The sequence below is a fragment of the Pinus tabuliformis genome, chromosome 2_2 (assembly GCF_031772625.1).
Source record: "Pinus tabuliformis cultivar Carrire ecotype Pingquan chromosome 2_2, CPIR1, whole genome shotgun sequence".
Classification (NCBI taxonomy): domain Eukaryota; kingdom Viridiplantae; phylum Streptophyta; class Pinopsida; order Pinales; family Pinaceae; genus Pinus; species Pinus tabuliformis.
Genome location: NC_142300.1, coordinates 726,550,800 through 726,622,888, shown reverse-complemented (window position 1 = coordinate 726,622,888; position 72,089 = coordinate 726,550,800). Strand labels below are relative to the sequence as shown.

The 72,089-nt window shown below is 35.3% G+C and overlaps 1 protein-coding gene and 1 long non-coding RNA gene across 5 annotated transcripts; one reads left to right on the top strand and one right to left on the bottom strand.

Annotated features, from left to right (window-relative positions):
* Nucleotides 1-41,686: 41,686 nt before the first annotated feature.
* LOC149194716 (anamorsin homolog 1-like) lies at nt 41,687-51,371 on the bottom strand. Of its 4 annotated transcripts, XM_089405151.1 has the most exons (8): nt 51,010-51,368; nt 50,798-50,873; nt 50,643-50,728; nt 44,156-44,317; nt 42,842-43,037; nt 42,539-42,675; nt 41,995-42,077; nt 41,687-41,880 (listed from the first exon to the last, which is right to left on the bottom strand). In XM_089405151.1, exons 3-8 carry the CDS (start codon nt 50,700-50,702, stop codon nt 41,817-41,819), a joined length of 702 nt encoding a protein of 233 aa, XP_089261277.1. In that variant the 5' UTR covers nt 50,703-50,728; nt 50,798-50,873; nt 51,010-51,368; the 3' UTR covers nt 41,687-41,816. The 4 variants fall into 4 exon arrangements, with proteins under 4 accessions (XP_089261277.1, XP_089261278.1, XP_089261275.1 ...); XM_089405152.1 differs by having other exon boundaries at nt 42,531-42,675; nt 50,798-51,371; XM_089405149.1 differs by having other exon boundaries at nt 50,798-51,368.
* A 6,632-nt stretch (nt 51,372-58,003) lies between these two features.
* Nucleotides 58,004-58,666, top strand: LOC149194715 (uncharacterized). Its single transcript, XR_016255107.1, has 3 exons — nt 58,004-58,104; nt 58,248-58,310; nt 58,400-58,666. It is a non-coding gene; the product is annotated as an uncharacterized LOC149194715 (long non-coding RNA).
* Nucleotides 58,667-72,089: the final 13,423 nt, after the last annotated feature.

Sequence of the window (72,089 nt, the reverse complement as noted above, 5' to 3'; positions counted from 1 at the left end):
TTGTATTAAGTACTATTCCATAGGAGATCATAGCATTCATAGTGGGATATTAAGGGAGAATAGAGGAATAAGGAGATCCTATAGCAGCCATATTGGAAAAGTGTCCATTGCATATCCATAGTGGGTAACCCTTTCTTTGTACTCACATTTCATAATTAAGAAGAAAAGTTGAGCATAGGTCTCACCTTCTAGCTATTTTTTTCTTGTATTAAGCTTTATAAACAACCATGGATATTCCACTAGAACAATTCTTCACAAAAAAGTATGATAAATTAACAAAATATTTACTATGAATGCTAACTCCCTTTAGATATCATATTATTTATTTATTATTTTTATTCTCAAATGAATATATTAGTTAAAATGTGAGAAACATGGAACATAAAAAATACACACATCATCCATAATAGAAACAATTTTTTCGTTGGGAAACTCTTACAGGAGAAAACCTAGTTAGAAGGTGAGGTTACCATGCTCACTTTTCTTTGGTATGGAAATATTCATGTACAAAGGAAGAGGTTATCTCTATATATTTACTTCATTTGTGGCCTATAAGGCTGCTATAGAAATTTATCCCCCTTTGTTCTACTCTACAACTTCCCACTCCTAGTTTTTTTTCTTAACCATGGAACAAAATCCAATATCATAGAATAAAAACCATGCTCCTCCTAGAATCCCATATTTAACATAACCTAATAACCAACTATGGGTAAAGCTTGACTCCCTCAACCCTCAACTAGTGTTACAAGTTAAAACCTTCTATAGCATTCTTCAAAGTCCACATCTGGCTAGCCCCATTTGCATGAATAATGAGATGCTTATATGGTATCCTCTCCTATCATGGTGGTCAATGTGGTAAGGAAACTTATGTGATGCATAACTTTTGAATACAAACTACTATTTATGTGATTCTTACATCATTTAAAAATCTCTTTGAGTGTAGAACAATGTCAGAGGGGCTAGCACAAACAAGAAATTTTTGAACCCAAAAAACATCATTTAATGCCTCAAAATGGATTTTAGAATATTTTTAATCTCAATTCTACAGACTGGGACCCACCTTTAAAATGAACACAAAAGATTATTCATCCTTTTTTTTCCATTTTGAAAGTATTGAGATGGATGAAAAATAATATAATGATCCAATCTAAATCATATCAGGGTTTCCCATGGTACACCTTGTATTCATTGTGTGAATGGTGTGTCATTCTTGTCTCTTTAATTTTGGATTTTCAACTTATTTTAGTTTTTTTTTGTTAAGTTATAAATATTAAGTTTGTAACTTTTAGAAAAATATTGCATGGTAAAAAACATTGTAGAACATTATAAGATATATTGTGAAGAAATGTTACTATGGAATGTTCATTTTGTTTTGCAGATCACTAGTGAATTAAGGGCTTTGAGTAGCCCTATTCTTAATGGAGTCCTTTGGAAAATGTTTTTTCTTCCTCTAAGCCTCCTTCTGTGGCCAAATTTTTGGAAAGAAAGAATGAGCATAATTCTATAATACAACATGAATATAAGTATGGTAGTGACACATATAAATTGAATGTGCATGTAGTAAAAAACTTAGGTAAATACTTTTCCGTCAATGATTATCTTAGAAATTTAGAAACCCACTTTGACAAATCAACTTCCACTAGAAAGTTTTCAACCCTTATGATTACATTGAATTTGAAAAATTGGTCTACCTACAAATTTTTTCCTTAGATTGTTCTAATCTATGTAGGGTGATTTATTCAACCAAATTTCAATAGGTAAGTCTAGGTGCTTAGGCCAAATAGATTGTTTAAGAGTGACCATATTTCTAGGATTAAAAGAAGCACTCGATTGTTATATAGATAAATATGAAAATCCCTAGAACTAAGCACCACTTATGTAGTTTTTGCATATTGCACAGACCTAAAAATAAAGTTCAATAACCCTCTGACCATTATATTTAACCTAGGATCATACCCAAATATAAGATTTTAGGTTTGTTGAATCCAATCATTTAAGGAAAGCTCCAAAATACTCCACCCATGAAAATTCCTAATTAGTGCTTTCCCTTCATATTCCAATTGTTAGTCCACCTAAATGATGGCTCCTAAATTTGTCCTTTTTGGGACCTCCTTTTATGTGCACTTTCTCCTTTTATTTCCCTCCTTCTCAATAAAATCCCCATAATCTAGATCAAAGAAACCCCACAATCAGTCAACCCTTTTGACACAATGACCTTCCCTATAATCCCTCTCTCATCTCTAATAAATTTGTTTGAAAAAGGATACCTTGCTCTTTTTTATTTTAGGTTTTCTTTCCCTTGGGATAATTCTTATGAAATTGAAAACTTTATATTATTTTTTGACCTACTTCTTGTTGTACAATGGTCTCCAAGCTATTTACAATTACTTCCACAATCTTCAAACATTTCCACAATTACTTCATGATCATAAGTATTGACATGTAAGCTCGACCATGTACCTATAACTTCATGAGGATTAACATGCCCTTTAATTATTCAACCCACCACATTTGTATCTATTTTGGAACCTTTTTTTTATAATTCTCCTTTTTCATGTTGACCTGCACAAGGACCATTCAAAAATAAATATCTTTTATATTGACCCCGATTAGAGGCAAATATTTCTCATTCTTAGAGGGCCCTCTAAATAATAGTCAAATAATTAGATCTTCTTTGACTCCATGACAAAACTCTACTTGTAACATCAATTAATATATTCATTTAAGATCTTTGTCATCAATTCATTAGTTTAAGATGAAGGAGATGTGTAATTCATTATTTTTACACATGGCATTCATGTGGACACACGTACAACCAACATAGATCCATATTAAACCTAGATCTATCAAGTGTTGCGATGGATCGAAATTCTCGAGGTGCAAACATTTCTTCAAGCCTTATAATCAATAAGATGTTTACACCTTAAGAGATTTCATCCCTCTTGACACTTGACATATGTGTGGTTAAGATGGATTTATGTTGGTTTTATAATATTTGCAAATACAACAATAGTAACAAAACTAGTGTTCCAAGAGGTGCTCTATAGCCCATAATGAGGGAGATGTTGTAGTGTTGGTAAATAAGTGTAAAAAAATAAATATTGGATTAAATTTTTAAAATAAAAGAAAATCATAATTGCACCGAAGGTGCCCTTTTTAACATTTTTCTGTCTATTGTTTTGACATGGGCCAACTTTAAATTAAGAAAAAAAAAAAGAATTACACATCTTACTGTAAAATTGACCATTTTGCTCAACAAATTATATATATATATATATATATATATATATATATATATATATATATATATATATATATATATATATATATAGAGGAACTTATCATGGAGGAACTTATTAGAATTTGAATAGTCTCAAATCCCTAGGAAATTGGTGGCTGAGAGCCACGAATATATTTTTTTTTAATTTATTAAAAGTATTGTACCATTTTTCTAAATAAAATTTTCTTATATAAAAATGAATGTTATAAATAATAATGATGAAATTATCATGGAGGAACTTGTTAGAATTGGAATAATCTCAAATCCCAACGAAATTGGTGGGCGCGGAGCCATGTGGTACCAATCTAATTTTTTAAATTGATTAAAAGTCAACTCAACCTAACAAACATTGTAATACACTACATCCCTTGATAAACATTAAGGCTAATCATATGGTGAGCATACTCCTTTGAGAATCAATCTAGGCCCTCAATTGAAAAAATAAAAATAAACAAGTCAAAAGATCCTCATCCACCTTAAGTTGAAATAAAAAGCCTTCCAAATTAAATTAAATTAATATATTTTTTAAAAATAGACATTTTATTACATTATAAGAAATTCAACAAAATAATGTTATAAATAATAATGATGAAATTATCATGGAGGAACTTGTTAGAATTGGAATAATCTCAAATCCCAAGGAAATTGGTGGGCGCGGAGCCATGTGGTACCAATCTAATTTTTTAAATTGATTAAAAGTCAACGCAACCTAACAAACATTGTAATACACTATAGCCCTTGATAAACATTAAGGCTAATCATATGGTGAGCATACTCCTTTGAGAATCAATCTAGGCCCTCAATTGAAAAAATAAAAATAAACAAGTCAAAAGATCCTCATCCACCTTAAGTTGAAATAAAAAGCCTTCCAAATTAAATTAAATTAATATATTTTTTAAAAATAGACATTTTATTACATTATAAGAAATTCAACAAAATTTTCATTAATTTTAAAAATTAAAAAATTATTTATTTAGATAAGCATGTATATTCTGGAACGGTTTTCAGAATTTTAATTTAATTATCAATAATTATTAGGTGGATGGTAAGGATTTATCCTGGATGAAATATTATATAATTTTCATAGTAGTATACATAAATCAATGATTGAGATTTATCTCCAAAGTAGTTATGCCTTTTTTATGATTTTAATTAAATTAATTAATTAAAAAAATGATATATGAACAAGTGTCATATGAAATGAGTTATGATATTTTTGGCATGTAGTATTGATAAGCCATAATAATGACCCATGATATTAACAAAACCTATTTAAAAATTAAGAATGTGCATGATAAAGTAGGGATAAATATATTTAATTAATCTTTAATATCTATCCCTTTTTGAATTTGGTCAGGTTAGGCATTGTTTGCCTTTTTCATCTCCATTTGACATTTATGTGTCTTGTTTTGACCGACTTTAACTTAAGAAAAATAAAGAATTACATGTCTAAAATGGACCATTTTGCTAAATAATATTTTCTTATATATAAATGAAAGTTATAAATAATAATACTAAACAAATATTTCATAGACAAAATTTAAATTTAAATTTAAAACTATAATTAATGGCTCCAGGAAAATAACTCCAAATGAATTTGAAATTTTCAAATGAGATAGCTAAAATTCTAAAACAAACCACCTTTATGTTGATTGCAGAATATTCTAGAATATGAATTTCACTCCATTGAAATATGCTATTTATTTAATATCAATATCAACACACACTAAATTTCGTCGTTTCCTCTGTGCAGTTACATTTTTATGTGACCTATGGTAATGTTTCTCCTCAATAACTTGCATGTTATAGCTTGAATATAATATGTATATAAGATTTTGACATAGTGGTATAGCTTGGATATATATATATATATAAAAGATTTTGACATAGTGGTATGATTGGAAAAAATTGATTTAGCAAGGTGGTTCGAGCAACATCTGTGAGCAGGCATCAACACAAGTGAGACTATTGCAATCTTGAACACAATTCCTCCCCTCCATCCTCCACCCTTTATGTTGTTATCCTTCCTTTGCTGCAACATTTTTGCAGTAACATCATAGGCATGTTCAGTTCCTTCCGTGTATATTTGCACCTTTAGGGGCAATTGATAGTATAGACATAACATTAAAATATATAGCATATAAATAGTAGCTATAAATTAAGATCCACTTTACTATATAAATTAAAACAAGTGTTGCAAAGCAACTTAGTCCTTGCCCCTCAAGTTAAAAATTATTTTATGGTAAAAATTGTATAAAAAATTCTCTCCTTGTGGGATGATAGGGTGGTTGTCTCACTGGGATGTTATCCCCTCCACCTAGTTTTGGGGATAGCATGACCTGTCATAGTAAGGTTGGAAGGAGCTAAACTATGTGTTTTTCATATATGTGGCTTTTCGGGAGGTTGCTAGTTCCCCATCAATTTTTTTTCTTTGAAATAAAAATGCATAAAAAATTGTTAATGGTTCTTAGCATATGTAAATAAAATTGTATAAAAAATTGTCAATGGTTCTTAGCATATGTGGCTTGCAGGCTATTGTATATATCTCGAGAGGTTGCTAGTTCTCCATGAACCATTTTTCTTTGAAATAAAAAAGCACAAAAAATTGTCTTTGAAATAAAAATGCATAAAAAATTTCCAATGATTCTTAGCATAGGCTAGTGCATATATCTTGGGAGGTTGCTAGTTCCCTCTGAACCATTTTTCTTTGAGATACAAATGCTTAAAAAATTGTCAATGGTTCTTAGCTCTGGTAGAGATGGTGGTTTTCCATAAAAAATTTGTGAATGGTTCTAAGCATATGTGGCTTGCAGGTTATTGCATATATCTCGAGAGGTTACTAGTTCCCCATGAACCAGTTTTCTTTGAAATAAAAATGCATAAAAAATTGTTAATGGTTCTTGGCGAGTGGTAGAGATGGTGGTTTTCCATCCCATCCACTCATGTTAAAGTCTCCAACAACACCCATATCTTGTCATAGTAAGGTTAGAAGGGTAAGCATCTTGTTAGAGTCTAGGATTTGGGATTGCAACTTTGGTGGTCTCTAGATGCCTCAGTCCTAGGCACCCATGGCTTTCATAGTAAGAACGATGGGACTGAAACTTCAATGGTCTCCAGATGTCTCAGTCCTAAGCACCCATGGCTCATCATACTAAGAATGGAAGGATAGGCATCTTGTTGCAGTACGAGATTGCAACTCCAGATTTTGGGATTGCAACTTCGGTGTAGGCACCCATGGCTCGTCATAGTAAGAATGGAATCAGAGTTTGGGATTGCTTGGCATTGCAACTTTGGTGGTCTCGAGATGTCTTGATCCTAGGCACCCATGGCTTGTCATAGTAAGAATGGAAGGATAGCCATCCTATTGTAGTCTGGGATTGCAACTCCAGTTTTCAATTTTTTGGTGGTCTCAAGATGTCTAGGTCTTAGGATAAACAATGAGTTTCTAATATATGTGTTCAGCTGTTGCATATATCTTGGGAGGTTGGTAGTTCCCCATCTTTTTTTTCCTTCAAAAAAATCACAAAAAATTATAACCTAGATGGGTCAATGCTACCTACATTAATAATGGTTCATAGGCAATGGAATCCTATATTCATGCTTTGGAGGAACTAATAAATTGAGATGTGAAGTGGCTATGCTTGACACATGGACTTGCATAAATTTTGGTGGGTAGTAACCATTAGTAAGTCTACACATTTACAATTTTACTCGTACATAAGTACTGAAGAAAACATAACTAATAGTGAAAAGTAATTTCTGATAAAAATATTTATTTACATCTTATTTCTATTCAGTTTTTATGCATAGACTTGCTTAAATTATTGTGGGAAATATGTTAAATATTTTATTTACTTCCTTCAAAGCTTAAGAATAAAAAATAACTATAGAATTATCTAAATACGATGCATGAGTATTGCAACTATATTCATAAATTATGACATAAAATATGTGAGGAAATTCTCCACATGGCAACATCATGTAGAAAGATTGCAATAAACCTTTAAGTTATGGTCCAATCAAATATTTGAAATTTTTTTTTTTTTAAATATTGATTTTTATTTTTATTTTTTAAGTTAAACATTATTAATTGTATTGGTCAATGTTAAACCAATAGTGGTCAACAAACAAATCCTGCTTTGGGAGAGACTAAAAATGATTTTATAATGATATTTAAATTTAATTAATAAGCACGTAAAAACTTAATACTTACTATAAACTTACAATATAACAAGATTTATAACCACGGATATTCACTCCACTTTATCAAAGATATTATTAACTTGTAAAAATGTGTTCTTACACTACCATGGGGCAATACCATAGCTTATCAATACCACATGCCAAAAAACCATTATTTATTTCACAATCAAAATATTTTACAGATATTTTAATTTGATTTAATTTTACAATACAATTTTAATTAAATATAAACGTAAAAAGGTTATAATTACTTTTCAAATATATCTCGATTCTTTATCCTCATTATTGCTAAAAATATTATGTGGATATTCCATATAGATTAAATAAAAGTTTTAATAAAATTAAAAATGAGAATACTTTTGTATATAGAAATGTGAAATTTATATAATATAAATAATAATATTAAAAACCAACATAAATCCATGTTAACTTAGGATTTATCTAGTGATGAGACGAACAAATATCTAGAAGTGTCAATCTTTACTAATTTTACATTCAAAAAAAGTTTTGTAGCTTGAAAGATTTGATGTCTCTTGGCTCTTAATAACAAATTGATTAAGAGTGAATTACTTATATTTTTATATTAAACTTAATTACCTTTTTACATTGAATTAGGTTACCTTTTCTATCATGTTTTGTTTTGATATTAAGATTTACAAATAACCCCATAGTCCCTAATTATTTGTTTTTGAAAATGTATCATGATGTAGTAACTCCCTCCCTATTAATATTGAATTTAATTTATATTTCAACATGCATATTCATTTTAATGAATCTCAATTATGAGTTTCTTTGTTAAAGCATGCCTTTTCAGAATGGATCATGGATGTGCGGAGATTATAACTTTGTCGTTACCCTTAAACTAGCAATTTGATTAAAAGGTTTCTTTGTGTTTTTTAATTGATTGGGTTGACCTATGTTATGAAAATATTGCATCATGTCCTTGTTTGTAAAATAACTTTGCATTTAATTATAAGATATTCTTATTTTTAAATTTTCTGGAATTTCGTTGAAATGTTTTGATTTATTGATGCAATTCTAGTTATCATGTTATTAAGTTTTTATGTATTTAAATGGAAATGGAGGAATCTCTACCTATGTGTATAGGACATAACTATTAACAAATCTACTACATCAATATTCCTAACACTTATTTTAAGACTTAGAATCTAGATTATCATATCTATTATTGTGTTGTTAAGTCATTATATGTTCACTTTGTTATTACAAGATGCTTCTTTTTGATGGTAGGTTAGAAAATTGAATTAGGATAAAAGTTTTTTCTTTCGAATAAAACATATACATATAATTTAAATTTATTTTAATGTGATATGCATATTGTGATTTTTAAGGAAAAAAATTTATAATTTTATTAATAAAAGAAAAATACAATATAACAAATTGAAAATTCAATTTATTTTTTTAATTACTTTTTAAATTAAGTTGTCATTATATTTTATTATCATTATTTAATTTAATGCTTTATTTTACAAATAGTCTAATATTCTCTCCCATATTAAGCTAATATTTAAATATTTACACACATTTACAACTACTTCATCTCTGCCATATTATCGAAATATTTACACACATTTACAACTACTTCATCTCTGCCATATTATCAACTTTTTGGCGTAATAAAATATTATATCAAAAAAATTACATTACAACAAATTTAATTGAATCAATTTATTATTTTTAACCCATTTTTATTTGAAAATACATTATTTATTTATTTAATTAATTATAACATATCTTTCCGATTAAATTACAATTTACAATTACCAAAATATCTCTCCATACTCCATTATAAAGCGCTTCTTTTAATGCAATACATAATATTAAAGAACAAATTAGTTAAAGGTGAATTTCTTATCGTTTTACATTTACAAGATTATGGTGGTTTCGTCATATGTTAGGTGAGGTCCCATGGGCTTCTCATCACAAAAAAAATTATAATATTTTGTTTAGAGATGTGATTACTTAGAGTGGTCATTGCACCCAAGATTCTAAAAGGAAAATTTTGAAGCAGTATCATAAAGTACTTGCTGATATCGACTTTGAATTTAAACACGATTTATTATGAGTTCTATTTGCATTGCATTAAACTAGTGATTTGATTAATGATTTTTTTTTTGTGTTTTCTAATTGATTACGTTGACTTATATGATCAAAATATTGTATTTGTATTTTTTAATTGATTTGCGGTTGACCTATGTGATGAAAATATTGCATCGTGTCTTTGTTTGCAAAATAAATTTGTGTTTTTATTATATAATCTTATTATTTTTTTAACCAATTTTCTTAATTATCTTATTTAAATTTATTTTAAATTTCTTAATCTCTTGATACAATTCTAGCTCACTTGTCATTATGCTTTTGTGTATTTAAATAAACATTAAAAAATTATACTGATCTATGTACAAACCTATTACTTCAATATTCCTAATACCTACTTTAAGTCTTAGAATCTAAAACACCATGTCTATGATTGTTTTGTTACGTTGCACGACACATCTTCTCTCTATCGTTACGAGATGCTTCCTTTTGATGATATGTGAGAAAAGTGAATGAGTATACAAGTTTGTTCGATAATTATAGATTTATTATTTTACTAATGATATATTAAAATGATTTTTTAAATATATAAGTATGGACAGAAAATCTTATGTTTGATATGTGGTAAATTTATTTATAAAGTAAGGAGGTAATCACTGAATTTTATTTTATTTTATTTTATTTTTTATTTTTCTAAATAGAAGAATAATTTATTCATTTTAAATTAGAATAATAATCAATAATCTATATATTATTTTTTTCTTAAGAAAAGTGTGTACACTTTTCTTAATACAAATTAATAATAAATGATTGGTTTTTGTTTTGAGAGTAATATTATTTATTTGTGATTTTTGTTTCGTAATAGTATTTTATTTATTTTTGATATTTTTTAATATAAAAATTAAAAGATAAAATTAAATTTAAAATATGGTAGAAATGTGTAACATAATGTAATGTAAATATTTTAATTTGGTGAATATAAAATAGAAATAACAAAATAAAAAGATGAAAATTATGAAAATTTTGGTAAGATTTTGATAAAATCTGGAAGGGATTTTTGTAAACCCAGGTTATAGCTGTAAAACTTTAAGATTTTGGGTGCCTCAAAGGTTTTTGATAGTGCTGAATCCATTTCCATCATGTTTAAAAAAAAATCTCCATGGTATTGACCCATGGGTTTAAGAATCCATGGTATTGACCCATGGTATTCATTGGAATATAACTTATTTCAAGGGGAAATTAAACTAGCCTAGATCCATCTTCTTTTGATGTTATATTTAGATACATATTAGTAGTTAAAAATAATTAATATCATTTTGTATTAATGGAGAAAATAGTTACATTGTTGTAACGTTCTCCCTAGTTTAGGATTAGTACGTAAAGTTTAGGGGTTTGGGTGCAACTTCCTAATTTCTAGTATTGTATTTAATGATGTAATCTTTCATTGATGAATAGTAGAGTGTACGAGAGTGATCTCTCTGTTTTTGTGAGTGTAGTCTCCAGGTGCAGGCCACACCTGAGAGCTACATCTCTTTCTTTTCAATTTTGTTCACATTTTATCTTGGTATCAGAGCTCAAATTGGGTGAGGCTGATCTTTTGTCACCTTTGTGGCTGAAGTGCCTTTGTAGCTAGCTTGCCTGTGTGGTAGAATTGCCTGTGTGGCTTGAAGTGCCTTTGTGGCCACGTGTACACAAGAGCTTTGTGCTCAATTGAGCAAGTGGATTGCAGAACACCTGGCTCGGACTCAGATATTTTTTTTTTCTGAGCGGAAAGGATATTGGCGTGATTTTCGCGCTGACAGAAGCGCCAGGAGGGGAATTTGCGCGGATGTTTTGGGATTAATCGCGCCAGAGCGCCAGAACATCCGATTGGCACAGAATTTTACAGATTAATCGCTCCAGCAAAATTACTCCAAGCGATTTTTGATTGGAGCAAATTTTTCGCTCGGGAAAGCACCGATGCAAAGGGGGATGTGCCAATCTTCCTTCAAGGGGATCTGCAGGAAGCCTCAACTTAGTTTGGTGGTTTTCAAGGGGTGCAGATCGGCAAAGTTGCAGATCTATTTGGGAGAGGCAGATCAGATCAATTCTTCGGCTGTATTGGAAGCACCGAATTTGCTCATTGGAGCAGGATTGCCAGACACTGTAGATCGGTGGTAGAGGTGACAGATCGATCTGACAAGTAGTGTTTTTTGTTGTTGGGCAGATTCATTTTGTAGATCTGATCAGAATGAGTAATATGATCCGAATGAGTAAACGAATTGGAAGTTTAAGATCCAGACCTTGCTCGACGGTGTGAATGCTTGGTCCATAGTTACAGGCGATGAGCAGAAGCCCAACGCAGGGCCACAGGAGCAAGATTGGGAAAAACGAGAGAACAAGGCCAAAGTCTTGTTGAAGATGTCTGTGAAGGACAATGTTATTGCGCAAATTAGAGACTGTAAAATGTCCGCAGACATCTCGACAAAAATCAAAAGTCTGTATGAGACCCAGAATACAAGCCGAGTCTTGGCACTTAAAAGCAAGCTATTTTCAATGAGGATGGACGAAAGGGAGACTGCTACTGCATTTGTTGCGAAAATTAAAGATGTGAAAGATGGATTGAGGGCCATTGGAGTGGCGGTGTCTGATGAAGATCTTGTCGAAATCACAATGAACAGGATGCGAGATGATTTTCAAACGTTCATCATTGGAGTGTCGGCAAGGGAGAAAGCGCCCACATTTGATGATCTCACAGGGATCTTGCAGCAAGAGGAGGAGCGGCAGCAGAACTTGAACCCCCATAGTGATGATCTTGCGCTGATGGTGAAATGACAATCATTCAAAGGAAAGCAGTCACAACAGAAATCAAAGCAAAAATGAGGAACATCACATAAGAATTCGCATTCTCATAAAGGTATGCTTGCAAATCATTCTGAAAAGAAATGTTATTATTGTGGAAAGAAGGGTCATATACAGAGTGAATGTTATAAGAAGCAAGCTGATGATGCAAAGAGGAGGCAGGCAAATGCAAAGCACAGAGGATACTTTGTTGAAGAGGAAGACTTCGGTCATGAATTTCGACTATTCACAGTCAACTGTGCCCTTTCAGCATCTAATGAGGACGATATTTGGTATGTCGATTCCGGAGCATCCTCTCACATGACAGGTAAAAAGGAACTTTTTGATAGTCTTGAAGAAAGTATAAATGGATCAAAAATATATCTAGGAGATGATAGTGGATACGAGATTAAAGGTCATGCGGTGATTTCAGTTAAGTTAACAAATGGAAAAATTAGTCACCTTACAAATGTTTTATATGTCCCTAGAATTAAGAAAAATCTGATATCTGTATCCATGATGGTTGATCAAGATATGCAAGTTGAGTTCTTAAAGACTCATTATGTGATAAAGGATTGTAGGAATGAAATAGTTGCAACAGGCATGCGAGTTGGAAGCCTATACAGATTGGATGCAAAAAGTATACCAAAGCAACCCATGGTTGTAGGAGGATTGACAGCCGAACAACTCTGGCATCAGAGGTTCGGTCATTTGAATTTGCAAGACCTCATGTTATTGCAGAAGAAAGGAATGGTCGAGGGACTCCCTATCTTTCGTAATATTCAGTTAAATTGTGATGGTTGTGCCTTAGGAAAAATGTATAGAGAATAGTTTCCTGTGCATGATAGGAGGAAGGAAACAGACATTTTAGAACTAGTGCACACTGATGTATGCGAACCTATGCAAACAAGGTCGCTAGGAGGAGCATATTATTTTCTATTATTTACTAATGACTGCACTAGATATTCATGGGTTTATTTTTTGAACAAGAAAAGTAAGAATTTCCAGTGCTTTATAGAATTTAAAACCTTGGTGGAAAAACAGTTTGGTAAGAGTATAAAAATTCTCCGATCTGATCAAGGGGGAGAATACAAGCTAAAGGAATTCATAAAATTCTGCAAATCTCACGAGATTGTTTAGCAGTATACAGTGCCACACACACCACAACAGAATGGAGTTGCAGAGTGCAAAAAACAGAACCTTGGTGGAGTGCGTAAGGAGTATGCTACAAGGTAAGGGTCTGTCTAATAGTTTTTGGGTAGAGGCTATCAAAACTGTTGTATATTTGAAGAACAGAAGTCCTACCAGGTATCTTGGCTTCAAAACCCCTTTTGAAGCTCTATATGGATTTAAACCAGCAGTAAACCATCTAAGAGTATTTGGGTCAAAATCATTTGTCCATATACCCAAAGCCGATAGGAAGAAATTAGACCCTAAAGAAGTTAAATGCATCTTTGTTGGTTATGGCACAGAATTTAAAGCATATAAATTATTCAATCCTGAGTCTCGTAAGACATTTTCAAGCAGGGTTGCAGTGTTTCATGAACAGGTACAGGAAGGGAAAGATGACGTTGGTGATGATTGGCACATTCCATTGTTGTTGGAGGAAAGCAGCGAGGATGAAAGAGAGCAGGAGCATAAAGAATAACAAAAAGAAGAACAACAAGAAGGTGATAATGCAAGCCCAGTTATAGCAGAAGAAAACAAATTTGAGGTAAGTCCCCTACCAAGGAGATCAGGTAGGAAGACTCAATTACCATTAAAATTGAGAAACTATGCTTTGATGTCAAAGGTTTTGAACATCGTAGAACCCTCTAATTACAAAGAAGCTAGTCACTTTAAGGAATGGAGAGCTGCAATGAATGAAGAGATGGAATCAATTCTTAGAAATGATACTTGGGATTTATTTGAGCTGCCTAAGAATAAAACACCCATAGGATGTAAATGGTTCTTTAAACCAAAAATGAATGCAGACGGAAGTATAGAGAAGTTAAAAGCTAGGCTGGTTGCAAAGGGATATTCACAGTAGGAAGGTATAGATTTTGATGATACTTTTGCACCTGTAGCAAAGTTAAATACAATCAGAATGCTTATTGCTTTAGCTACTAAATGTAATTGGGAATTACACTAGCTTGATGTTAAATCTGCATTTTTAAATGGTGATTTAAAAGAGGAAATTTACTTAGTACAGCCAGAAGGATTTGTAAAGTAGGGGCAGGAACATCTTGTTTGCAGATTGAAAAAAGGCTTTATATGGTTTAAAGCAAGCACCCAGGTCTTGGTACAAAAATGTTGATTCTTTCTTTGTAGAGCATGGCTTCCATAGAAGTTTAAATGACCCAAATTTGTATACCAAGTACAATAATCAGGGGCAGATTATTTTGATTTCTTTGTATGCGGATGACATGATTATAACAGGAAATGCATATGATTTAATCAGAGGAATCAAAAGGCTTATGGCACAAGTTTTTGAGATGAAAGATCTTAGAAGCCTTCACTACTGTCTAGGATTAGAAGTATGCAGAGATACTGTGCAAACTTTTCTTACCCAAGGGAATTATGCCAGAAATTTGTTGCAAAAGTTTGGTATGGATCAGTGTAGATCAGCAGCGACACCTCTGTAGCAGAATCTGAAATTGAGCAGTGACGATGGCACTAAAGAGGTTCATGCCACAATGTACAGACAGTTGGTTGGCAGCTTGATATATCTTACAACAACCAGACCTGACTTGGCATACTCTGTTAGTGTGTTGAGCCAGTTCATGTCGAAACCACTTGAAAGTCACTGGGTAGCAACAAAGAGAATGTTGAGGTATCTTTGTGGTACTGTTAATTATGGTATCTTATACACTAATATATCTGATGTTACTCTAGCAAGTTTTTCAGACTCAGACTGGGCAGGTAACTTGGATGATCGGAGGTCCATCACAGGTTACGCATTCAACATAGGATCCGGGGTCATAGCATGGAGCAGCAAGAAGCAGAGTACTGTAGCCTTGTCTTCGTGTGAAGCTGAGTATCAAGCATTTTGTGCATCAACATGTGAAGTGATCTGGTTGAGAAGGCTTCTCAAAGATGTAGGAAAAGAACAGAAGAATCCCACTTCCATCAAAAGTGACAACCAGAGCACCATTAAATTAGCATACAATCCAGTGTTTCACAAAAACACCAAACATATAGACACTCAGTTCCATTTTGTTAGAGAGAAAATACAGTCAAAAGAAATTGCTATTGAATATTGTAAAACTTGTGACAATGTGGCCGATATTTTTACAAAGCCTCTTGAACGAGTGAAATTTGAATTGTTTAGAAGGATGCTAGGAGTCCAGGAGAACCCTTTCTCCATTAAGGGGGGGAGTTAAAAATAATTAATATTATTTTGTATTAATGGAGAAAATGGTTACATTGTTGTAACGTTCTCCCAAATTTAGGATTAGTTCCTAAAGTTTAGGGGTTTGGGTGTAACTTCCTAATTCCTAGTATTGTATTTAATGATGTAATCTTTCATTGATGAATAGTAGAGTGTACGAGAGTGATCTCTCTATTTTTGTGAGTGTAGTCTCCAGGTGCAGGCCACACTTGAGAGCTACATCCCTTTCTTTTCAATTCTGTTCACATTTTATCTTTAGTTGTAGAAAATTATGACATTGAATCCATGTAGGCTATAAAGGTAAAAAATAAATATTGATAGCTAGGCATTTGTCTGAGGTGGGGCAAATATTAACAAAAATGTAACTATTACATTTTATCCAATATTTTCCTTGAGTAAATTGTGATATTTAAATTGAGGTGTGACACAAAATATTAGGTAAATTGTAATAATATTATATTTTAATCAATATTTCCCTCCACTCCTCGCCACTTTTATTGGGTGGGGGTGGTAATAAATATTAGGTAAGGTTTCCCCTCACCCAATTCACTTTTTATTAAAAAAATTCTTTATATTTGAGGTTCATAAGTAAACTTAACTCCTATATAAATGTTTAATCCCAATATGGTAGAGATGTTATAAACTTTCACATTTTGACTTGGTAAAAACAAAATAAGAAACATAAAATTAATAATTATATTTATATTAATCATAATTAATAATTTAACCAGCCTAGATCCATATTAACTCCTGATCTACCAAGCGCTAAGAGGGAACAAATCTCTTGATATGAAAACTTGTTTTAAAGTGAAGAGATTTGATCTCTCTGGGCACTTGGTAGATCCAGAGTTAAGATGGATCTAGGATGGTATAGATTTCACATTTATAAATAGAATATTCTTAGAAATTTTTTCATTAACGTGTTTTATAATTTAATTTTTAAATGTGATATACATAATATTGATGATAGATCATTATATATAGATATATAACTTACATTTTTTTAATTATAAATATTGAATTTATATATGTTTATCAATTAAATTTAAGTATAAAATCCTGAATTATAATCATTACGAATATGAATCATTATTTTAATTTATATGGTTGAGGGGATTAATCCCCTCTCTTCCATATATTTTATGGATGCTACAATATCTCTTCTTGAAAATTCAAATGTTTACATTCATTTATGACTATTTTTTTCCAATGGAAAAATCGTAATCTTTCACTAAGTAGAAAAATTACATGTAGTAGATGCTTGTGGCATATGCGAGTACTGTTGATCCATGACCAATTTGAATCAAACTGTAACAAAATATGAATGGCCAGGCTATTTCCTGTACATATTCAAATTGTTTGTCTATATATTAGCAGATATAAATATTTACATATTTTGATGAAAAACTCTGATAAAAACAACAATATATATATATATATATATATATATATATATATATATATATATATATATAGGACCTATCCACCCTATGGTAATCCTGGTCTATATATGGCCTATGGTGATATTGGTAGAAGTCTACTCCCATTTGTTCAGAGATTATCCACAAGCCTTGGGTAAGTAGCGAGCCCTCCTTGGAAGGTCTATCAGCAACTTCATTATATTCCTTGTATATATGATGACAAGAGACTGATTTAAACACTGCTTTGTAATTGTAGACTTCATCCAAAATATTTTGTAGAGAAATAGCATGACAATGATTTTTGTTATTGAACCAATTGATAATAATTTTGGAATCCCCATAGATCTGGATTGAAGTGAAGTCATGTGCTAATGCAAAATGGAGCAGATGTCTGAGGGTAATAAGCTCATAAAAGTTGTTTGTACCCTCCCCTAGACCTAATTGGACCTTAAAGAAATGTTGTTCAGAGATGTATAGCATGAAAGCCCCTCTGCAACCATGTGGTTGGGCAGCTCCATCGAAGTAAGCCCATGGCTTGGATTTATCGATCCGACCGGATGTCGAGGTTTTGCGAGAGTGAGGGTTTGCCTCTTTTGGGATATCATGATAAGCTACTATGGCCTTGGCAATGAGAAGAGGCAATCAAGAAGTTTCATTCTTGGAAATAATTTTGTTCTGGATAAGCCATAAGGTCCAACAAATGATGAGAGGTAGGCATTGTGCCTTTGATCCCTAGTGTGCTGCAATCCACTTGTTCCATGCTTGGAGAATAGAAGTGCCTTGCCCTGCATTTTGGATAGAGAGTTGTTGAGTTGTAACTTGCCAGAATTGTATGACAATCAGACAGAGGAGGAACAGGTGTTTGTTGTTTTTAGATTCTTCGTTGCAGAGAATGCACCAGGTCGGGCCATGAATAGATCTGTGCATAAGGGCATCATCTATAGGAGTTTTGTTACATAAAATACTCCACATCAAGAGGCATTCCTGGGGAGGATTTTCATTTTCTAGATCTGTTGCCACCATGTTTCAGAGTGTGTAGGCTTGTGATCTAAGAGAAGTTGATTGTATCCCTATTTTGGTGTGTATTTCCCATGCTCAGTTGGGATCCAAACTAGTACATCTGGGTCATGATTTATATGTACATGAGCTTCAAAAAGAGCTGATAGATATGAATCCCAAGTCTGTTGCCACAGTGCAGGAATGTTCAATTCAGGTGTTGTCCTCCAATTTTGTCTGAATATAGTGTTGTGCTTGGGATCGGTGATGTGTGCAATCATCGAACTATTCCTATGTTGCAGGTATTGTATGAGTTCAGGTGGTAAATGATATCTATTACCCCCTCCTATCCAGGGATCAATACTAATGCGAACAAATGCACCATTGTTAATGCGCCATGCCAAGCTTGATCTAATGAAAGGCATCAATTGAAGGATTGATTTCCATACTATGGAAATGCCCACCCAAAGCCATTATGGTAATTTTATCCAGTCCAATAATTGTAGCGGCCATATATATTTGTGGTAGGACATAGTTGTCCAAATATTCTGTGAAGTGAGAAGGGATCAGCTCATCATCGTTGCAAGATCTTGGACAAAAATAGATAGGTATTTTAGTCCCCATTCCCACCATTTTTTAGGCAATGCCATTTTCTTCCAACTTACCCAAGCAAAGGTTTTACCTTCCTTTTGTCTGTTCCAAAGATATCGATAGCATATCTGTTGGATGTGCCCGAGTATTCCCCGAGGGATCCAGGCAAGTGACATCCAATATACAGGGGTGGCTTCTAGGACTGATTTTATCAGGACAAGGTGCCCAGCTCTTGATAGAAATCTATGATTCCATGCTTTCAATCTCTTCTCAATTTTAATCACTAACCAGATCCAGTCAACAATTTGGTAACTGTGGGGTTTGACCTGAAAACCCAAGTATTTCAAACCATCTGAGAGATTGTGTAGATGATAGCAAAAAATATGGAGGGAAACTCTATCCTCCTGTAGGGTGGTGTGAGACAGAGTAATAGTAGATTTTTCCTAATTTTTAGCCATACCAGTGACTTTTTCAAAGAGAATAAGTATGTTGTGGAAGGAAAAAGAATCCCTAATGCTGCCATCTGGGAAGATCATAACATCATCAACGAAAAGGAGATGTGTGAGATGACGAAGTTCGCTCATTTTCAATACTTTGAGTTTTCCTTCCTATTTTGCAGTGCCAATGAGCCTACTGAGACCTTTCATCACTATTAGAAATAGAAGGAGAGACAGGGCATCCTTGCTGGAGTCCACGTTCAGTATGAAAGAAATGGGATGCAGAGCCATTAATAAGTACACTGAAAGATGTGGAGGATATGCAACAGATAATCCAGTCTGTGAAAGCAAGAGGGAATCGTAAGTGGATCAAGATCATCTTAATGAAGAGCTAGCTAACACGATCAAATGCCTTCACAAGATCTATCTTGAGGATGATGCTTTTCAAATTTTTAGCTTTGATGGAGTGGATGGCTTCCTAGGAAATGCCTATGGCCTCATGGATCTACCTATTTTGGAGAAAAGAAAATTGCTCAGGATAAATGTGATGGGAGAGTATAGGGCAGAACCTGTTTGCGATGATATTTGCAATGATTTTTTATAGGGTATTGTAGAGAGAGATGGGTCAGAAATCATTGAAGGATGTTAGAGAGTCAAATTTTGGAATGAGAGCAATAAAGGTGGAATTGATAGCCTCATGCATTTTCCCAGAGATCCGACACTCTTCTACTATGTTGAGGAGGTCATTTCCAATGAGGTCAAAAAAATCTAAGTAGAATTCAATGGCCCAACCATCTGGCCCAGGGCTTTTATCTTTCTGAAACCATTTTAGAGTCCCTTCATGTTCATCTCTGGTGACGGGAGAGGTTAGCTCAACTGCCACTTCTGGATCAAAAAAGCTTCGAAAGTGCCCTGCTACTTAAATGATATTAGCAAGGTTTGAGGCAGGTGGCTCCTTGTAGAGATGTTTGAAATGTGAGATACCCAACTGTGATATTTGATTAAAGGTTTTTGCGATACTTCCATCCAGTGAGGGCATTTTCCAAATGGTGTTGGAGGCTTTTCTTTCATTAGAAAAGTTTTGGAAGTACCTTGTGTTATCATCCCCAGCTTTGAGCCAGATCATATGACTCTTGAGTCTCTAGGTTTCCTCTCTTTCCTTGAGAATTCTGGCTCTTTGATTTTCTAGTTCAATCAAATTTAACTTGGCTTCAGGACTTAAGAGTCCCCTGTTGTGCTTATCCATAAGGTGCGCCAAGGATGATTCAACAGATGTGAGGATATGGGAATACCTTTGGAGTTTTCCCTCTGCCCACTTAATAGTAAGCTTCTTGAGATGTAGTAGATTTTGACAAAATCCATCAGCCCAAGTGTGTCCTTAGGAGGGAGGATTTTGCCTCTAGAAGTCTGTAACCAGCTTAATATAGGAGGGATCCAGAAGCCAAGATGAATTGAACTTGAACGAGGCTTTGGGCTTGATAGGAGGACCTGATATTTCAAGGTATATAGGCAAGTGGTCAAAGATGCCTCCAGTTCTAATTCGCTACCTTTAATGAGATAATCGTTGCATCATCGGATTTTTAAGAAGGAAACGGTCCAGTATTCTAGTGAGGGAAACCTCTCCAACTCTTCTGTTCCTCTAAGTTGGCAGGGGTCTATTCATAGGAATATTAGTGAGGTGAGCTTGATCAAGTAGGTTTTCCATGATATTGGAGAGTGGGTCTATCTGTGCCGATGTTCCCCAAAGTTCACTATATCCAATGGATAAATTTAGGTCCCCGCCCAAGATGAGATTATATGGAGAGGTAAGAGAAGATTTAGGAGTTGATTCCAGAATGCTTCCCACCCATGGCATGGCCCATAAACATTCATGACATGGAGATCCATCCCTAGCTCAACAGAAAAGAAATTGATACCAATGAACCCCTTTCCTCCCTAGGCTGCTATTAGGTTTATGGTTCAGGGATTGTATCCCAAGGCCAATCCACATGATCGTCTAGTAGCATCAAGAGCAAGGAATTCCCATCCACGACTTAAATTCTGCAATATCTGAATGATGTGATGGGCTTCGCCGAGGGTTCCTTGAAGAAGTATAATGTCTACAGGCTCAACTATAAATAACATCTGGAGGGCTAGCCTTTTGGGCGAGCTAACCATACCCCTATAATTGAAGGATAGGCATTTCATGGAGGAATTATGTCAAGGGTATTCTTCGATCTATGTTCCTGATCTAATGAGGTTTGGCTACCCGAGACCACCTTAGCACCAGCCCGGAGAATTGCATGTGAAAGGTAAGATTTGCACCTACGAAGGGGTTTGATGGTCGATGAGGGGAGGGACAACCCAAGACCAGAGAGTGTTGAATGGGTGTCCCCAGAGGGAGGCTGAGATCGCAGGTTATAATGGTGAGGGGGAGCAAGGGAAGGTGATGACCGAGGTAGGTGGACATCGATTGAATGGTAGGGGCAGTAATGGAGTAAACCAGGTGATGGGGGAGAAGGGGCCAAGGAATAGATGAGGGAGAGGTGGTGCGATTCTGAGCTAGTGCATTATGCAGATGTTGTGCAGAAGAAGTATGAGCAGAAGATAGAACAGGGGAAGAGGGCAGAGGAGTACCCGATGATCGAGTCACTTCAGCTGCAGCCCTAGCTCGAGTCAAAGGTGAAGATGGGGGTCTCGAAGATTTGCCTGTAGATTGCTGGATTGGTTGGGATGGAGTCGCCTTCCAATATGTTGCAGGTATTGAATATGGAGTCTTCCTGGGGGTGTCAAGGGTGTCCTTACCATTGCCTACCTCCTTTTCCATTGTTGCTTCCTGGGGTTTCGAAACCAGAGCACATTCCTTATACAAATGCCCAACCTTGTGTCAACGTCGACATCTCAATGGCACCCCCTCGTAATCCAGAATTTGAACCCTAGTAAAATTTCACCATTGTAGGGTTATTTTTTCTTCCAGGCCCTCTCGGGTGTCCAAATGCACCAGAATGCAAGCTAGGGTTCGATTTTTGGACTGTACAAGGGATTTTTCATAATCTAGAAAGGTGCCAAGGGTATTCCCAATCCCCTCGAACACTTCTTCAGACCAGTACTAGAGAGGTAACCGTGGTAACCGTACCCATAGAGGTCCAACTCCTATCTTCTCTCTTTCTGGATCAAAGAGAGGGCTCCATCTTTTGAGCAACACCGGTGTCATTTCGATATGCTAATATCGTGCTAGAGCCAGGTTCGTGTATTCCTCCAGGGAAAAATGAAGCGAAAACCATCCTCAAGGTAATATCTGGACTTCCAAGAGTTGAATGAAAATATATCCCCAAATCTCTTTAACCCATAACCCCAATCGCTCTGCCGTATAGGTTCTTCCATGAAACCTTCCCACTAGAAATTTCCCTGCTTTGTCGGTGACTTCCCCCATGGTGAGTCCTTCGCCAAACTTTATGGTGTAATCCTTGCTAGATGCCTTAATATGCCTTTTTTTCCTCTTCCCTATATGCGGAGCAGTAGGGTGGTCCTGTAACAGATCCGAGTGGCTATTAGATTCTAGGTGTGTCTCCACCGACCTAGCTTGGATGACTGGGGTATCAAAATAGCTGGAAGGAGGAGCTATATCCTGAGTTGCCTTACAGCCTTCGAGGTGGATGGGCATCTTCCATGTCTCTACGACCACATCAGGGTTGGATCCCGGGTGAGATGAAGTGTTCTTGGAAAAACAAAGATCTGCATCAGGCGCAAGGTCGAATAGAGGGGACAAATAGGTAGCTAGGAGGTTGAGGGTACTGGGAGACAACAGCAGGTAGTCTAGAGTAGGTGAGTTTATGGAGAGGGTCCCAATGTGTAGGGTGGAGGCCATAAGCCTGGGGAGGGAGACAATTGGCGCAAGATGCAAGCTGGACAGAGCTGAGGAGGCGGGAATTGGTCTAGGGTTAGGGTTACAGAATATGGCCTGCTCCAGGTAGGGATCTGGCAAGTAGTCTATGGCGTCTAGCTCCATACCCTCCATGCTATGCCTTGGAATGGTAGGCCGACCATTAACTGTCAACAGTTGGATGCAGATGCAGGTGAGAAATAGCAAGGTGCGGATGTTGTTCGGAGGTTACAGTGACTGCGGGTAACCGTGATCAAGATTACATCTAGGGTTTGTGTAGGTGGAGCTACAGCACGCCATCCTATCTCCTTCTTAGTCGTTTAGCATCTACACTCATTTATGACTATAATTTAGTAATTAAATTTAAATTTGAAATTTTGAAATATAATGATTACAAATATGAATTATTATTTTAATTTATATGTTCAAATAAATCTTTATATATGTATTACATTTTTATTCCTTTTCTTGAGAAAAAAATAGTAATTTATATTAATGAAAATAAAAATTACATTCTTTAGACACACCTTGTGTGTATTCAATCTTGAGCTAAGAAATGTTCAATACAAATATCATGGAACATAGTCCAAGTGAAAAAAAACCTATGAAAATGAACCCCAAGTTAACCATTACATACAAAAATCTATCAATAACACCCAACAAAATAAAGGGCCAGTATACAATCTCAACTGAAACCTCGAAGGTGGAAAAACATCAAGAAAAAATGACAACTTTTGAGTAGTGTTGGAAAACCCCATTGCCAACATCATAAGGAAGGCGTCTAAAAGAAACAAAAAAATTCAAAAAAATTTCATAAAGCCTAAGGGATGGCCACAACAACCTGATTAGACCATTCCAGGGACAAAAGGGTGCAACCAAGAAGAGGAAAAACAACTTGAGCCTAGTAAAATACCCTCGATGGCAGGAAAACAAAGGCCATAGGGCCTCAAAAATAGGAGTTAGCACCTAGCTTCAACGACATCAACCTGAGCCAGGAGCAATGAGGAAGAGAAGAAATTCATGTAAGATCCCATTCGAACCATCATCCGCATCACTTGAAAGTTGCAAATAAAAAATCGCCCACCAAAGAAGACCCTTAAAATTGACTCCAATTTTTTTTTAAAAGCATGGAATAAGGGGTAGGGTGTTTAGGGTTCCAGCCTCCATGGCTCCCACTCCATGATAAAAAAGTCACTGTGGAAATGGGGAAAACAAAGTAATGGCTGAAACATAGAGGAGGAGGCATGAAAACTTAAGAAAAACCAATAATGGAGGCGTTGGGCTGTAAAGCGAGGCTAGGGTTCTGTGATCCTCCACCACCCAATATACTAAACTATATAATTCTCATGTATCACATTTTTATTTGAGAAATATTTTAAAATATTTGTATTTATAGTAATATGTTTAGCATAGCCACTCAACCATTTCCATTTTGTAGCTTTTGTATAGTGTCCAATCTAGGATGCTAGTGCTTCACTAATTTTTATTTTATCATATCAAAATTTTCCATTGATTATTTATTGGAAACTCTTGATAGTAGTTGTTATGGCATGGAGATGTAGCCATAACTAAGAAGGATGCTACAAAATTTCCTAGGTATTATGCTACCTAGACAAAGCTCCTAAATTCAATGAAAGTAATAAGATTTGGCCACTTGATGATGACATCTATCTTCATGGGGTCTATCTTGATTTTTCTTCCATGGATCACATATCCCAAATATAATAGTAACTACTAAGAAAATTTACATTTCTTAAGATTTTCCAATAGTTGATAATTTTCCAAGGTCTCTAGTACCTATATGAGATGTCATATGTGGTATTCTTAGATAGAGATATAAACCCATATGTTATCCAAGTACATGAGGGCCCTTAGTATTACAACAACAATGCTGCAGCTCCCAAGGGTCTCAACTTTAATTGTTAACACATGGTTTCTACAAACATAAGACAGTCTAGCACTATATCTGCAATAGGAACTATCTCTTCCTTTTGTTTATTTTTATGTAGGTGGAAATATTGAAATGAAATCTATAGGTATAGAGACCATGTTGACTAATTTATGCTATAGGAAAATTATAATTGCAGAAAATAACTTGTTGAAAGGAACATGACACACAAACCTAGGATACTTGCAATAAAGGAACACACACTTGCACACCTCTACACTTTTTGCAATGAAATTAAAACACAACTTACACACCTCTATGCTAACTTGCAAGGAAAGAGAAACATACTGCTGGAATGAAAACCTATAAATTGCAATCCCTAAGTTGAAGAAAATCATATTTATAAAGAAAACCAATCAAAGGAATTACAATATCTCTATACCTCCAAGTAGGAGTGTTGTAATATACTAAAGAATATAAATAATAAATTATTTGCAAATCTATGAGACTTTGAAAGGTGGGTTACAAATTGCTATAAGAGTCCCTATTGTTCTATTGGAGACAATCCAATGAGCAAGTAACCAAGAGAAATGCGAGTTGGAGAGGTAAGGAAGATATGGATAAATTGGAAAATGATAAAATAAACCTATTAAACAAATCACAACATTTTGCATGTTTAGCCTAGAGAAACACAAATCTATCGGTTCCCTATAGCTGCAAAACATGTTATAGTGCACAAAAACAACAAATAGTAAACAATGAACAATAAATGAGTCTTAATAAATGAAATGTGGAAAATTCAAAGTGAAAATGTCATTTAACTAATGTAACTACTACCAATATTATAACCAAGTGCTCAAATAACATGCAATAAAATATTGTTCATGAAAACTTCCTAGTTAACCATGCATGAATTCTATAAATAGAAGTAACTTTCATAAATGTTTTGTGAATGTAAACAAATGCTAAATATTAACAGAAATAATACAATAGGGATCTGTAGCACCTACGGTGGTCCCTAACCCATGAAATCTCAAAACCCTTATAAGAAAGCCAAATTAGGAGCTCAAATAGGATATCATTTCCACTGACTAAAAAATTGCTTGTACATTACAAAGTTACAAAATTCGCTTGGAAATAGTAAAATATACTTTTATGCTATTCTTCACACACTTCTCTACATGTCTATTGCGTTATTCGAGCCTCTTATTTATACAATGAGTAGGGAGTAACCTCCTTGAGGGTAGGACTACATTTCCATCGAAAAATCCCTAGAAAAGGGGATATTTCTTCCTAGGCTACTTCACAACAACAACAAGAAGCATTAGATTCCCTCACCCATAAAGGAATTAACGCCTATCATATGCGGATTAACATTAAAAATTATCTAGGATTAGTAAAAGATGGAATTTTATAGAAGAAGTCTAAAACAACAGATGGGGATAGCATGAAATTTATTAGGTTGAACTAAAAGGACAACTTTCAAGAAAGGAAAAATCATAATCTTGAAATAAGGGAGTGGAAACATTATGAATATGAATCATTATGAATATGAATCATTATTCAATTTATTACTTTTTAGATTGAGTTAACATTGTCTTTTTTTATTATAATTTTGCGATCAAATGCTTCATTTTACAAATAATCCAATATCTCTCCTATGTTGAGCTGGCATTTAAATGTTTACACTCATTAATTATATGCTCTTAAATAACATAGCTATACATATGAATTATTATTATTAAAATTTATTTTAATGTGATATGCAAATTATGATTTTCTAAAGAAAAGAAAAGAAAAAAAAAATGACAATAATTTTATTAATAAAATTAAAATTAAAATATAAAAAATTGGCTGGATTCAATTTATTATTTTTATTGTTTTTTTAATTGATCCAATCTAGAGAAAAAGGATGAAGGCATCGCAAAGGAAAGATGCTTCAAGGATAACAAATCTTTCTCCCAATGAGGAAGTTGTTGATCATCAATCCAATGATGTTGAAGGAGAATACCTAAATGAGAGGTCAAGAAGCTTAGAAGGTACACTATTGTTCTATTATGAATGTAAAGAAATAGGTCATTGATCTCCTAGTTGTGCATGCCCGTTATTAGAAGATACATCTCAAGGAGAGGGAAGAATGTCTCATGCTGAGAACGAAGAGAGATATCATGATTTCTCATCCATAGGAGAAAATAAGAATATCCTTTGTAGTGATGAAGAAAAGGCTCAAAGTGAAATATCTCTTGGTCATGGGTCTATTAGTAATTCTGATAGAGAAGAAAAATATTTAGATAAGAAGATCTATTTCAACAAGAAGCTAATATCTTCTCTAAAAGAGATCATGGAGCTTTTAAAGACAAACAAAAAATAAGAGTAGTTACAAGAATACAAGTTTCAGAATGATGGTTTGACAAGAAAAATTATTGAACTAAATGTTAAAAAATGAGAGGTTAGAATGCTGAATGAGATTCTTACATTCATAGTGGGATATTGAGGGAGACTAGAGGAAGAAGGAGATCCTATAGTAGCCATATTGAACACAATTTCCATTGCATTCATGGTGTGTGCCCCTTTATTTGTAGTCACATTTCATAATTAAGAAGAAAACAGTAGAGAATAGGTATCACCTTATAGCTAATTTTTTCTTGTATCAGGATTTATAAACTACCATGGATATTCCACTAGAACAATTCTTCAAAAAAATTCTGATAAAATATTGAAATATTTATTATGAATATTAATTCCCTTTAGATCTCATATTATTTATTTGTTTATTTTATGCTAAAATGAATAAATTAGCTAAAATGTGAGAAAAATGGAACATAAAAAAATAAATATGTCATCAAACACAACAAACACAATTTTTTCCCTACAAAACCCTTATAGGAAAAAACCTAGTTAGAAGGTGAAGCTACTATGCTCTCTTTTATTTGGTATGGAAATGCGCATCTACAAAGGAAGAGGTACTCTCTATAGATTTACTTGATAATTGTAGGTCGTATGGATGTTGTAGAACTTTAGCACCTAATGCTCTAGTATCTAACTTCCTACCCCTATTTTCTTTTCTCAACCATGGAACAAAATCTCGCTAGCCCCATTCTCATGAATAATGGGGGTTGATGTGGCATCTTCTCATACCATGGTGGCCAACGTGGAATTTTAACTTGTGGGAGGCATAAATTTTGCATATAGAATATAATTGATGTGATTCTTCCATCATTCGAAAGATATTTGAGGGTTGAATAGTGCCAAAGGGTCTAGCACAAGTGAGAGTTTTTTGAACCCAGAAAAAATCATTTAATTCTTCAAAATGGATTCAAAATTTTCTTGATCTGAATTCTCCAAACTAGGACCCCCTTTTAAAATGACCCTGAAAGCTTCTTCCTCAATTTTTTCCACTTCAAAATCATCAAGATAGATGAAAAACAATATAATGATCCAATCTAGAGAAAAAGGATCAAGGCATCCCAAAGGAAAGATACTTGAAGGATAACATACCTTTCTCACAATGAGGAAGCTATTGTTCATCAATCCAATGATGTTGAAGGAGAAGACCTAAATGAGAGGCCATGAAACTTAGAATGTATGTTATTTTTTTATGATGAATTTAAATAAATAAGTCACTTATCTCCTAGTTGTGCATGTATAATTAGAATATAACTCTCAAGAAGAGGGAAAAATGTCTCATGGAGAGAACGAAGAGAGATCTCATTTTCTCATGCATAGGAGAAAATGAGAATATCCCTAGTAGTGATGAAGAAAAGGTTGAAAGTGAATTATATATTAGTCGTGGGTCTGTTAGTAATTCTGATAGAGAAGAAAATGATTTAGATCAAAATATTTATTTCAGAAAGAAGCTAAGCTCTTCTCTAAAATGATCAAGGATTTTGTAGAGGTAAACCAAAAATAGGAGTAGTTGCAAGAATATGAGCTTCAGAATGATGGTTTGAGAAGAACATTTATTGATCTAAATGTCCAACGAGGAGGGGTTATAAGACTGAATGAGATGCCGACCAATCATCTCAAAGAAAGAGAAGCCCATTGTGAGAAACTAAAATCTAAAGTAGTCTCATTGAGACATGATTTAGAGGAGGCTAATCATCAGCTGTCTCAATATTAAAAGATTAAAAAGGGCTTCAATGAAGTTTTGAGTCTCAAGAAAGAAAAGTAGAAGGAGGAACTAATTAGTATGAAGCAACTACGAAGTCCAACAAAAATAAAGGAAAATAAATTGTTAGATAACAACATCATTGAGTAAAGTAGAAGCAATGAGAAAAGGAAAATAAACAATATAATGTTAAGCAACAACAATGAGGAAAAAGGATGAAAAACCCTAATAAACAACAACATCAAAGGGAAGCCCAAGGTAGCATTCCAAATTGCTATGGGAGGCAACAACAACAAAGAATTTCCTTTGGAAGCAAATCAAAAAGTGATGGAAGACACTTGAATAACCAACAAATATTCTTTCCCCCTAAAGGACAAAGCCCTCAAAGAAAAGGAATCGTCATAGAATATGCATGCAAATGAGGCAAATCAACCATTTGATATGAAAAGACATAAAATAACACATGAAAGTGATTTTGTCTTCATCTCTTTGTGTAAAGGAAGCAACATGAAAAAGAGTGAAGGGAATAAGTGAAGATTTGATCCTTCCCTCAAAGAAAACTAGAGAAGAATGAAAAGGTATGATCCTCTTAATTCTGTAGTAAACTTCTCTAAGAATACTAGTTGCATTAAGTATACACTTCATGCCAACAAAGAAACAAGAAGATCATTTAATTCTTCTTTACAAAAAGAAAAATTCCAACAAGAAGATTTTGGTGAAGAAAGCTAAGATGAAGGATAAGTGTCCTCCAACCCTGTGTAACCAAGATAAATTCCAAGAAGGGATGTGTAAGAAATTAGAAGGTAAAGCTTCTGTCATGACCCAGTCTATGAAGGTTTGGACGAAAAGAGAGGACAATCTACTAAGGGGAATTAAACCCCCTATTTACCTTCATTAAATAAGGGAATGACTTCAAGTGAATCCAAGAGAGTTAGATGTAGGCATCAAAATATTTTTCATATAGAAGTGCATCTAAATGATAGAGGTAAGAGAGAGTGCCCTCGTTGATTACAACAATGAATTTTTTTATTCAAAATATATCAACATTACATGAGTGAAGAGGAGTTGCAACATAAGTGTGGAATGACAAGAGGCCCAAAGTTAAATCAGGTCCAAAAGATTAGTCCCCATGCAGGAGTAAGAACGTAGAAGTAAAGAATAGGAAGGCATAAGCAAAGATATCATAAAAGGAAGAGAGAGCATTGGCTCACGAGGGGTTTCTTTATTAGTAGTAGCAGGAAACAATCTTTACTCGCAAAAAGAGTCATTACTTAGGAAGTCAAAGGCTTACATCTTGGGTGAAGCACCCTTATTTCATTTATTTTGTGAATTTGATTATGCCTAACAATTTTGGGTTCACGAACATGATTAATACAAGTAGTGGTTCAGGTGGGGTAACCTTTTGTATAAATGAACATCTCTTTTTGAGAAGTCATAAGAATTTTCCTAGTGCACTGTCCAATTTGTATCAATTTCTTGGTTCAATTGGTGTTGTGTAAGCAAAAATACATACTTGTAAAAGCATGATCATAAGGGGAGAAGCATTTAAGATGCTCAAGTGAAGTGAGCACATAATATGTAATAGAAACAACAATGGAAAACAAGCCAAAATACATCTCTATTAGTTGGCATTTGTAGCAAAAACAATACCATATGTATTTTTCATGGTTACATAGATGCTTTGGCAAAAGAGAGGGCCAAGAAGTCATAAGGTGTTCAAAACCGAATGAACATTCAAATCATAGATCATATATGTCAGGGGAGCATATCATATATGTATGGTTCCCAAATTATCAACAACAACTACAAGGAGAGACAAACACATGTTTACTAATGCTTGGTTTTGCAAGTGTCTTTGCCCATGATGGTGTAGCTAATCTTGAATGACAAACTTCAAGTACCTCATCAAAAATATTTCAACCATTGAGAAGAGAAGTCTAGAAATGAGAATGCATCTTGATAATCCAATCCTCAAACATTAATGAAAGAGGGGGAGAGAAATAAATATTTTGTCCTTTGCCATTGATGTCAAATGGGGAGAGAAATATACTTGTACCTCATGAAGGGAGAGAATGCTTATGGCAACCATTCATGTAGGGAGAGAAATCTCAATGAAAACCATTCATTGGATAACATTCTATTTGTTGAATGTAGCATGAGGAGTGGCCATCAATCTAGAGAAGTGGTGTATTCCAAAGGGGGTGATTGTTTGACAATTGACATTATTAGGATAGTAGATATCATTAAGTGTGTTGGCACTGATGTCCACCAGGATAGAATTGATGTCAGAGGCATAGTGTGTTTGACATTGATGTGCATGGAATGTTTACCTTAGGGGGAATCTTTTGGTTACTGTAGTCTTTGGTAGAGAATCGTCATAGTAGTAGGATAAATGAAAAATCCATAAATATTATAGCTATAATGGTTATATATCTTGGGCTTTGAGATCATTTCTTCTCAAAAAATTACCTTAGATGTCCCTGGAAATGGAAAAGTTGGATAATGCTCAAAGAGATATTTTCAATGGTATGTTGAAGTCTGAAAAAGGATTCTTGGACCAAAAGATATGACCAGTCAAAGTGTGCAAATAAAAAGGTCAACAAAAACGGTTCACAGCCTCAAGGTTTTGCCTCTCCCTTGTGTTTCACAATAAATTTATTTATTAATGGAATTTTGGACTTAGGAGGATTTTGGAGTAAGGTTAGGACTTAGGCATAGTCGAGCTTAGTTAGAGGTTAGATCACACAACAAAGTTTTACAACAGTATAAAAGACCAACTCCGACTCTCGACTTGTGAGGGAATAGCTACAAGTGGCAAGGGTGATAGGTGGCACCACTTGGAGGTGGCCACGTGGTCTCAATGATTTAAACATGGGGTGATGTGGAAACATGAGAAGAGGACACATGGAATGTGTTTCCGACAATTTCAGGTGGCCAAGTGGGCTAAATCTAGGTGACATGTTGATCTTAGCTTATGTATTTTATGCAATGGATCGTGATAACAAAATCACATAAACTTCAATATTTTTTGTAGAAATCTAATTGTTAAAAATGGAGAAACCTACAACATAAAACACAGCAAATTTATAACAGAGTGCACCCCTCATGGGCCACATCTCTTGGTCCAATTTCCAACAATGGAATTTTTATTTATATGCTAAAATTTTCAATGCATCATCATACATTGTTCAATATGAAAAAATAAAACTTCCATTGCATCCAGAATGCCCCAAAACCCTTGCCTAGGCTCTTCTTGAGCTCAAAAAGGTTGAAAAATGAGCAAGATGTGACCATTTCTCCAATATGGTCTATAAACTGCTCTCCAAAAGTGCATGACTCTACTAGATTGGCAACATACATGTTTCATCCAAATTGGTTTGGTGCTTAGGTTGGAATCACGTAGGTCACGAGTTTGATCCACACCTTTCAACAATGATTTCATTATTTTAATTATAATTTTTTTTTAACATTGGGTTGCTCCATAAGCCACACACCTAGTTACATCGGGCCACATGGGACTAAGGGGAATAAGATAAAGGCCACACACTCTCCCTAGCCCCACTCCTGGTCTCGTGGCTGTCATATGGCCCTAGGCTTGGGTGCGAGTAGGGTGCCACATGCCCCAACCCCTATCTCCCCATTGGTGGTTGCATCCATTAACATAACAATGGGGCATTGGCCTATTAATCATGCCCACCTCCTAGTCCGCTATGGTAAGTCATAAAACTAAGGTTGGGCTGATCGGGCAAGCCTTCTGACCCGACCCTCTTCCCAGCCATTGCACCACTTAAACATTAAACACAAGTGGGTGACCATAGTTAATAAAGATCTCCTGTGGCCCAATGGTTGGGAACTTGTTTCACTGGTTGGAGGTTGGGAGTTTGAGCTCGGTGGAGGTTCATCGATCTGTTGAACGAATTTTCAGTGCCAAAACCAGGGAAGTTCAAGGAGGTCTCTCATAGGGCCATGTGGCACCCTTTAATTGGCCCACGTGGTGACTTATGATTGGTCCACCAATTCAACCATACATCCAAAAATCGCACACCATGTGCCCTCATGGGATTGGCCCAAATGTCATCCATACCATCTATTCAACCTACTGATGTTAGCACCACCTTATCGTATGGTCTGCGCAGTCAACCTTACAAGTAGATTTTTTTTATTGTTTGCCAAAAACTCCAGAACGTGATAAATGTAAGGACTCCAGACACCACATATCTCCACAATGGTATGATATTGTCCACTTTGGACCTAAGCCCTCATGGATTTGTTTTTGGGTTTTTACCCCAAAAGGCCTCATACCAATGGAGATATTTGTCCATCCTTATATACCCATGATCCTTCCCACTTCTAGTCAATGTGGGACTTTGGTCGTATAACCAACAATCCTTCCCTCGAACAAAGGACCATCGAGCCTCCCCTCAAATGATTATCCATCCGCAGGATTCTCCCCTCTCTACCAACCAGGATTCTCCGCTCCAATGCGTTGGAAGCACACGCCTTACATGGTAGCACCACCTGTCTCGAGAGCTTGCTCTAACCGAGCTCATCCATGGATCCCATTGTGATATTACCAGGGCTCACCGCCTTCGTTCGACATTCCGAGAATTCATCCACTTGGCTAACTTTGAACCTAGCTCTGATACCACTTGTAAGGACTCTAGAAACCAGATATCTCCACAATGATATGTGGTGTCCACAGTCCTAACAAGTGGTATCAGAGCAGATGCAGCATTATGGCATCATAGGCTCGGACACATGAGTGAAAAGGGGATGAAGATTCTTCACTCAAGGAATTTGTTGCCGGGTTTGAAGAATGTTGATTTGGACTTCTGTGAGAACTGTATTTATGGAAAACATAAGGGAGTCAGATTTCTCAGAGTTGGGAAAGAAAAGAAGAACGAAAAATTAGAGCTTGTGCATACAGACGTATGGGGACCTGCTCAGGTATCATCTCTCGGTGGCTCTCGTTATTATGTTACTTTTATTGATGATGCAACTAGAAAAACTTGGATTTATTGTATTAAGAATAAATCTGATGTATTTGATACTTTCAAGAAATGGAAAGATTTGGTTGAGATTGAGACAGGAAAGAAATTGAAGTGTCTTAGATCAAACAATGGAGGTGAATATTGCAGCAAAGAGAGTGATAGGTATTGTTCAGAGCATTGAATTCGCAGAGAGAAGACAGTTCCAAGAACACCACAAGAAAATGGTGTGTCAGAAAGGATGAACAGAACAATCATGGAGCGTGCAAGGTGCATGAGATTGCATGCAGGATTGCCTTTACAGTTTTGGGCAGATACTGTAGATACTGTTGTTTATCTAATAAATAGAGGGCCTTCAAGTTCCTTGGATGGTGGTGTTCCAGAGGCAGCATGGACAGGGAAAAAGGTAAACTACTCTATTTTAAAACCTTTTGGTTGTGAGGCCTTTGTCCATATTGATAAAGAAAATAGAACAAAGCTTGAGGCAAAGTAAAAGAAATGTACCTTTATTGGATATGGTGTTAATGATTTTGGTTATCGCTTATATGATTATGAAAATCACAAAATCATTAGGAGCAGAGATGTAATATTCAATGAAAAGGTCTTGTATAAGAATCAACTACAGGAAAAGAAACAAGAAAAAGGAAACAAGGAATACGCAGTTCTTGATGAAATTGCTGAAAAAGTAAAGGTGCCTGAAAATAATAATAATCAACAACCACAACAACAGCAACCATCACAACAACAACAGGCACCCCAAACACCTGAAAGTGGTGTTAGAAGATCTACCAGGACAAGTAGACCTCCTGAACGATACTCTCCTTCATTATATTATTTATTGTTGACTGATTCCGGTGAACCTGAATGTTATGAAGAAGAAATGCAGGTTGAAAGCAAGAAGAAGTGGGAGGTAGCCATGGAAGAAGAGATGGACTCCTTAATGCATAACCAGACTTGGGATTTAGTCAGGTTGCCTGCAGGAAAAACTACATTGAAGAATAAATGGGTTTACAGGCTGAAGGAAGAAGATGGAGGAAAGCAAAGGTACAAAGCTAGACTTGTGGTGAAGGGGTTTGCACAGAAGAAAGGTATTGATTTTGATGAAATATTTTCTCCTGTTGTTAAAATGACTTCAATCAGAACTATTTTAAGTCTTGTAGCAGCTGAAGATTTGCATCTTGAGCAGTTAGATGTAAAGACATCCTTTCTCCATGGGGATTTGGAGGAAGAGATATATATGCAGCAGCCACAAGGATATGAGGCTTTTTGGGGTAAAGCCCAAAAACAAATCCATGAGGGCTTAGGCCCAAAGTGGACAATATCATACCATTGTGGAGATATGTGGTGTCTAGAGTCCTAACAATAAATTCCTCATATGATGTTGGAATGAGGTGATTCAAGCACCATTAGAATGAGAACAGAAAGATATATGATTTGGCACCATTTTTAGGAGATTTTGAGAACTTTAATTTTTGAGCATATTTTTATCCCTTGGATCACATGTGGCACCAACCAAGATGGACCATGTGGCTTTGATGACATCATCATGATGAAAGTGTGATGTAAACTGATGATGTGGCAAGTTCTTTAGGTTCATGCTAGGGAGTTGGTTTGGTGAAGTTTTCCTTTGTATTTGGTTTTTAGTGAAAATCAAAATAAAATGACCCTAAGTTGGGCCTTCGGTTGAGTCAAGACTTTAGGCTAGTCTAGAGGTTAGTTGTTCAGGCAGGTTTGACAAGATTCCAAAGGAGTGGACACCCTCGACCCTCCAACTCCTGATGTCCATTATCGAGTTAATCACATTTTCTAGTTGAAAAATGGTTCTAACACCTCGAGCACATGACAACAAGTTCCGAAGGATGTAGGAGTTTTGACTGGAAAGAAAGTTAAGCACCTTGGAAAAGTTAAACATTTTTTCAAGTTTTGCAATAAAAAAGATATTTGCACCTTAAGAGATTTGATCCCTTCTGGTGCTTAATAGCAGTGTGTTTAAGATGGATTTATGTTAGTTTTATAATATTTGCAAATATCATGTGCTACCGAATACCATACAAAATTATCTTATAATATTTATAAAGCCAATGGATTACCCAATACCACATAAAAAAAAAAAAAAAAATTAGTCTCAAGGGTTAGCTCAATTTGTTGAGTTCTTGTCGCTAAAGCACCTTGTTAATGGGAAGTCACAGGGTCAATTCTCCTCGATTCCATCAAGGTTAGGCTATGATATTAAGTCAACAAAATGTGATCCCTTTAGGTGGATCTACCTAAATATTTCTTTGGAAAAAATCCACACAAAATTATTTTATAATATTTGTAAATGCCATGACAAAAACCCTAGTCGTAACATCAATTAATATAGCCATTTGAGAGCATCGTCATCAATTCATTAATTTAAGATGAAGGATATGTGTAATTCACAAAGTTGACACATGGTTCGCATGCAACCACCCATGCACGCACACACACAACCAACATTGATCTGTATTAAATCTAGATCCATCAAGTGTCAAGAGGGATCAAATATCTCGAGGTGCAAACATTTTTTCAAAAGTTTCAATTGAAAATATGTTTGCACCTTAATATATTTGATCCCTCTCTTCACTTGATAGATGCGCGGTTAAGATGGATTTCCCCTCTCGATGCTTGATAGATGTGTGGTTAAGATGGATGATCCCCCTCACGTTTGATAATTTGTGGTTAAGATTGATTTATGTTGGTTTTTAATATTTACAAATATCATGTGATACCAAATAGCACACAAAATCATTTTATAATATTTACAAATGCCATCGGTTACCCATACCATACCAGATTATTTTCTAATATTTGAAAATACGAAGGGTTACCCCAACAACGAACGAGATTATTCTATAATATTTACAAATACTATGAGCTACCGAATACCAAACCCCTCTACAAAGGTGAACATACTCTACCACTCTTTGGATTTGAACATGTGATTTCTTAAAAGACAACACACTTTGTTAACCATTAAACCTAATATAATTATACATAGCCAATTTATATATAATTAAATACATTAAATTCTCCATTAACTAACCTAAACCCATGTGTAAAAAAACATGTACTTCCTTAAGACTTTGGCCCACCACAATATTTAAAGTAGTTGTTTTGTAAAAAAAAAAAAAAAAACACAATTACAATTATATAGCTTGAGTGGGCTTAATGGTTAAGAGCATGTATTTCCTCCTAAGAAGTCACCAGAAGGGGGGTAAAGTATGTATGCATGGAGTATGTATGTCTTTGTAGACCTAGCAGTCAAATTACAAAAGAACAATAATAATACATCTAGTGTAATCCTTCCATTTTAACAAAGTGAAGCATCTCATATGCTTATTTCTAAATGGAAACTTATTTTAAAGTGCAAAAAACAATGTGTAATTTTTCATGTTTAAATTATGTATGAAGTTGACATAGATCTTCTAATAATTTATTTAAATAACTTGTTAAAATAATTTTGAAAAATAGAAGGTTTAAACATCTTATTCACATATTTTTTCTACTTTAACTATCTTACATGAAATTATATTAGGTCATATGGACAACTAATTCAAGACGCATAACATATTCTTTTTCCTTTTTTTTTATTATAGCCAATATTGCTTTTCTATTTAGAGAATATTTTATTTTTATTTTAAGAGGAATACATGTCAACTCCAAGTTGAACATTCACATACTTACACAACTTTCACATTGGGTTGGAAAATGAACCTATTGGCTTAATGATAAATCACTTAAAATTTCAACTTTGTTAGTTGTAAGGGAAAGTCTAATCTAGTGATTCTGATCCATAAATAACAAATTCAATAATATGATCATATTTCAATAATTCATGAAGTGGTGACTTAGAACACGTGAATAATTATTGAGTGGGGAGGCTCATTTTACAGCCTAGTACCCAGTGTGATGTGTACCGTTGCGTCATGAAAATTGAATTGAAATTTTGCTCATATCGGCCAAAATAAAAATGATCAAAAATCTATAAAAAAAAATAAAAAATAAGTAACTATACAAAACATTTAAATAATTATACAAAATGTTTAAATAATGTCGATTCATAAAAAAATTACATTTGAAAAAATTGAATCTCATATAAAATCTGTATTTAAAAAAACTACACTAATTGTTATCGACTAAAGTAAATGAACACTTATTTTTAAGTAGAGCGTGGATTTGTTGAAAGCGCATCTTAGCATGGTATTATAAATATCGCTGTATTTAAAAAAACTACACTAATTGTTATCGACTAAAGTAAATGAACACTTATTTTTAAGTAGAGCGTGGATTTGTTGAAAGCGCATCTTAGCATGGTATTATAAATATCGCAACCATTCTTCAAAATTAACGATACAGTGAAGTGTTCGTCTTATTCTGATATTCTCATCCACCCAAAACCCTAAAGTGAAGTGAAGTGAAGGTGATATTCTGATCGTCGAAAACCCTAAACCCGTGGTCATCTCCTGTGTTTCACCAAACAGATCGTGTTACGTAACTTACAAACATGGAAAATCAACGGAATGAAGGACGGGGAGTAGGAGGGGGAAGTTAAAGAGGAGTAGGAGAGGGAAGGCGTAGAAGCTGGAGTCCACCGAGACAACCACGTGTGAATCGAGTGCGCAATGTAAGGAGAGATTATGTTGAGTTCGTTATACGTAATGGGTTTACGTATATAAGCGAAGCAGAAACCGAAGGATATGGATTGAGCGAGTTGGCCCTCCAAAATTTGCCGCGCTTCATCATTAATGCATCCAATTCAAATGAAAATGAGAATGAGAATGAGATTCAGAATGGTTGCCCTGTTTGTTTGGACGAGTTTGAAGGTGGAGAGGAAGCGCGTGGAATGCCATGTGGCCACATTTTACATGAGAGGTGTTTATTTACGTGGCTTCGATCTAATGACACATGTTCGATGTGTCGTTATCGTCACCCTACGTCTTTTTTTCAATAATAAACTAGCAATTGTCCCAAAAGGTACAAAGAGAGGCCGATAGGATTATTAAATCAGAATTGTTGAATTTTTCTAGAAGAGATGTTGGTTCAAGCCTAACGAATGAGCAATTTGAGTTGGCTAAAGGCTTTCTAATTGTTTTTTATTATGGTAAAATTATATTGATAATTCATTGGTTTTACTTTACTTTCAAAAGGTTGAAGGAATTTGAAAAGCAAGTATAGAATTGCTTTGTGGGATTTGATCCCAAAATCATTGCTTTGTAAATACATACTCAATGAAATGTTAATTGGTTGAAACCCTGCAAATGTTTGACATAAGAAAATAAGCCGAAAAGGTTGAAAGGCTTAATTGGTTTGTGGAAAACCTTGTTTTGTTGGCCTGGATCATTGTGCAATTACTTTTCTTTAGATGTTTTGTTTATATCTATATTACAAAGAACACATTGAATGTCTTATTTCATTTTAGAGTAAGTTAATTACCCAAAATCAAAAAACCTCTATAGATGGCCAAGCATATATGAAGCTTGCTAGTGACTAAGGCAATAACCACCATGACTATCCCCTACCAATATATTTCATTGAAAACCATAATTGTATATTGCCTTTAGAAAGTCAAAACATAATATTACAAAACATATTGATATATTGCTATTAAAAAGTTGATTCCATTAGAAACCATGATATTATCGGATGCCTCGGATCCATCAAGACTGAGGCTGAATTTGTTGATCGTAAGGGCTGTATTCCACAGCCTCCAACCCACAACGTTGACAGCTGAGTCAACAGTCCCAACGAATTGGGCCAAGATTTCAATTCTGCGCAATCACAAACCCACAACTTCTTCAAGCTGCTCAAGTGACCTAGAGAACAGGGCAACATTTCCAACAAAGCATTTCCCAAAGAAAATTCTTCCAAACTGCTTAGGTTTCCAATATCCTAACAATTCTTTTTATGTAATTCTGAATTTTCTAATTTTTTTAATATAATTATCTGATCATTAACTTGCAATTTCTAAATCTGTTCACATAATTTTCAATTACTAAAATGATTAATTTGTCAATCAAGTGAATTACAAAAATCTACTTTTTAATCTAAAAGGATTTCTTATTGATATTGAAAAGTTTTAAAACAAAACTAATGCATTGCTTATTATGCCCTTTGGTTATTAACTTATTCTTTGTAAAACCAAAATGATCATTGATAACCCTACCCCTACTAATAAATTTGAGAAGATTGGTTATGCTTTGTATGACCAAAATGATAACCCTACTAATAAATTTGAGAAGATAGGTTATGCTTTGTAAGACCAAAATGATAACTCCACTAATAAATTTGAGAAGGATGAGCAGCAGAACATTGAAACGAGTCATCCGTAAGTTGTAACAAAAGGATTTAGGATTTCCAACCTGCCTAAAACGTTGGGAAGCCTAAACAAAGTTCAACCCGGTTAAGAGGCTGGAAGCCTAGACAAGTTTAGTCAAACCCGTAAGGGTAAAATGACCCTATACACTGAACAAGGGTGTTAACACCCATGCTGGGGAAGAGGCAAAATGAAGCAGTCTCCAGGTCCTCCCTCATGACACATGATGTAATCTACTTATTTTGCAAAGTAATATAAGATGTATTCTCTTTCTAGAAATGGAAAATAAACAGATCAAAAGAACAAATCCGGTTGAGAAGATTGGTTATGCTTTGTATGACCAAAATGATATCCCTACTAATAAATTTGAGAAGATAGGTTATGCTTTGTAAGACCAAAATGATAACTCCACTAATAAATTTGAGAAGGACGAGCAGCAGAACATTGAAACGAGTCATCCGTAAGTTGTAACAAAAGGATTTAGGATTTCCAACCTGCCTAAAACGTTGGGAAGCCTAAACAAAGTTCAAAGCCTAAACAAAGTTCAACCCGGTTAAGAGGCTGGAAGCCTAGACAAGTTTAGTCAAACCCATAAGGGTAAAATGACCCTATACACTGAACAAGGGTGTTAACACCCATGCTGGGGAAGAGGCAAAATGAAGCAGTCTCCAGGTCCTCCCTCATGACACATGATGTAATCCACTTATTTTGCAAAGTAATATAAGATGTATTCTCTTGCTAGAAATGGAAAATAAACCGATCAAAAGAACAAATCCGGTCTAACTTCATTTGTAAAAGCTACAGTCCTTAAAGGTGTCTCTGCAAGAAAGATATCATGGGATACAATTCACATTTAGGGCAGGGAGAGTCAATTTGTGATTCTATTCAACTTCAACCAAATGGAAGGAAAAAGAAAACCGATCTGGAAACCCAATTTATCATCCTTTTGAGAGCTTTCCCCAAATGAATGGTCATGAAAGATTTGCCCAAATGAATGGTTGGGAATGTCTTCAATTAGGTCGATTACTTCTTAACAAATCGTGTGTATAGTTAATACGATAGCCCTTACGTGACTGTTGTAATTGAAAAATCAGCATAAGAAAAGAGCTGGCCAAGCAAATCAAAATTATCCTAAATTTGATAAACAAATATTAAGTACTTTACTCATTTCCTTCAAGGAAGCAATGTTGGGATGCTATAAACATTCCTTCCCTAGCCAGATTCATCATTTCATATGTCATACAGATACAAAAGTAGATAGGTAACACTAACAGTCCTAATAACGCGAGCAATAGTTGTGATTCTCATACACTATATTATAATTTATACCTAGAAATAAGGCTGCACCATTGCTTAATTTAAGCACTCAATGGTTGAAGGGAAATTACATTAGAAATGCTTAAAGGTAAGCAACCCATCACTTGGATGGCACGGAATGATTGAGGGTTTATGACCAATTGTTAACTCTTCAAAGCACTACTTTGCTCACATATCAACAGTCCAGAGTGTGCCAGGAAGAAATACCTGCAATTTTTGTAAAAGCATTTTAGTCAAATGGAGGAATTGATATGTCAGAACAAACTTGTTAAAAATAGAAGGCACAATAGATGGAAAACAATATGTATGTGGTATATATACCTTTTAAGTTTTCCCCAAGTTTGAAAGGAGATAAGTCCTTTGTAGGGGCAACTACTGCACCTGAATGCATCCCCGAGTCCACACTAACAAAATCAAGACATCCATTATATCAGAAAAATGAGCAAATATTATATTACATTTTGATTCCTACAGTATGTGACCTTGTTCACAGTTTGGAATATAAAATAGAGTAACTGTAATATAGTATACGCTGCAGATCCCAGCAGCCAAGATTCTCCTTCAAAGATGGAGATGGAAACTCAAGTTTTCATTAAAAAACACAGCTGTGTATATTAAGAGAGAGACCTAAAGGAAGTTTGTTCAATCAAAAGTTTAACAGATATCAACGCAGCATTCTGTTCTTTTATACATAACAATTATACTCGTAAACAGTAACTAAAAGAACAAATTAGAAATACTATAATGGTGAAAAGGTTATATAAATTGGCAACCTTTCTCCACAAAATAGGGATGGCAATTTGCAAATACTTCTTCCCGAGAAAGAAATGAAATAAGAGCAAAAGATTAAAAAGAACCAGCATACATTTCCACACGCAGATTGTGGGTTATTCAACTGTTCTGCAGTCAGGCCCAACTTCGTCTGTTTCTCTTCCAACTCAGCTCGGCCACAGGTACAATTTTTGCAGGCTTTTCTTTTCGTACTAACTTCATAGTCATTGGCTGCACAACAAAACAAATTACAAAATATGGATTGAAAGAATAGATGGGAAAAGTGACCAAGCTGATCAAGTTTGTAACGTTATTAAAGAGGATTCTATCATATATATTCCTTTCCAATGGATAAACTGCAAACCAACATTAACAGCCACCAGCCCCTATTACTAACCAGAGGTCAATGAAGATCTTTTCGAATCCTCTTCAGAAAGAAGGCTTTCTTCATCTATCAGATCCTCCAAATCATCATTCATGTCTAGCTTTACGCCCAACGGGTCAGATTTAAGCAAACGCTCTTGTTTCTGCACAGCTTTATTTTTTAGGGAAAACGATGATCCAGTTTCCCAAGTGGGCTTTTGTGCTCTCAACTGCAATGAGGAATGCATGAAAGGGAACAACTGTCAAAGATATGGCTATAACTATCACAAATTCCAAATGCACACAAAATCATGCAAGGATATTCTGGATCTAACTGTTCCAATGTTTGTCTTAATAACAGGAAAAACTAAAACTCATAAATGAGATAGACTACCCAGCAGACCGATTTTACTCTACAGAAGAAGTATTTATCAGAAATTGTTAAACTAAAGGAAAAAGTAAACCACCCCTTGGGGATTATCAACTAAAGATCCTTCTAAGCAGTTATATTTCATTCAAAAATCTATTTAGCATGTTTTACAAAGAGGCACACATATTGTACTGTAATCACAATACTGGAAATATTAAATAACAATTATCTATCTTAAGATAAACAGAATATAAGCAATATAGTTTTCGCCTTGAGTCGGAAATGCCTCACAACATTGGAACAAGTTGAGCTAACGACTTGGGCTATAACCTTGTATTGTATACTTGTTACAGACAGAAAAGAAATTCCAAAAAATGGTATCCATTTGTTTAAAAGAGGTATTATAATGGCCTGGAAAAATGTTTCAGAATTGGAGTACATCACAAGAATAAATATGTTCTTGCAGCTTTACGACAAAGAGAAACCTGGCTTAAAAACTCTGACCCTCTAGATCATGACATAGATCCCTATATAGAATAACAAGATAGAAATTGAGTATCAAAATATTAAAAGAATAGTAATATGATAGAAAAGCTAATTATCTATAACTAAAACAGTAAAAAAAGAGCAACTCAATAGTAGCAAGCAAAACTTCCCAATTATTTAAAAAGTGTCAGGCAGAAATCCAACTCTAGAGCTAAAAATGAAAAGAAATATCATCAATACAGAAAGAGTTGGATTCACTTTTCAATTGAGCTCACCCCACAGTTCTAATACTAATGTTCTTAAACATGCATTCACGACATGCACCTTACTTTGCCTCAAAAACTCCATATAAAATGTGCCAAAGAAATTACAAGATCACATCAGAGAAACAAACTGCAAAATAACAAAAATAGACAATTCTTTATTCCATCAACTGTTCAAAAATATGAATAATTTCACCAAAACTCTGAAACACATCAAGGAAAAAAATACCTTAGACAGCATAATCACAAGGAATGTATTCTCACTGATTTTGTTTTCTTCAATAGTGGTTTCATCCCTCAGCACCTTGCCCTGATAAATCAGCAGCTGCTGTTCACTCGAGTAAGTTTGTGCTCCTTGACTTTGCTCTATTTGTTTCTTAACATTTAAAACCTGAAACAAAAGGAAATTTTTAATTGGTAATATACATAATTTTGAGAAGACTTCCATATGACACTGGACTTCTGACATTGCAAATATATTGAAACCCTAAATTGTAAACAATTCACAGGGTAAACATGCAGTAAGCTATAGAATTAAATAAGATTATCTCAATGAAACATGGAATAAGGACTGCCTTTATTAATCAAATTACAGTCTGTTAACTTGAGAAAAAAATGAAGCAAACAAAAGTAAACAAATTGCAAATATCAGAAGATAATTCAATTACAGTTTTTTTCTTCATTTACCATGCACTAGCAATGGCTCAGACACCAGAAAACTTAACAAACTCTGCATCATCCCTTGCATGATTTACACATATGTCAGTAGGATATTCACATCCACTGGCCTGTAGAATGCTTCTCCAGGTATGGCATGTATTTCCCATACCTGGGACAGGTACAGAAACTTGCCCAGCTGCTAGGGATGTTCCCCAAGTAACAGTCCCCAATTATGGTGACGGGGGTGGTTTTACTCTGATAGGGGACATGCCCCACAAATATGTTATAAAAGAAAATACACAAAAGCAACTTTTTTGGAAAAGACTAGTGTGATGTCCAGCATCAAATCCAAGGTTGACTCCATTCGTACTGAAATAGAAACCCTATAATTTCTTCATTGTGTAACTTTCATGTTTCCAGACACAAAACAGGTAAAGATTTTAACTTTTTCTTAACAGATATTTTATCAATTGGGAATATAAATATTTTATGTAGAAATCATTTATGATTTTGTCATTTATAATGACTGAAATTTGAACCTGAAATTGTTAATGAATCATTGAATTTTAATTGAGTTTTTAACATCATTAAACAATGCAATTATTGTTCTACGTTTTATTGTTTCATATAAACTTTATATGTGATGGACCCCAAAAGGACCCACACCCTGATTTCAAAAAATGGAAATCTCTGCTTGTCCCTTCCCCACAACCATGAAAGCCTGGCAACTTAGATTACTGCCAACCTCAAATAAATTAATCATAGCTATCAAACACTATTTTAATTGATGTCTGGTTTGCTTGACATATTCATATAGCTTATTCATTGTTGTTTTTTGGTGAAAAAACATAAGAATAAATTTTATTATTTTACAAATAATAATATTATATTATCCTTCCTACACATCATCTCTTAGCATCTGTTCACCCATCAATAGATGCAATCTGGACTGCAAATGATTATATTCTATTGTCCTCCACATAATCTCTTAGCATCTGTTCAGCCATTGACAGATCCAATGTGGACCCTCAAATATTTAGGCAGGTCTTAAAAAAAGAAACACTTGAGTAGCCTATTTTTAGACAATAGAAACCTGCAACTTTTTTATTGGGAAATTTTTATTGTCTTTACACACCCACAGCCACTACCATTTATTCATTTGGGCACAAAGATATTCACTGTAGTAGGTAGCAACAGAAAGCAGTAATCAGCATTTTCTCCATTGGGCCAATGCCAAATTCAAATTTCCAGGATCAGAATTTCTGTTTTCTAACTCTTCTACTCTAATGTTCAACCGATGTCAAACCAACCCACCCACCAAGATGAAGTTATGAACATTATAATATTGTCATTTATGACTGAGAATTGAAATTTGAACCCAAAATCACTGAACCATAATTGTCATTGAGATTTTAATATCAACGAAGTACCCCAACATTCATTCAAACCCTAATTTCCACAAATAGAAATCCTCTTGTAATCCCCTTGGCCATGACCATGAACCCTGACAACTTACTTTGCTGCCAACCGGAAATCAGTTAAACAAAAGTGTCAAACACAAACTTCAACCACCATTTTAATCAAGGTATAGATTTGATTATCCTTCCTATACATCAGCTCTTAGCATCCGTATGAGCCATTGATTCAAGGTCATTCCTCTCTGTAAGGCATTGGTTCTGCACTAAGCTGCACAAAATGCTTGCCCAGGCTATGTACCAGTCCCAGAAATGCCCAGAAATGCAGAAACTGGTACAACCAGCAGCGTTTCCATGCTGTTTCAGCCAAAAAAGGATGTGTTTTTGTGACTTTTTGCTTGGCTTTTGGGCCCCATCCAAGCACCCACGAAAGGCATGGAACCCTTAGATCATTTAATAATAACTAATAAATAGATCTAATCACTCAACAGACTTAATTAACTGACTTTTACAGTCGGTTAAAAAATAAAATTTAGAATTCTCTAGAAGCCCTAACAGCCTCTTTTTCTATAAGAAAGCACTTCATTCACTCATTCCTCGCACATTCTTGAGCAAGAAAAACTTCCTAGAGCAGCAGCAAGCACTCCAAGATCCTCTTTTTCTATAAAAAAGCACTTCTTTCACTCATTCATCACACTTTCTTCAGCAAGAAAGTCTTCCTACAGCAGCAGCAAGCACTCCAAGAAATGGAATATTGGGAGCAAGTTTTAGGGCATTTTCAGCAGGAAGATTATTACGGGCAACGAGGATGTGAGCAACAGGTTGATTTGGTGACCAGATCTGTTTAGTGTTTATGCAGCATTTGTGGTTTTTCATAGTCATTTTCTAGAGCCTCTCAAACACAAAAGCAGCAAGCACACTATCATATTTTTAAGTATGTTACCAAGCTCAAACAAACGAGTGTTGGGGGCTCATGTGAATGGAGGTGCATTATATGTAAAAATGACAAGACCTACACAAAGGCTCTTAAACAAGACTCAAAGCTCGCACCTTAGTTGAAAGGGTAAACAGTGTTGATGTTTGTGCACATACCAGTAATCTGAAGGTGAAGGCCACATTTAAGTAAGAGAATAATGATGCTCAAAAGTTGGAGCAAAGAAGCAATATTGGTATTGATAGCCATACTCACTTGGCTTCTGGCAATGAGAAGGATTGTCCATGAAGCTAGGAAGAGGCGAGCAGTACAGTTTGAAGAAGAGATATCAAAACCTCCAACTACAGGTGAAGATAGCAAATTGTTGAAAATGCCCAGCAATCAAAGGAAAGGAGAAGCTGAGAGAAGAATTGGAAGGGCAAGCTATGCTCGCAGTATCCCTTCTAATGTGGTTCAGCCCCCATGTTGTCAAGATTTGGTGAGGGCAATTAACACATCACCTCAAAGTTTCAAGAAGCCAAGCTATGAAAAACTCTGAACAGTTTTGCTCAAGAGAGAGAGGCAACTTCTTGAGGATGTTTTAAGACCAATTCATAATTACTGCCAATAAGCAAGTAGGGCCTAAAAATGTGGTGCAAGTTATCACAGATAATGCACCTGTTTGCAATGCTGCATGCTTGATTTTTTTTTTGTTGGCTTGACTCACAGGGATTTGAACCTTGAATCTCATTGATTACATAATACTTCATATCATGGCGATCACCAATTGAGCTGCTTGCCATGGGCTCTGCATGCTTGATTGTTAAGGGTAGATATAATCTTATATTTTGGACTCCTTTCGTTGTCCATAATCTATAGCTGATATTAGAAGAGATTTAGAGGCTAAAACTGCATGGATTAGGGAGGTCACAAGGTAGACTCCGGAGATCATAAAATTCATCACCTACCACCACTAGTCTCAAGCAATATATCAATAATATGAAATACCATTTACTATCCCACTTAGACCCAAAAAATGTTCAAGATCCCATCTTCGAGACCTAATATTGGCATATTGAGTACTTTGGACATAACTTGTCCTCCCTCCTAGGCACTTTTTCCAGAAAGTATCTTCAGATGCCCGTACCATTTGTTGGATCATTGCCTTTATATGATGCTTCTTTACCTGTACCTTGGAAGTCTAGACACAACCGGCATCACAAAAAGAGCCCTAACACTATATGCTCATAACAACCCATGAAAGCATATAGGTATGATTGTCTTATTGTCAGTAACAAGTAGCTTTGGGTGCAATCTCAAAATGATTGCCCCCATGCTTATGAAGTACATTGTGTGGTGCATGAAGAAGGAAAACTTGCAATTTCCTGTTAAGGAAAAATCTGCAATGAATTTTAAGGAAAAATCTGCGATGAAGTTCCTTGTTAGGATCTGGACAAGTTGTAATTTTCCACTTAGGTATAAAATGAAATGGATTATTGCCTTATCGTAGTTACAAGTACATTCTTCAATGGTATACATCATGCATTATTGCATACATCATTCCCTCAAGATTCATCATGGAAGAAGGTCCCCTGGAGAAGGAAATGGATCCTGTGGAAAATGAAACAGATCCCCAAAATTCCAGTGCTTTTGACCCCACCAATTCACAAAAAACATTTTTTAATGAAAAACTTCCCTAAAGATTGAAACACTAAACCTCATACCTAGTCAAGGTCTAATCTTCCCTTACCTCAAGACCTGATCTTGAGGTCTATCTATCAAGGTCTGCTCTATCAAGGTTTGACCTCGAGGTTTGATCTATTATCTTGATCAAGGTCTGCTGTCAATTTCTGATCTATCCTTGTGTGCAACATTGTTGCTCAGCCTTCAAGAAAAATACTTTATTCACCGATGATATATCAACATGTGAATGTGGCTCACAAAAAACACTGTTATGACCTGCCACATGCTCATGCTAAAATTGTCTTCAAAACTATCAATAATCAATGATGGTTATAACTTATCAAATTATCAGTTATAGAACATGGATGGCTAATTGTAATATGCTTGAGAACTCTCTTTTTGGTTATGGTTATTCGCAATAGTCCTATTTTTTGTTTATTATAAAAATATTCTTATAATTTTTTGTAATTGCCATTTCTGGATCCCAGTTTTTCAAGAATTTGGTGGATCCATATCCATAACATAAGCTTGAGGCTCTTGAATATGGCCACCATCATATGTACATGATGCAATAAGTTAACAGGAGTTGGAGAAGTCAGTTTATTTACTGACTAACCTGCAATGAGCACTACATACTGACTTTCAAAGCATATATTCAGCTTGCTTTTAAAAAGCATTATATTTTGTCATTCTTGGTTGACATGTTAATGACAGCTAGGAAATACCCATATGCATTATATTTTGTCATTCTTAGTTAATATGTTAATGCAGCTAGGAAATATCCATCATAACCCCAGACCTAAGTTGCATGAAACATGTGTTGGTTTCAGACACGAGAAAGGCTGGAAACACAACCCCCTCAAAATGGGTGTGTGGGGCATGCATGTGTTTGTGTGTAAAACACATTACCTTGCAAGCAAGTGAGAATGATAAGCTAATTTGTAGGTAGGCTTAGAAATGAATTAAAGGTTGAATTTTCCTCATTTTTCTTAGATTAAAGTCTTTCAGGCTTCCTATAAGTCCCACGCCCCTCATGGAAACTTGGACATTTCCAAGAAGCTTCAAAAGTTCCACAAGTTTCTGGTACTGGTACGTGGGCAGTATTAAGAGTCTCAGGCAACAGAAACCCCGATCTACTAAGCATCACAAAGGATAAAATCTCAGGACATAAACCTCCACATTTTTTCAACTCTTACACAGTTACAAGAACTAAGGCTGATGTATCTATGCTAGTTTATTTACTAAAGTTTAATTATGTCAGCACTTCCTTCAATTTGGTTCTACATCTATTATAATTTAGAGAAATAGGAAGCTGGTTCTTTTTTCAACTTTTAGCGTTACAACTTACAAGCACACCCACCATTAATAAAGTGCTAAATATCTCCCACCACTCAGGGTGTGAAGAACCTCACTTCTCTTGGTGCATCAGCAGAACAATATCTCAATGAATTGTAAAACAAGCTATGGTGTCCAATACACTCTTTTCAGCACATCCTTTTACTGTGATCCATGTTAACTTTACAGAAAAGCAAGTGTCGATTTCAAGACTAACCAATACTCTCACTGTTATCAATGAATTTGTTTACTATTACATTTCATTCCGCAAAACTATTAAAAAAGGACCCTGTAACAGGAATTAAAAGGATTCATTGAGTGGACTGTTTCAAACCAAGTGTTTAGCCATAAAATACCAAAATGCATATATGTATCCGACAAGTAACCTGTGCAACCAACAGTACAGGAAAAGGATAACGTCAAACCTATTTACTAATTACATTCTCGGCAATAGAAAACTCAGTGGAGAATATAACCACTGTAAATTATGAAGAGAAATTTTAACACTGTAATTCCATGAATTACATAAATGGATCTTAACAAAAACGAAAACAAAACAACTGACTTTGGTTCCGGCTAGAGCTAAAATGCTCAACATCCATAATAATTTAAAAACCCTCAAGTCAACAGAGAAAAGACGCTCTTCTCGAACAACCATAACATAATTTAATAATAAGTAAGCTTAGAGGAAACATAGCCACAAGAATGACCTGGTTCACTTCCGGGGTAAGGAGAAATTGTTGCCGCCACGGTTGCACTGTGGAAGCCATCGACAGTATAGACCTATAGCTTTCCCCTACAAAGAAGGGGAAAAGTAAGTTGTATAAAATGATGAGCATGCAAAACAAAAGACCTATGATAACACCTGCGAGGGTTACAGTGTAGTGGGCGATAATGTTGAAAAACTTTCCAGGAAGACCTTACGGTTCTGTTGACTGAACCTAAGATCCAAGTGAAATTGGGAAAGATTTATCCAAGACAGATAAACAAAATTCCTGGTGAAAACCTCAGAGAGAGGATTTGTAACACTGAAGGAGGGTTTGCAACGGCTTCTAAGTCCGAGGAGGAAAAAGATACCTGTGGTGTGCTAGTGTAGGTTTCACCTCGAGCACCAGAAGAGCGAGGTTGCAGAACGCCAACGGCCAAGGAAGAAATGAGAGGCATGTTTCGGAGTTGGGGAGAGGTGCAGGGATCTCTTGAAAGGCGCAGGGATCGACCCTGGCAAGCGTAACAGGAAGAGCGAAATGTCAAAACTGAGAGTTCATATGCGCCATTACTACTGGAGCTTATGAATGCTGAAGCTTCCGAACAAAACGTCACGAATTTCTCAAACTCCAACTAAAAATTAAGTAACCGCAGAACCGCCTTCATGAATATCCATGAATACACAACGAGCGACGAGCAAGGAGGGCATATTCTCCGCATAGCGTACACGACGAGCGACGAGCAAGGAGGGCATATTCTCCGCATAGCCAACATATGACCGCTGGCTTTCAGAATTCTGCGGATAAAGGTTTGGGCGGTTAGAGGGTTTATGCCCGCTCTATGCCAGACGCCAGGTGTCAGCCTGAGGAACAAAGGGATGACGAAAGTCCCTTTCAAAGGAAGGCCTATCGGCCTAATTAAAAAAAGTGAATTAGTGTATTGGTTGAGATTTTATTATGAATTGTTTAATAATTTCTTTTTATATTAGGATCACGCCATGTTTTTTTTCAATAATAAGTTAGAAAAGTAAATTAGTATATTGATTGAAGTTTTTTCAATAATAAATTAAAAAAGTGAATTAGTATATTGATTGAAGTTTTATTATGAATTGTTTGGTAATTTTTTTTTATATTAGTTATTAATTTTTTATATTTAGTTTTATTTTCTTTTTATTTTTTATTATTTCTATTTTCATGATTTATAATTTTTTTCTTTATTTTTAATTTAAAATAACTTATTATTATTATTTTAAAAATATTTTTAATAAATTTAATTATAAAAAATTATATATATTAATAAAAATTTAAAAACACATAAGCTCCTTTCCAAGCATAAATCGTGCTTAAACCTTGCTTGACAGGCGTTTGTTGAATGATGAATCTATGCTCCTCTCCAGCTTAAATCGTCGTCAAACCTTGCTTTGGGCACCCTTCAAGCACAACCCGGTGAAATTACAGACCTAATACATGGCCCATATTGACATCTAGTCGCTCTCAATTGAAACTACCAAATGTAATAGTATCAAAGGGTAATTGTGAAATAATAATTAATAAGAACTTCCATCATATGCACAATTAGAGACAAAAACTCAAAAAGAAACTGTTGTTTCTGAAATGGGAGAAACTCAGAAACTGCCAAATGTAATGGTATCAAAAGGTAATTGTGACATAATAATTAATAAGAACTTGCATCATATGCACAATTAGAAAAAACAACTCAAACGGAAACTGTTGTTTTTGAAATGGGAGTTTCTGAAATGGGATTTAAGTTTTAACATGAAAAGAAATTTACAAATTCAACATTCCTAAAATTCTAATTTCAGAAAAAATGAAATTTAAAAAAAAAAAATTGACAATTTGACAACACTTAAAAAAATTTAAGATATTATTCCAATTTTTTTTTAAATGACAAAAATCAAATTTTAAATTTTTTTTGACTGGTAAGATTTTCTCCCTACTTCTCTCACATGCCAGAGACCCTTTAAAGGGCTCTGACGTGTTCAATTATGATCCCTGCTTGCAACCCTTTGAATTTGCAAAAGTCCAATTAAATGTGATGGTCAATCATCCATGCTAGCTTTTTCAAATTCTCCTTCATCTTTACACAATACATATTACAAGTGTGCTTTTCAATGGCAACAAATAAATTAAGGTGTTTACACAATACAAATTACAAGCATGCTTTTCAATGTTAGCAAATAAATTAACATGTTTACACATACTCAGATTTAAAGAGTGGATGGAAGATAATTATTAAATTTATCTTTTTTTATTTGAAATTTGAAATTATACAGTTTTCTTTCACTAATTGTGTATCTCAAATTAACTGACACTTGTGTTAGTTTGCTTTTTATTTTTGTTCCTATGGATATAAGAATTTGTGATTACACATAAGTATTTTTGTTCCCTGGGTGCGGGCAGGGTGCCACATGCCCCCAAACCCTATCTCCCCATCGGTGGTTGCATATGTACACCGTTTAAACCTTAAATACAAGTGGGAGCTCATAGTTAATAAGGATCACATATGACCCAAAGGTTCGAGGCTCATTTTTTTGGTTATAGGTTATGTGTTCGAGCCTGGTGGATGTTTATCGATCTGTTCAACAAACTTTTGGTGCCAAAACCAAGGGCACTCAAGGCGGCCTATCATAGGACCACATGACACCCTCTGACTGGCACACATGGTGACTTATGATTATTCCACCATTTCAATCATTCGTCCAATAACTCCACACCACGTGCCCTCATGGGATTGGCCGAGATGTCATATGTATCATTCAGTCATCTTACTGATCTCAGCACAACATCATCGTATGGTCCACACATTTAACACTACAAGTAGATTTTTGGTTTTGTTTTGCCAAAAACTTCATAACATAATAACGTGCTCATACGGTGTCATATTGATGTGATTCAAGTGTCATTAGAATTAGAATGGTGAGATCTACAATTTGGTGCTAATTTCAAGAGATTTTGAGCATTTTCATTTTTTTTGTATATTTTTTATCCCCTGGATCACATGTGGCACCAACCAAGACAGGCCATGTGGCCTTGATGACATCAGCATGACGAAACTGTGATGTAAAATGATGATGTGGTAAGTTCTCCAGGTTCATGCTAGGGAGTCTGTTTGTTGAATTTTTCCTTTATATTTTGTTTTTATGTAAAAACAAAATAAATTGACCCTAAGTTGGGCCTCTAGTTGAGTTATGACTTTGGGCTAGTCAAGAGGTCAATTGTTTGGAAAGGTTTGACGAGATTGAAAAGGAGTGGATACCCTTGACCCTCTGACTCTCAATGTTCATTACCGAGCTAATCATTCTTTCTAGTTGGCATGTGGTTCTAACTCCTCGTCCATGTGAAAGCAAGTCCTAAAGAGTGTAGGAGTTTTGATAGGAAAGAAATTTAAGCACCTTAAGAAAGTTAAACATTTTTTCAAGTTTTTCAATCAAAAGGATTTTTGCACCTTAAGAGATTTGATCCTTGTTGACGCTTGATAGATTTGCAGTTAAGATGGGTTTATGTTGGTTTTATAATATTTGCAAATATCATGTGCTAGCAAATACCGTACAAAATTATTTTATAATATTTGCAAATCCCATAGATTACCCAATACCACCCAAAATTATTTTTTAGTCTCGAGGGTTAGCTCAATTTGTCGAGTTCTTGTCACTAAAGCACCTTGTTAATGAGAGGTCACATGGTCAATTCTCTTTGATGCCATCGAGGTAAGGTTTTTCTAATACCTCGATAGAATGTGGTCCCTTTATGTGGATCTACCTAAATATCCTTGAAAAAATCTATACAAAATTATTCTATAATATTTTCAAATATCATGACAAAAACCTAGTCGTAACATCAATTAATATACCCATTTGAGAACATGGTCATCAATTCATTAATTTAAGATGAAGGAGATGTGTAAGTCATGACGTTGACACATGGTGCCCACATGATCATCCGTGCATGCACACACTGACAACCAACATTGATCCATATTAACTCTAAATCTATCAAGTGTCGAGAGGGATCAAATATCTCGAGGTGTAAACATTTTTTCAAGTTTTGCAATCGAAAGGATGTTTTCCCCTTAATATATTTGATCCCTCTCAGCACTTGATAGAAGTGTGGTTAAGATAGATGACCCCTCTCGACGCTTGATGGATGTGTGGCTAAGATGGATGATCCCTCTCAGCCTTTGATAGATGTGTGGTTAAGATGGATGATCGCTCTCGACGCTTCATAGATGTGTGGTTAAGATTGATTTATGTTGGTTTTGTAACATTTACAAATATCATGTGCTACCAAATACCACACAAAATCATTTTATAATATTTACAAATGTCATGGGTTACCCCATCCCATACAAGATTATTTTCTAATATTTGCAAATACCATGAGTTACCCCAACAACCAACGAAATTATTTTATAATATTTAAAAATACTATGAGTTACCCAATACCAAACTCCCTTACAAAGATGCACATACTCTACTACTTTTTAAATTTAAACATATAATTTCTTAAAAGGAAACACATTTTCTTAACCATTAGACCTAATAAAATTATACATACCTAATTTATATATAATTAAATACATTAAATTTTCCATTAACCAATATAAATCCATGTAAAAAAAATATATTACCTTACGACTTTAAAATTTACCAAAAATCTTTAACACACCACCATCTTTAAAATAACTGTTTTGTAAATAAAAAACACACAATTACAATTATTATTAATTATTAATTTTAAATATTGTTTTAATAATTATTGTTACCATACAGGTTGGTGGATAATTATAGTTACTCACACAGGTTAGTGGGTAAATATTTCTAACGATCGCGTCGATTTGTTGAGAGCGCATTTCATGTGTAGCATGGTCTTATAAATGGCAGAGCCATCCATTTAAAATGTTTGATACAGTCAAGTGTTCGTGATTGCTTCTGATTCACCCAAATTTTAAACCCTAAATCCCAAACGCGTGGTGATCTGGTGTGATAATAAAGATGGAAAATGAAGGGAATGAAGGGAGTGGAGTGCGAAGAGAAAATGAAAATGGAAATAGAAATAGAAGTGGAGAAAGAAGTAGAAGTCCCCAAGGCGAACACGTCGCAATCGATTTCGCAGTATAAGTAGAGAGAATATTGAGCAAGTTAGACGTGTTCTTTTTAGGGATATAATCGGACAAGCAAGTGAAGAAGAATATCGAGTGAGCAACGTGGCATTGGAAAATTTGCGGCGTTTGATAATTAATGAACCGAATGAGAATTCAAATGAAAATGAGATTGAGAATAGCTGCTCCATTTGTTTGAATGAATATGAAGGTGGAGAGGCCGCCCGTGAAATGCCATGCCGCCACATCTACCATGAGAGGTGTCTATTCTCATGGCTCCGATCCAGAAACACGTGTCCTCTTTGTCGTTACCGCATGCCCCCTTCTTCATAGCATAGAATTCTTTTTCAAATGATCATAGATTTATTAATATAATTTTATTATTTTATTGAGCGTGATATAAAACCCTAAACCCACTTCCCAATTATTAGGTGGATACATTTTTTATTTTTATTTTTACAATTAGCACACAATTTGCAAACCACGTATGTGGTTGGGCTTTAAACACCCATCTCCTTTGCTACACTTATTTGCTACAGGTATCTATGTATTGCCCGAATTTACTCTATAGTTACATTTGTCCACATTTACACCCCGAAGAGTAGCTCTATTTTCGACAACTTCAGTCACTCTACTAGCGAATTTTCTGGTGCACGACCTCTGTCTCCGTATGAAATCTGGTGGGCGAGCAAGGTTTGAACGTGTCGTGGTTCGCTTTCCATATCATCCATTGGACCTGTCAGAGAGAAGAAGGCCATGTGAGTTTGAGATTTATTGTTAACTTCTGCAGGGTAATCGTGTCAGTGAGGCATTTAGCATATTAAATTATTGGTTATTATTAATAGTTGAAACATTTTATTAGGACTTAAATGTGTCAATGAAGCATTGGAATTTGGATAAATATGATCACAATAATGATTTTTTTATATATTAATAATTAATATATATTAATTTTTTTTGAAATTGACTTCTAAATTATAATATAATTTATTTTACAATTTTTTAGATTAAAAGATTACATATTTTTATTTTTAATTTTAAAATGTATTGTATACTTTTATCTTTATCTTTATTTTATTTTAAATATGAATTTTTTTGTTTTTAATTTGGAGATTAAATATGAATTATTTATTTTTAATTTGGAGGGTGTTTTTTTGGTAATAATATCCAAGTTAAGAGTTTGAAAATAATTTAATTTAAATTCAAAAAGAGAGAATAACATTAATAAATTTGAAGATATATAAAATTTTAAAAACATTAAAAAGTACATTTTTAATCTTTATTTTATTTTAAATATGAATATTTTTGTTTTTAATTTTGAGATTAAATATGAATTATTTATTTTTAATTTGGAGGGTGTTTTTTGGTAATAATATCCAAGTTAAGAGTTTGAAAATGATTTAATTTAAATTCAAAAAGAGAGAATAACATTAATAAATTTGAAGATATATAAAATTTTAAAAACATTAAAAAGTACAGTAAATAATTTAAATTTAATATATCAATTATTATTTGTTTAATTATAAAACCAAATACAAATTTTCAATTTAAAATGCATCAAAATTATTAACATTGCAAAGTGAGAAAAATGTAAATAAAATCTAATAACATGGATAACAACCCTGAGATATAAAGTTTATGTCACACCCTCATGACTATACACATAAACAAAAAAAATTAACTAAGTGAATATTCGAGACTCACACGTGCATGGTAACTTACAACCATAAAATTCCTTTCCTATTATAAGACTGAATATCAATTCATGCTACATGGTCCAAGTTTCTACCGCATAGATATTATATATAATCTGCATTAGTCATATCACACAGACATTATTCATATGGCATGCATCATTTATATCGCATAGACTTTTTTTATATATATAATGCTTCACATATATGCACTGCTCGGTATTTGAGTTGGCGGTTGTAACTTGTGGTTTAAACGTGGCCTTGCCAACCCCCAGTACTTGTTCTATGTTAATGGGCGTGGGATTCTTTGGTCCGGCAGCTGCCTTTGCCGGCGCCGAGTTATTGGAGGCTTTTATGGCAAGGGCTCAAGCCTTGACAGGTGGCTTGTCCTACCTGCGGGTCCATGTGACACCTCGGGCTCTGCTGTCTCGTCCTCCCCGCTCTAAACTCCCACGCAGCATTAACGGCCGAGATCGATCATTTCAATCGGAGGGCTGGAATGAGCCAAAGGGCTTTGGGTTAATATTAAAACCCTTTGCTGCACGCCGAGGCTCATTTGTTTCACCCAGGCGCTCTCACCTCGTCTCCTCGGACCCTGGATCGAATCTTACTGCTCTCTCTGGTGTCGTGATACACCCTTCAGAGTTTCTTGCAGGTGCTGTATATCTCTGTCTGCATGTTTATTTACTACGGTATTTAGTTTTCTATTGATTAATAGCCACCGAGCTTAAATTGATCCGTTCGTTCGTCGGTTAAAAGGCCCATGTTAATTTCTCTCTGTTATGGTAACGCATGCAGGTGGCTCTGTGTGAGTCTCTTAACTGGTTACCCGCAGCGCCTCGACCGCTTTGACATTTACAGGTATGGTTACTCTTTAGTTTGATGTTCTCATCTGGGGAAAGAGCTCTCAAGCCCTTCGACCCTAATGTTTTCATTTGGGTATGTTGCAGTCCAGATTCCCCGTCGCGGGTTTCATCTTGTTTTCATGTTAAAGAGGGTTCTCCTCGAGGATATGGGTTTTGGCGATCAGGCTTTAAGCCATGACAGTTCCAGCAAGTTTTAATAGACAGGGAATTTTGCATGTTTCTTTCTATTTAACAGTAACTTAGACTTGGGATTTTCCACCCGATGCGGGGTCTAGGCACCATTGTCTCTATATATACTTTATTTCCAAATGTATTTGAGCTGGCTAAGTGCCGAACTCTTTTGTTAGCGGATTCGACCTGTACTTTCATGCGTTCAAGTTATAAATACGATTGTTACATTTATCAGAGTTTAATCCTGAGTCTTTTATTTCTAAGAAAATACATTCAAAGTTACTTGCTCAGACTGAGTTCATTTCTGGGTTATTTTCATTCTGAATGTTAATGATACGATTTCTGTTTTCATGGTTATTAGTGTTTTTCCGTCTCGGACCCTGACTCCACTGCCTTACTGTGACGGCAGGAGTCTCGGGCTTCCTAAATCTTGCCGTCTGTGTTAGAGACACTCAGAATACTTTTGCATGATTCAATAATCGATGTTTTTTGTTTGTTAAGTGACAGTACCTTAATTATTACTGTTAGATGTATTCCCGGTAAGGGTTATGTATAAACATGTGCAATTTCCCTTTGTTTAACCTAGTTTACTCCGGCAAGGGTTTACTCACAGCCGGGCTTGAGGCTGGGTTAACGCGTTCTCCGGGTGGTTAACTCTACAACACTGCTGAATATCTTTTCTGTAAGCGGTTTATATGCATAGAATTTCTCTGTTGACTGTAGCTCGGCTATCGTTTCCACGGCTTGATTGTATATGGTTTTTATGATTCCACTAATACATACGGTTGCAGGGTTTGCTCCTTTCTCTTCCGAGAGATATGTCAGTTCTGATAGTCAACTGTTACTTATATTCACATAATTCTTCCCTCTTTCCTTCGATGTTATGGTTATGATAAAGTTTTGTGTTGACTGGCAATCCTTGCCTGGCTCATTGCGTTATGCTGATATTCTCACCGCATGAATCACCGGTTATGTTTTGGCTGTTTGTTTCCACCGTTCACAGTTCCTTTACCAAGGATTGCTTTTGTATCTCTGGTTGGTCTGTCATATAAATTTTCAGATAATGATCTTTTATTTAATTGAACTATTCTCTGTTCAACTATAAGATGTTAATCATAATGGTCTGGTTTTTTTTAAGGTTAACTATCACTTGTTAACTACATTAATCATCAAGCAGTAATTAAGAGAAAGAACATGTTATCACAAAACCAGTACTAGGGACTGCAACCAAGCAAGGTCTCATGTAACTGTTTCAGACCATACTTTAGATTAGGAATTAGCCTTCCTAATCAGAGAGGGCTCTCTCACAACTCTTGAAAAAAAAATCCTTCAAACACTAGATGGCTAACTCTTTATTTACTTATGAAAGCATAACTGGTTGGAAACACATCACACTGGCTCTCATTGGGCTATGGAGTCTATAATATCAAGTAAACAAGGAAACCTCATAGAAATCAAGGCTCTTAGCATTACATGTCAAACATATTTCACCAAAACATAGCTTGCTGTATACACAGGAAGTCAGAGCATATATTTATGAATTCTGAGTGATTGCATACAACAAAACCATAAAATAACATAAAGTACCACACATCATCACTACATTTGATCATGACAATCCTTCGAGAATCTTGAGAAGAGAATAACTCTGTTTTACTATTACTGTCAAAAAAGGTCTTACAATGGCCCAAAACAACACTGTTTTTCTATTAAGTATCCAACCTTTTTTACATAAAAGTTATTCCTATATATAGCTTATCAAAACACTACTGCACGAGACTCCTCAACAAGCATGAAGGGAGCTCGGAATTCTGACATTAATGACCTTAACTATATCATAAACAAACTGATTGATTACAAGAAATATGGTGCTACGAAAACAGAGGATTCCATCATATTGGCACTTTAAGTCTTTCTCCTCGTATACTTTGCTGCATTCTTGGAGCTTGCCACCTGTAGCATTACAATAATAACCACACCCAAACTGAAAGCAGATTCAATGTATGAACAGCTCCGGATACCTGATGCATAGATGATTCAACAACCGATAAGAAAATGAAGCCTATATTCTCGGTTGCTGCCTCCCATCGGTGTTCATATATTAATGATCCATCTTCAAGCCATTTAATCCTTGGATAGTCCCGTGTGACTGAAGAAAACTCATGATCTGGCTATCCCATAACTAGACAAGTGTATCACTTAACACCTCAGCAGCTCTATCAAAACCCTAAAAATTCGGAGATAAAGTGACTTTCAACAAAAGACAAAACTTTACCTTTACTTCGAATATTTACACCTGGCCTCCTTTTTAACTATCTGACTGATTCTCCCATAACCTCCATGCTGGCATTAAATCATCTCTTTAAATATTTGCTGACCTCAGCATTCCAACTCAAGTTTTCAACATAACCAGTCATCTACAGCAGTTTCGTAGCGCGCTACGAAACTGCTGTAGGTCATCAAAATTAAATACATGAACCTTGAAACAACAATAACTCAAGTCTGTGATTTCTTCAGTCATTCTATACAGGTGTGAAGACATCAAAAAGTCTCAAAAAGCTTTTAAAAAGACGGTGGCCCCAAAATATATCAAAATTTGAAAAAACACATTCCTCTTTGAATCATTTAGCTAGCTTGTCTAGCTTCTCTTTCAGGCTGATGACTTCTTCCTTCAACTTCTTGTTCTCGGCTTTTAGACCTGCATTCATTTGTTTCATAACCTTTGCCTGCTTCAGAGCAGGCACTGTCCATACATAAGCATCTGATACTGAACTAGCTTGACTGATCAAGCTTGTTTTACCTTTCATTACAGCTTTCTTATAGCTTGTGTATCTTACTGCCTTTTCTTTAAAAACATTTTGAACCTGAGGTATTTCCTTACTCGTTCCAGCTTGTTTCTTAATGGCAATCACATTTCCACTTTGACTAATAACCACCTTATTGTCCTTGTTCTTGTTTTTAGCTGCTTGGGCTATTTCAGAGAAAATTTCAAGTGCCTCTGTCCTAGGCATCTCTGAAAGTACTTTCTCTTTTTGAGCCTTTTCTATTTCTTTCATTTGCCTTCTAGTCATTGGCCTGCGAGGTTTAAAGGCATACTCTTCACCTGGTTCTTCAAACTTTAACTTTTTAGAAGCCTTTGACTTCTTAGAACTTTCAGGTGAAGATTGTGTTAGATCAATATGCATTGGTGATACCAATTGATCTTGCTCAATTTCAAGTGGTTCAATTTGAATTGGATGCTCTTGTTCTAATTCAATGGCTTCCAACAAGTCATTTAAACTACCCTTAGAAACAGGACTCTCTTCCATAGGGGCTGACTTTCTTTTTTCTTTGCTTAGCTGGCCTCTAGTTCTCACCCTTGAAACCCTTTCAACTTTACTAGACTTAATTTCATCTTTTCCTTTGTGAGTCTTCTGTTTTGATGATTGAGGTGTTTCTTTAACTGCTGACTTAGGAGTTTTCTTCATTGATGCCTCAAGTGTTTCTTTGACTGTTACAGACCTCTCTGGCTTCTTTGTTTTAGCTTTGGGCTTCTTATGGTCTGTTATTTCCTTTCTAATCTCAGCCAAAGTAGTTTCCTCACTCCTATCTTCTCTTTCTCTTATAGGTAATGGAGTGAGGCCCGTTTTACTAGGGAAACCGGCCATGAACACAAACGAATCCCAGTCCTTACCAATTTTATGTAAGCTATCCAACACCAGTAATTTAACCAGACCATGATGAAAAAGAGATGTTTCATAAGCTTCCTTCTTCAACTGAATCTTATCACACATCTTACTAATACTCCTGAATAAGTAAAAAGGTATGTCTATTGAGCTCTTACCAGTGAAGTGTAGCAGCAGCTTGAAATGGTATGAGTAGACTTTGTTGTACCGACCTTCACATGTCAAGTACTTCTGGATACATGTCAATAGCATAGCATAATTCTCCTTTAGATAGCTCCTTGGGACAGCTTTAGTGAGATCTTTGTCTACAAATGGTGCCTTTAAGAACTCCTTACACGGACCCATGTCAAACTTGAAATTCTTGAACCACTCTTGGCCACCCCTCGGGATTTCTGTGACAGTAGAGATGACTTCAGGGGATACCGGAAACTCCAACATGGCCACCTTCGAATTGAGCCCAGTGAAGTTCAATGCAAATGCCTTGGTCACTTCTGCATGTCCACCCTTTAGTTTTTCACAAAACCGCCAACAACCAGCACTTCTAAACGCCTTGGCTACCTCCTCATTCCCGAGGGTTACATCTAATCCCTCCGGCTCTGTTCTCACACATTTACCCGAACGGTGCTCCTTTCTTTCCATGCTTCTTTGCGCAATTCTACACAAGGGAATGATGGTGGTTTGCAGCAATAAAACACTTTTTAGCTGTAGAGATCAGGCTCGCTTGCAGTAGTCTGTTTAGAATAAAGCTCAAGCTTTTCATAGAGCAAAAACATTCATATGTTATGAAGAACACATTATGGAATGACCATCTTCTATAACGTCCTCCAAACTGACACCTAACTCTATGATTTCGGACCTGATGGCAAAGTAATGGCTAATCATGACATAGAAATGGTGTGAAGAAACAATCATGACCGGATTCGTGACTCACTACTTCTCGGATTAGACATTCAGGGAAAAACGCTGCACAAAAGCCTGAAACCCCGATTTCGTAGCGCGGGCAGTTCAAATTTAAGGGAATGCGCTACGAAATCGCTGACAAACGGGGTGCTACGAAAACACGCAAACATTATTTCGCAGCAGAACTGACCAATCATATCCGCGCTGCGAAACTGCGCAAGTACCAATGACATGACATGACATAACTAACAATGATGGAGGATGACTAATACCCTTGCCTTTACACGAATTTCATCCATAACTCTTGAATTTCAAATTTTGAAATTGACATAAGCTAACAAACCTATTTACAAGATCTCAAGACTTTATAAAAACTTATGGACAATTAACATATACATGAACTATAGATTCTAGTGATAACAGAACACACAGTCATATCTCGACTTACATGAGTCCTCTGAGCATTCTAAACATATTTCATTCAGTTTCCCTGCAGTTTGAACCCGTACCTGGTTCGCCAGAGTCGCACAGAAATATTTTAGTAAATTCTTCTGCAATCAAGTCTGCTCTACCACCCAACCTTGAGATCCGTCTACATGACTGGATTCTCCCCCCGAGCCATCTTGCAGGCCTTCAGCCCTCAACAAGATTTGTGCACCGCGTGCCTGGTTATCTGGTCCTCACCAGACTTAACCAATCTTCTTTTCTTTTTCCTCTTTTCCCAAAGAGATCCTTCTGTCTGTCCCAACAGCACAGAACTTCCTCCCTACCACCAGGACTTTTCCTGTTTGGGAGGGCAGTTTCAATCAGTTATTACAACTGATCTCTTTTCTTTGAAATCCACCTCCCAGAGGCTGCCAGCATTTCAAGGAAAATAATTTAAATTACTCAATAAAGTAGTTTATCAAAGTTATGTTTTTTTAACATCAAACAATAACTACCATACTGTTTTTTTTACCAAAGTAAAGTTTCACATTTACATCTTTTGGGGTCATTACAGTTTAACATAGAAAATAAGACATTGGATATTAAAAATAAGTTTAAAGTGATTTCCACATACCAAAAAATGTATACCTTAATCACTATTCCTATGGGATCCAAATTTATTTAACATAAAGTGTATGTGCAGATTATAACATAAAATGAACTTTTTGTTAAATTCCACACCACTGATCATCTCTTCTATATTCAACTTAATGACTATGATAATTGCAATTATCTAAAAAAAAATTAAAATTTATTTTTTAAAATATAAAACTTATTTGTCTCTACAATATTTTAATAAAAAAAAATTATATAAAACTTATCGTCAAAACCAAGAAACCAATATCATTATTTTTGGGAATCCAATCGTAACAAATTTTCAAACCTTTTTTTGCTCAATACAGTTGAACTTATTAACTATAATATATATTACTAGTCCCATATATATTGTCCCATACATTATTAAATGAATATCTCTAGGAATATTGGTTACAGTATGCGATTTGTATGGGTTACAACATGTCATTTGTAAGCTAAGGTGCGATTTGCAACCTAAGTTAAAAGCCATTGACTAAGTTGAAGTTAGATGGGCGATGAAAGTGGCTACTAAGGATTGAATTTGATGATCAAATTACCAATTACAAAGTGTTTTATTTTTATATCTGATATTATAAAATATAAAAATATCTTAATGGCGGTTGATTTTCTAGACCATGCATTAAATTGTTGCTCCGATTAGATTCTTCAATTAAATTAAAATAAATATTCAAATATCATGCTTTTTTTTTGCTTAAGCAAGAGACCAACCTTCTATTTCTTTAAACCAATCATAATTTACAACATGTACATAATTCTTCTAGCAGAGTGGAAAAAGTCGGATCAGAAAGAAGACCTAAAAAACCTAAGTCCATCAAACTCAGCAAGTACAATTGTACCACCTTTTGGAATCAACAGAAACAAGCATTGGGAATCGCAGGAAGCAATAACCCACCCCCTGAAAACCCTTGCTAGCAAACCATTAAAAAGTCACTTCATCACTACCTTTCATTCACTTTTTTCATCCAACGAGGGAGAAGTATTTCGCTCCATAAAATAGCTCGAGGTTTAATCCCCCAATCCCACCAAACGGCCCGCTTCATCCCAATCGTTGATCGGGCCTGCGTAGATCGAACGGTGGTGCTTACCATCGCACGCCTGAAGTAACCAAAGGTTAATGTGCGATGAGGGTGGTATTCATCGCCGTCCCTCATCCATGTGTCAAAAGGTGAATGGAATTGCTGCCCCGACTGCAAAACCGCCTTTGGCTTGAAAGCGGTGCGATTGCACCGAAACCATTTGAGAGGTGGTTTTAACTCCCACTCCTGGAAAAAAAGGGGGATTGAGCTGCTAGAGCAGAGCTGACATTCAATCTTCTCCGCCATGCTCCTGTCAATGAGAACCAGACGCCCTCCTTTGGGGATTTTCGTAGCGCCCTCTATCTTTGTTGAGACCGCCTCTGGAGTGCTAACCTCCCTAGTCCTATCTGACCAAAAGTGAAGATTCTGGAATGCTCTACTCATTGCTTGTCGTTTTCCTTATTGTTGTTCTGATACCCTTGTTTGTCTCTTCCGCCTGGTTATGGCAATGCTCTTTTAGGTCATTCTAAGGCATTCCCATCCAACTCATCGAAGCTCTGCTATCTTTGCAAGTGACCCCTTGGTTGGCTAGAATGTCAGCCAACTTGTTAGCCTTTCTACGTACATGGCAGAATTCAAGTGTGCGTAGATCCTGCAGATGATCCTGAATCTTATGGAGCACCCTTAGTAACCTCTAGTGTTTTGTAGCTTTTTCTGGCCCTGATCTGTGACTAATTTTCTTGGCCGCGTTGATGACCAGCTCTGAGTCTGGCTCTATTATCACATTCTGGCAATTGTCATGTTTCAGAAGTTCTAAGCACTGCTCCGGTGGCATCAGTTCCACCATATTGTTGGTGGCTTTTCCTCAGGCCTTATTCCATATGGGAGAGCCCTTCATATTCCCTGACATTCTTATTAGCTCAGAATAGTTCCAAGACCTAGCATATTTTTCCTTCCAAATGCTTGCCCATTGAGCCTTGGGATCCTTTACCCACCGCCACCAAAGCTTGGCTCGAAGAGCCTTATTGAGAGTCTCTAGATCATCCAATCCTAGACCTCCTTGGTTCTTAGGTTTACAAATCTTTTCCCATGACACTAAAGCCCATTTTTTCCTTGTTTCCTCCTTGCCCCAAAGAAAGTCTCTTTGAATAGCGGTAAATTGTTGTAAGACTCCTTTTGGCACTGGGAGAACTGAAAGCATAAAGATTGGGATAGCTTGGAGCACTGCCTTTGTAAGGACCAATCTACTAGCCAGATTTAAAGACCTGTATGTCCATTTTTTGACCTTATCTTGCATCTTTATTATTAATGGTTCCCATATGCTCTTATGTAAGGGTTTGGCCGTTAGTGGCACTCCCAAATACTTAGAGGGGAGGGACTCTCTTTGAAAGCCAAGAATTTTGGAAACATTTCTCTGAATGGCAATGTGAGTGTTAAAGAAAAAAAAATTGATTTGGTAAGATTGACCTCCATACCTGTAGCCAAGGCAAAGTCATTCAAAATTTGTTTGTAATCCAGTGCTTCCTTGACTGTGGGAATGCCCTGTAACAAGGTATCATCAACAAACTGTTGATGGGTTAGGACTTGACCATTCTCAGATAATTGGAGTCCTCGAATTTTGCCAGTAGCCTTGGCATGTTTAATGGACCGCCCCAACCCTTCCATCATGACGATGAAAAGAAAAGGAGAGAGCGCATCCCCCTGTCTGAGTCCTTTAGAAGGAAGAAAAAGTTCAGAGGGTGAGCCATTGACTAAAATTGAAAAATTAGAGGAAGTCACCGGGGCCATAACCCATCTAATCCAATTATGATCAAAACCATACGCGCTGAGCATTTTCTTGATATATGTCCAGTTTACTTTATCATACGCTTTGGATATGTCCAGTTGCATTATCATGCCCACTTTCCTTTTGTTGGTTAGCGAGTGAACTACTTCATGAGCTTGAATGATGTTATCTAGAATTTGTCTGCCTTCCACGTACCCAGATTGTTCCCCTGAAACCAGTGTGGGTAGCAAAGGTTTGAGTCTGTTGGCCACTACCTTGGAGATTATCTTGTATACTACATTGCATAAGGCAATGGGCCTGTATCTCTCTGGCGTTTGAGCATTATCCTGCTTTGGAATTAAGGTGATGAAGGAGGTGTTGAGAGCTTTCAAAATGGTTCTGTTCAGCCTGGAATCTTCCACTACCTTTACAATGTCCTTTTTGACAATGTTCCAACAAGCTTTGAAGAAATCTACGTTGAATCCATCCGGACCTGGAGCTTTACCATTTTGCATCTCCTTAAGAACCTCACTGACCTCCCTATCTGTTATCGGTTTGTTTAGATTACTGTTGTCCTCTCTTGAAACTAGCTTGGGGATGTATTTAGTGAAGTCTTTGATGAAAGGTTCCCTTTCTAAGGAGTTTTCCTGGGCAATACTTCGAAAGTGTCTTACTAGCACAGCTTCTATATCCACATGGGTTTGGTGATTATGCTCGTCCTCATCCTTGATCGAAGATATCCTGTTATGAGTCCTATTGGCTATTGTGGATTTGTCGAAAAATATAGTGTTGCACTCTCCTTCATTTAGCCATTGAACTCTAGATTTTTGTTTCCAAAAAATTTCCTCTTGTTTACACAACTCTTCCCATTCTTGATGATGTTTCTCTACCTAATTATTTTTTTCCTTATCAAATCCTTCCTTGATTAAAGCTTGATTGAGTTTCAGGATTTTGTTTTCAACCGCTTTCTTTCCTGCAAAAATGTTTCCAAATTCATTCTTGTTCCAGTATTTTAGCCTCATCTTAACGTGCTTTAGTCTTTTGTGCAGCATGAACATTGAGAATCCCTGAATCTGTAGTTCTTCCATCCACCATTTTCCAATGTTACTGCTAAAATCTGGGTGTGAGAGCCAGATATTTTCAAATCTGAAAGGTCGGTTTCTTGGGATACCTAAGCCTTTGATCTCCATTTGAACCAGCTAGTGGTCTGAGCCTCCAAAAGGTAGAATTTCTGCCATTATTTCCTTGTCTAAAAGCATGAGATCCTCAGAGATCATGAATCTATCTAACTTGGAGTTGACCTAGGAGTCCCCTCCTCTTTTATTATTCCAAGTGCAGAAGCCATTGTTTATTTCAAAGTCGATAAGTTTCATGTCTTCTGAAAAGATTTGGAAGGTTGAGGAATCTTTATTGAGAGCTCTAGTGCCCCCCTTTTTCTCCAAGAGAGATCTGATCATGTTGAAGTCTCCTCCTATGACCCAAGGTTACCTTAGATGCCTGGCCCAGAGATCCACCAAGGAGGTTAAAAACCGAATTTTGTCATCTAACCTTTGGGGGCCACAAACATTCGTTACTAAGTAAGTGTCCCTGTCTCCCATAGGCTGTATGACCACCGATAAATAATTCCTTGTTGCCTTCGCATCAGTTATTCCAATCTTTTGGGGATTCCAGAGAGTGAGGATGCCCCCTGTTGTGTTTTCATCTTTAACTTCTAGAAACTCAAATCTGTTGAGCCATTTACTATGTATTTGTCTAAACTTTTGAATAGAGCATTCCATTTCTTGGACAAAAATTATATCCAGGGCTTCTCGCTGCATTCTGTTATTCAACAATCTTTGTTTTCTCTTACTGCCTAGACGTCTAATATTCCAAGTTGTAAATTTCATGATTAAAGATTGGTAAAGGAGTAGCTGGTTAGCTCTTTCATGTTACCTGAGTCTACCATGAGCTTCCCACATTCCATCAGTAGCTCGTTTTTCTTTTTCTTGCCTCTTTTTTTCTTAGGTTTCTAAGAGCTAGCCCTGGAGTAGTTTTGACTACTTTCCCCCCTTCATTTCTCTGTCTTTTAGTGTTACTTCCTTCCTCCAAACCCTTGGCCTGAGTTTGCCAAAGGAATAATTGTTGTATTCTATTGATCTTTTCTTGTGGTAGCGATTCTACCCCTCTCGAAGTCCCATGATTTAGGAAACCTTCTAGATCTAGGTTTTCTCTATCCAGAATCTCCTGTAGCTCATTGTCTTCTATTTCCATCTCACTCTGGTTCATTTCTTGATCCATTTCCAAATCTGAATCATTCATCATGTTTCCCCCTCGTCCTTCATTTTCCCGTGTGGTCGTTTTTTGCTTCCTTGTCCTTCTTCTCATTATCTTCCTTTATTACTTGATCTACGTCCTCCCACTTGGTGTTGTTTTGGCCCTTTTTTGCCGCTTTTTTCTTTAGGAAAAAATTTGTGAAAATTGTCTGTATATTTCGTTGTTTTAGTATTTCCTTTGGTTTCTGCCTTAGTGAGAGGGTAGTCTCTTATAAGGTGCCCGTGTTCATGGCATTTACGACATCTAAATGGAATATGATCATAGTCTATTGTCTTCACCCATTCCTCATCGTAAACTTCCATGATGACTTCATCCAGGAGAGCTCCAGAAAGATCCATCTGCACACAGATCCTGGCAAAGGATGTATATTTTCCCCTCCTTTTGGCTTCAACAACTTTGACGAACCTCCCTAATTTATTGCCTATAGCAGCCAGCAATTCTATTTGCCAATAATCAAGAGGTAAAGAATAGTCTTACCCAAACCGGGACTGAAGTAAAAGTTTCTCTCTCCGGAATGAAATTCATGATCCATGGCCTCATATAGAGCCCTGTTGTTGCATAAAAGAAGGGCCCGCCTTCGAACCCTCTTTCTTTATCCTCAATATTGGTGAACACTACAATGAAGAAACCCTTGGACCCTAGGTGAAGATCAATGCTTCCTTTAGGTTTCCAGTGGTATCTGATCTAAGTTTGCAATGCTTTTTCAGTGGTCCATAACCCCATGAATTTGCATATGATTGTGTAAGTTTGCATGTGCTCCTTGTGCGCCTGCAGATCTAGATTATTTAATATCACTCTAGGAGTGATTTCAGCCTTGGGTTTGCACGGTCCCTTCTACTTTTTGTCTTTTGTTCCCTGTTTTTTGTTAGTTTCCTCTTTGTCTTTTGTGCTTTCCTTCTCCTTCGAAGTGGAACCATCGTTTTCCTCTTCCCTGTTACTCCTTCCTTCCTCATCATTACCTCTGCCTTTATCTGGGGGCTTCTTGTGTTTTTTGATCAACGCCTCCTTAAAGGAAGGAGAATATTTCCCTCCTCGTTGCCCATCCATGAGGAGAAACCCTAAGAGAACCGAAGCTCTAGTCGCTTCCACTGCGCTCCTGACCTCAATCTAGTGATCCGACTTCCAGGCAAATATCATGCTTTTCAATGGCAACAAATAACTTTACATGTGTACACAATACATATTACAAGTGTGCTTTTCAATGGCAGCAAATAAATTAAGGTGTTTACACCATACAAATTACAAGTGTGCTTTTCAATGTCAGCAAATAAATTAACATCTTTACACATACTCAGATTTAAAGAGTGCATGGAAGATAATTATTAAATTTATCTTTTTTCATTTTCAATTTGAGATTATACAATTTTCTTTCACTAATTGTGTTAGTTTACTTTTTGGTTATTTCACTTGTGTTAGTTTACTTTTTATTTTTGTTCCCATGGATATAAGTACTTGGGATTAGAGATAAGTATCAAATACGATGTTTTGATTTATAAAAAAAAAAATATTAAAATAATTAAAAAAATAATAATTATTAAGTGAAGTGAGATTTATTATGTGTTGTTGGCTAGATATAACATATTTAGTTTTTGATTGATTTTTTTTTACTAAAATTTAAAATCTATCTAAAGTTTAACATATGAATTTAAACTTATTATTTTTAAATAAATTTATTTATATTTATCTCAAATACCATTAGTTGAAATGTCTCCACTCTTATTGTGTAATGATGGCAAGAATTGACTTTTGTATACTTTATCATTAATTACTATATATTATATCACTTAATAAAATAAAAATAAATAATTTGAAAGAATAACATTATATATTAATTACTATTTCCAAAGGGTTAAATTTGACGGTTGTATATCATTTTTTGAGTTTTTACATGTTAAATACGATTAGTTTCTAAATCTGCACAACATAATTGACTAGCCAATAATATTTGAAAAAATCATATTGATAAGTGTATTGAAAATTAACCAATTATATATATATATATATATATATATATATATATATTACAGTGACGACATTCCAAACTCCGCAATACCCTCGCCCTGAGGCATCATGCATGCTACGCAAAATGAAAAGATAGAGAGAAGCCAATTTCTGAATGAACACAAAGTACTAAATAGCGTAGAGCAAGATGATGACTGAAAAAAGGTTACATCGACCAACAAAATTCCAAACAAATGTATTACTTCGGGAAATTTTATGTACCACTCAATATCACATCGGACTTTCCTCCACTAAGTTTCCTCTTTCCTTAACTTACTCACGCAGCAGCTGTCTATGCCATATGGAAATGTAATCAGCGAATGCTAGACTACACTCTATAAAACCGTTGTAGATCATTAATTGCGTATAGCAGATAAATTTTGTAAAAGGGCATCAAAAGGAATCAAAGTTCTATATTCGAGTAGTTGGCATCGTGGATTGGTTACCACTTTGTAACTCCATTGGTAGATTAAACCATGTTTAGCATGAGTATTGAGATGTACCAAAAATATATATAAGTGAAAATGGAAAATAATTTTGTTTTTTCAATTATGGAAATTAAAAATTCAATTTATATTTATAATTAATTTTATAATAAAGAGAAATTTCAAATTTATTATTTTGTATTTATATTAAAATACTAAGTTTTACTGTTTTAAAGTTGTCATGATGAGAAGATTATATAGTTAACGTTGCAGGATAACGTAATAAATTTCAACGTTAAGTGTGAATGTCATCTTGACTTTCTATACACTATGAATTAATTGTTATCTTGATTTTCTATGTCGTATGAATTTATTGGGTTGGTGATTTGTGATCTCCCACCTAAGTTACCATTTACCAGCTTATCATTTATGTTC

What these genes read in the sequence shown, in the direction of transcription:
- LOC149194716 (XM_089405149.1), bottom strand. Translation starts at nt 50,702, where the DNA reads ATGGCTTCCACAGTGCAACCGTGGCGGCAACAATTTCTCCTTACCCCG. An exon ending in AAGATCTTCATTGACCTCTG is followed by an intron (nt 42,676 to 42,841) that starts GTTAGTAATAGG and finishes TTTGTTGTGCAG; the next exon opens with CCAATGACTATGAAGTTAGT. An exon ending in ACTTGGGGAAAACTTAAAAG is followed by an intron (nt 41,881 to 41,994) that starts GTATATATACCA and finishes CAAAAATTGCAG; the next exon opens with GTATTTCTTCCTGGCACACT.